The 68,223-nt window shown below is 40.0% G+C and overlaps 8 protein-coding genes across 19 annotated transcripts; 3 read left to right on the top strand and 5 right to left on the bottom strand.

The window, feature by feature from the left end:
- Positions 1-14,801: 14,801 nt before the first annotated feature.
- Positions 14,802-27,471, bottom strand: LOC115748520 (U-box domain-containing protein 33-like). Of its 3 annotated transcripts, XM_048285039.1 has the most exons (10): positions 19,580-19,964; positions 19,102-19,115; positions 18,414-18,520; positions 18,063-18,184; positions 17,626-17,727; positions 17,010-17,262; positions 16,747-16,884; positions 16,264-16,608; positions 15,303-15,983; positions 14,802-15,184 (listed from the first exon to the last, which is right to left on the bottom strand). In XM_048285039.1, the coding sequence occupies exons 1-10, from the start codon at positions 19,732-19,734 to the stop codon at positions 15,005-15,007; spliced, it is 2,097 nt and encodes a 698-aa protein (XP_048140996.1). In that variant the 5' UTR covers positions 19,735-19,964; the 3' UTR covers positions 14,802-15,004. The 3 variants fall into 3 exon arrangements, with proteins under 3 accessions (XP_048140996.1, XP_048140997.1, XP_030540879.1); XM_048285040.1 differs by lacking the exon at positions 19,580-19,964 and adding an exon at positions 27,404-27,471 and having other exon boundaries at positions 18,414-19,562; XM_030685019.2 differs by lacking the exon at positions 19,102-19,115 and having other exon boundaries at positions 18,414-18,529; positions 19,563-19,964.
- Positions 22,642-27,844, bottom strand: LOC115748525 (U-box domain-containing protein 33-like). Of its 2 annotated transcripts, none has more exons than XM_048285041.1 (8): positions 27,424-27,844; positions 26,247-26,350; positions 25,895-26,016; positions 25,435-25,536; positions 24,780-25,032; positions 24,143-24,508; positions 23,128-23,808; positions 22,642-23,005 (listed from the first exon to the last, which is right to left on the bottom strand). In XM_048285041.1, exons 1-8 carry the CDS (start codon positions 27,593-27,595, stop codon positions 22,826-22,828), a joined length of 1,980 nt encoding a protein of 659 aa, XP_048140998.1. In that variant the 5' UTR covers positions 27,596-27,844; the 3' UTR covers positions 22,642-22,825. The 2 variants fall into 2 exon arrangements, with proteins under 2 accessions (XP_048140998.1, XP_048140999.1); XM_048285042.1 differs by having other exon boundaries at positions 22,878-23,008; positions 23,131-23,808.
- Positions 27,845-29,483: 1,639 nt separating this feature from the next.
- On the top strand, positions 29,484-35,168 carry LOC115748526 (putative recombination initiation defects 3). Of its 3 annotated transcripts, none has more exons than XM_030685025.2 (12): positions 29,484-29,621; positions 30,422-30,575; positions 31,485-31,638; positions 32,107-32,241; positions 32,639-32,691; positions 32,797-32,991; positions 33,211-33,270; positions 33,353-33,402; positions 34,082-34,235; positions 34,372-34,465; positions 34,751-34,859; positions 35,035-35,168. In XM_030685025.2, the coding sequence occupies exons 1-11, from the start codon at positions 29,557-29,559 to the stop codon at positions 34,855-34,857; spliced, it is 1,221 nt and encodes a 406-aa protein (XP_030540885.1). In that variant the 5' UTR covers positions 29,484-29,556; the 3' UTR covers positions 34,858-34,859; positions 35,035-35,168. The 3 variants fall into 3 exon arrangements, with proteins under 3 accessions (XP_030540885.1, XP_048141001.1, XP_048141002.1); XM_048285044.1 differs by having other exon boundaries at positions 34,052-34,235; XM_048285045.1 differs by having other exon boundaries at positions 34,052-34,235; positions 34,751-34,856; positions 35,033-35,154.
- Positions 35,169-42,503: 7,335 nt separating this feature from the next.
- LOC115748623 lies at positions 42,504-49,931 on the top strand. 6 transcript variants are annotated; one of them, XM_030685167.2, is made up of 8 exons: positions 42,505-43,564; positions 43,674-43,899; positions 44,007-44,212; positions 44,491-44,558; positions 44,724-46,332; positions 46,437-46,603; positions 48,360-48,546; positions 48,642-49,931. In XM_030685167.2, exons 3-8 carry the CDS (start codon positions 44,059-44,061, stop codon positions 49,220-49,222), a joined length of 2,766 nt encoding a protein of 921 aa, XP_030541027.1. In that variant the 5' UTR covers positions 42,505-43,564; positions 43,674-43,899; positions 44,007-44,058; the 3' UTR covers positions 49,223-49,931. The 6 variants fall into 6 exon arrangements, with proteins under 6 accessions (XP_048141601.1, XP_048141599.1, XP_030541027.1 ...); XM_048285644.1 differs by lacking the exon at positions 43,674-43,899 and having other exon boundaries at positions 42,504-43,564; positions 44,004-44,212; positions 46,473-46,603; XM_048285642.1 differs by lacking the exon at positions 43,674-43,899 and having other exon boundaries at positions 42,504-43,564; positions 44,004-44,212; positions 46,458-46,603.
- A 226-nt stretch (positions 49,932-50,157) lies between these two features.
- Positions 50,158-52,858, bottom strand: LOC115748626 (rop guanine nucleotide exchange factor 3-like). 2 transcript variants are annotated; one of them, XM_048285650.1, is made up of 7 exons: positions 52,250-52,858; positions 51,999-52,124; positions 51,743-51,897; positions 51,565-51,639; positions 51,180-51,473; positions 50,732-51,076; positions 50,158-50,550 (listed from the first exon to the last, which is right to left on the bottom strand). In XM_048285650.1, exons 1-7 carry the CDS (start codon positions 52,635-52,637, stop codon positions 50,428-50,430), a joined length of 1,506 nt encoding a protein of 501 aa, XP_048141607.1. In that variant the 5' UTR covers positions 52,638-52,858; the 3' UTR covers positions 50,158-50,427. The 2 variants fall into 2 exon arrangements, with proteins under 2 accessions (XP_048141607.1, XP_030541035.1); XM_030685175.2 differs by having other exon boundaries at positions 50,160-50,550; positions 51,999-52,115; positions 52,250-52,856.
- A 3,130-nt stretch (positions 52,859-55,988) lies between these two features.
- Positions 55,989-57,267, bottom strand: LOC115748588 (16 kDa phloem protein 1). Its single transcript, XM_048285474.1, has 5 exons — positions 57,220-57,267; positions 56,679-56,751; positions 56,530-56,595; positions 56,299-56,437; positions 55,989-56,145 (listed from the first exon to the last, which is right to left on the bottom strand). The coding sequence occupies exons 1-5, from the start codon at positions 57,265-57,267 to the stop codon at positions 55,989-55,991; spliced, it is 483 nt and encodes a 160-aa protein (XP_048141431.1).
- A 1,069-nt stretch (positions 57,268-58,336) lies between these two features.
- Positions 58,337-59,857, top strand: LOC115748628 (gibberellin 20-oxidase-like protein). The gene is made up of 2 exons (XM_030685178.2): positions 58,337-59,052; positions 59,150-59,857. The coding sequence occupies exons 1-2, from the start codon at positions 58,676-58,678 to the stop codon at positions 59,751-59,753; spliced, it is 981 nt and encodes a 326-aa protein (XP_030541038.1). The 5' UTR covers positions 58,337-58,675; the 3' UTR covers positions 59,754-59,857.
- A 1,448-nt stretch (positions 59,858-61,305) lies between these two features.
- Positions 61,306-66,106, bottom strand: LOC115748624 (transcription factor EGL1-like). The gene is made up of 8 exons (XM_030685173.2): positions 65,497-66,106; positions 64,264-64,518; positions 64,085-64,181; positions 63,917-63,931; positions 63,234-63,290; positions 62,239-63,129; positions 61,651-62,073; positions 61,306-61,555 (listed from the first exon to the last, which is right to left on the bottom strand). Exons 1-8 carry the CDS (start codon positions 65,619-65,621, stop codon positions 61,484-61,486), a joined length of 1,935 nt encoding a protein of 644 aa, XP_030541033.1. The 5' UTR covers positions 65,622-66,106; the 3' UTR covers positions 61,306-61,483.
- Positions 66,107-68,223: the final 2,117 nt, after the last annotated feature.

Genomic DNA, 68,223 nt, shown 5'->3' with positions numbered 1-68,223 from the left:
CACTAATTAGATGTTTAGCATAATCAAATTCCTGTACTTAGAATCTTTGGCATGTGTATGAATCGAAACGACACTCTCGCATCTCGACCGGTATCAACTTCTAGAAATGCTTATGCTTAAAAGAACTTTAAACGAAAATCCAATGTTACGCGAGGCATGAGCTTGAGAGAGCCTGCACCTGAATCGATGGCCATTTGGCCCGCATTTGGGCAATACCCCTAAACTTGGCCCCGCCTCATGGGACTTACGGTGATTTTATGTGCGTGGCGGTTTCCTCTCGACTATAAACTTTGCTACCAAGGTAGAAGTTCAACTCGACGAGGGCTTAAGATGGTTTCCCTTTAAGATGGTCAGAGGTTCACATACTGCAAGCTCGGGAATTAAACTTTGAGCCAACCCCACACTAAAGGTCGCTCGTACCCAATTGGTACTTCGGAAGGACGGCCTAACGCATCTCGAGAACATCTCTTTAGGGATCGGTGGTACAGTGGTCCGCTTGGGATGATGCAACATCTTGGAGGATCCGCAAGCCGAACATAGTATGGTAGGCACGAAGTCCCTAAGGTAAGTGGACACAGACAAGATTGCCGATGATTCTCCTAGGGCGTTCAAATAGGCAGAAATCTAATAGGTGAGCCGAAGATAAAAGTTTGAACGACGCATAAGAAGACGGCCAATCGGTTTGGACCCAAGAAAAGCTACGGACTCCAAAATACCAATTCGAAAAAGTTCATTCAGAGCCTCCAAATCCTCATTTGCAGTAATTTTGGGGGCACTTTTCAATTTTTATCTCCATGCTTCCCGTCGTTTCAGGCTCTTGTTTATTTTCCCAGACTTCTTCATTGCTTAGGGATGTTTTCCGGTTTTCTCGTCACCTAGGGTTTGCATAGTATTGAAAACTGTTCCTTTCGATGTTTCGGACAACTTTGATGAAAAACTAGGAAAAAGTACCAAAAAAATTCATAAGCCTATTGCATTGGTACTAATTCGATCATAAACATTTTAATTAGATCAATTCAGTCCTAAATATTTTTGCATTGGTACCGATTGATTCCATCTGGTCAAAATTGGTCGGAAATCGTTGACGTGAACATCGGTCGTTCTATGTGACACGGCCGGTGTTTGCGTGGACTTTTTAATAAGTTTAATGCAGCAAAGCCCTTGCCCCCGAGCTAGGCAAGGCAACTGATCCGAGCGTTAGCGCCGATCATGCCATGTAAGATGCTTGGCGACCTTGTCGGCGATTTTCGACCAAAATTGATTGGATGAATTCAATTGGTATCAATTCAAATATATTTAGAACTAAATTGATCAAATTAAAAGGTTCATGACTGAATTAGTACCAATGCAATATGTTTATGACTATTTTGATACTTTTCCCAGCAAAACTATATAAAAGAGAATTTCCTCTAACATGGACCAATTATTTGTCTTGGAGTGAGTGCTGCGAGTTTTCGAGAAAGTTTCAAATAAGTGCTTGAAGTGCTATCATTTTATCAAATAAAGGCATAAAATGGACCTTGTTTCAAAGAAGAGCATGAACGAATGACATTTTTGTTATTTAATTTTTTCGATTTTTTTTCCTTTCTTTCCTTTTTTCTCTCTCCTGACTTTGGCCATCATCGGGCCACTGGCGTCAAGCGAGAGTCGCCAGCATCGGGTGAGGGTCGCTCGCCCAGCCCAGCTGAGAACCCCCAACCCCCTCTATCTTCTTCTCCCGTCTCAAGAGTCTCCCACGTTGTCTTCTTCGTCTCATCCTCTGAGACGAACAACCATGCCCACCATGTGGTCAATGCCATGTCTGAACAAGAGCCCCAAGACCAACAACAGCAACGCTAAGAACAACAGAGTCACGGAGATACGTAGCACGAGGGGCCCCCTGCCCGCTAAAGACACACTTGAATCACACTTCACCACGGGCCGATTAAAGAAAGTGGCCAGTAAAACCAATGTTGAGGCCTTGCCTGGGCCGGCGTTGGGAGAGGGGACCTTCGTAAGATTCGGCGAGAGCAACCCTCGCCCTCGCCCTCGCCCTCGCCCGATGCCAGTGGCTTGGCAATGGCTAGGGTAGGGGAAGGGTAGAAAGAAAAAAGAAAAAAATAAAAATAATTAAAAAAGTAAATGATGAAAATATCCTTTGACCAGATTCTTTTTTGAAACAATGAGGGTGTTTTATGCTTTTACTTGAAACAATGTCCACTTTAGGCCTTTATTTGAGAAAATAAGAGCATTTAAAGCCCTTATTTGAATTTTCCCCCGAGTTTTCTCATGTTTATAACCGTTCTTGTTGTGGCATAAGCCCTAAGGCAATTACGGGTGGCCTTCCCCTCCCGCCCTTGTTTTTTAGCGAATAATTATCACTAACTTAATGTTTTTTTTGCAAGGCTAAGTGCAATTAGTCCTTTAGGGTCGCTTTTTTTTTTTTTTTTTCCTGTTCGATCGGTTTTGGTCTTTTTATCTTATTTATCATGCAACGGAGTCCTTGCTCTTTTTTGGTCCAGTGCAGTCAAGCCTTTTCTATCATCCACCATGGAGATACAGTCAAATTAAATGACATGAAGACTCGACATGGTGAGAATATAACATGTCACGTTGATGCGGTGCCATGTCCGAAATTCCAGTGAGAGGGCTAGGGTTGTGATTGCTTTATTGTCGCTCGAAGAGTTCCGGCGACCCCCAACAAGGGCCCGGAGAAACTTAGATAGCAAGAGAAGGGAACTAGGACCGTGGCCACAGCCGACGACAAAGAGTCGCAGCCCTTGCCAAGATGAGTGTCATGTCAATGATCTCTCTCTCTCTCTCTCTCTCTCTCTCTCCGGAAGGGGGACATTGGATCCCTATTGCCGAGCAAGAGTCGTCGCATCTTCGTCGATCACTTGCGATACTACCCTCTCTCTCTCTCCCTAAATTTATATTTCGTCCGTCACAACTTATGATTCGATGACATTAAGCGCCGCACGAGCATCCCATGTCAATTCATCATCATGCCGGAAAGCAATGGAAAATCAAGAGAAGTGGATCTGCAGGTGATCATTTTACCGATGGGAATAGTAACAGTAAGATTCCTTTGCAGATATGGAAACCAAGAAAGTGACACTACGACGGAAATGTAGCACAAGCTTTTTCCCGAGGCACATACATACAGAAAAGGGTTTATAATATTTCTGCGATATAGAAACATACATTAATCCCTAAGTACACTACATCAAAACCCGGGTTAGCCCGAAAACACGTACTCCTTCGCTACGGTGAGCTCAGATTCCACGTTAGACATGAGGGCCGGCTCGGCCGATGACCGACAAAAAAAACTAAATGAGATGTTTTCATTAAGCTCCCACATGTGACTTGTGTAAGAAGGGATAACACTAGTCCCCCTTTTTTGTGGACCGTGAAGGCAGTTTTCCTCGTACCCGCATCTCGCCGATCTTCATGTTGGATGCTTTCCGTGACATCGACTCCTCTATCGGCAAAAGCATCTTTCTCTCTCTCTCTCTCTCTCTCTCTCTCTCATGGTAACTCACAGCTTTACGAGGAAGAAGGTGTCAAGGTGGTGACGATGCTCTTTATTCCGGTTAAAGTTAAGATACGCTTAAGATGAGTACTCCTTAAGCTCGCCACAATCTTCTTCCTTTTTGGAGAGTTGAATCGGTCATTAGACGATGATTTAGTGCGCTTAATTACCTACGACCCGTCTTCGTTTAGCTACTCTACCCTTCATCCCATTGTGGTCTAAAAGGACTTAAAAGCAGAGATCCGATACGTGGAATTGAAGCCAGAGCGAGGGCAACTTAATTCTCTAGTCCATGTTGGACAATCCCACGAACATGCACATCGATATGACGAGTATGAATTGGTTTTTATGGAAGTTTATGGCAAAGTGTTTTTTTTTTATTGCATTTTTCATGTTTAGCAGTAGAAGGTCCAATTCGAAATCTCAAGTCAATTATTTGGTGGAGAATATATATACATATGCGATTCATACTGTAACTACGTATCCGAGCAATGTGCGATTATATGTAATTAACATGTGGATCGCCTTGGCCATAATACCAACAAAAAGAAAGAAAGAAAGAACTTTACCTAATTGTAAAGAAATTCAGTTTTCCGGCTTCTTTTAAACGTAATGAGAGCTCTGTGGGTTAGTGATCGTGGACGTATAATATTTCAAGATTTCGTAGCATTGAATGAGTTTAGAATAGGGCCGATTACAATTATTTTGATTTTCCATTTGTTAGCGTTGACGTGGAGTGATTATCACATAGGGTCCGCAAATTAAGTTTGGTGGGTGAACTTATTTTAATTAGATCAAGGTCTGGGGATCGGAGTGGTCTAATTGGTTTTATGTCACGAATTAACATGATGTTGCACATTACATCTATTCCGGAGGAGCTACTACCATGACAATCTGACAGTATTGTCGTTGTTTATAACATTATAATTTTTCAATTAACGAGTGTTTTATGCAAAACATGCAGTGATGGTATATGGATTTATAATCAGAAATAACCGACGATCTTGTCGGATCGTCATAAAAGCGTTTCCCCTATTTTGGGCTTAAATTAAGAGGCTATCTCTCTTTATCTCTCTCTAACAAGTAAAACAAGAATAGTAATGATAATTTATTAAAATAATGCGTGGTAATCGATCCCAAAGCCGGGGTTAACACTCAACACTGAATTGTCAAAGGGAATAACGGGGATGTGGTGGTGTACATTGCAGAGTGTGTGATAAATACAGCTGACCAATGAATTTTGATATTTGAGCCACCGTCCTTGTAGAGTAGAGGCAGTCTCCTTTCGAAAACTCCAGCGGCGGCGGCGGCGGCAGCGGCGGCGGCCAGTTCAAATGAAGTGTCAACCTCAGGGCGGTTCACAACATCGAAGAAATCCAGCACGGACAGCTTCCGCTTGCACGAGGAGCGAGAAAGGAGAATGAAGAAATAGGAGGGAACAGAGCCGTGTAAAGGAAGGGAAGAGAGGTCGATGGTCATGCTTCTTCCATACTTCAAAATTTTTCTTTTCTTTTTTTGGTAAACCTTTTTTGTTCTTTTTTTTTTTAAATTTCACATAATAAATTTGCTCTCTTTCTTTTGTTGAATTCACCGCCGTGAAAGAATTGATGGAATTTTAAAGTTCAAGAAATATCGTCTACTATACAATACGATTACTAATTTACTATAATATAGTGTCAATAGCACTTGAATTATGGGAGTCCAACGTAAAAGAGGTTACCTCTACTGGAGATCTCCTTATTTATGAATAAGGATAAACTAAGATTTCTTATTATACACAATATTTGCAAAATGAAGTGGAAAGTTTTGATTGGGTGTTTCAATTAGTGGGACCCATGTATTTTATACTTGACTCAATCGAAAAACAAATTCAAATTTGGACACACCATTTCGTAAACGTGTAAGAAGTCTTAGTATCTCTAATATTAGGTGTGTTCAATGCCCAAAGAAAAAGTGACTCAATGAGATGTTCATCTGTAATTCCTCAATTTATGTGCGTAATTTACAGGCTGAAACGTTTCTCATAATACAGGATATCAAAACCTTTCGGTTTCACTAGTCTTCGCAGATGCACATGACGGTGGGGTTACTAAACGCGGTGCTAGCTTAGACTTATTGCTAAAGATGGAGACCGATGGTTGGGAAACTTGGGGGGGGGGTGATGGAGAGAGAAGAGAAATTATGATGCGTTTGTTTTACGAAAAATTCAAAATTTGGAAAATATTTTCTGAAAAATGATTGTATGTATCGCTTACAAGAATGAATGAATGAAAAATAATTTCATCATACATGAAAATAGTTAGGCATAAATTATTGTCAATATATTTTTTGTTGACTAATTTTTCGAAATTATATAATCGATTTTTTCATTAAATGTATTGTACGCAATATTGTCGACCTTTTAAGACAGTAAATTAGATAGGTGTACTAATCACCTAAATTCAAAGTTTACAAACATTTTTTTCCAGTAGATGTAAAATTTGATAACTCTTCCCTTTTGATTCTTTTCTCCATCCTTGGTTGAAGAAGACTTCCTACTATTAAGGAATTGGTGGACTTTGGACATGGATATTGTCATAACTTATTTAATAGGGTTATGTTTCCCGACATCTTTGGTTGAAGGAAATTGTAGCCTAATTAAAAATAAGGGGGAATTTTAAAAACCATCTCTATTTATTTTTATCTTCATCTTGATTTGCTCCACCAGTTTTGAAACTCAATATTTACATCTCCGAAAAAAAAAAATCCATAGTGAAGGGACCTAGATACCCCTCTAACAAATCTAGGGGGCATCTTATCATTACAAAGAAAAAGTGCACTATAAGACGAGAGAATCACAAAAAAAAAAAGTACTAAATCCAAACCTATTGTACGGTTAATTTTATTCTAAACTTTTTAATTTAATCAATTTATTCCTAAACTTTTTGATGATTTGCCGATGTAACCCTTTCAAATACTTTTTGGCCGGAAATCACCGACATGGAAGCCGATGATGCTGATGTGGTTAATTTTTTGGGCTTATTTAAATTTTTTTGAAATTTTTATAATTTTTTTGGCAAGGTTCAACCTCCCGAGCTCCCGCATGTGGCCGGTCGCAAAGGAAGAAGGAAAAAAAAGAAAGAAAAGAAAGAAATCAAAATATTTATAGAGAACTCAGAAAAAATTGAAAAAGATGCAAAAAATTATCTATGTTGGTGCTTATTGTGCCACGTAGGATGACCAGTGTCTACATCAGCGAATTTCGGCCGAAACATTGGCAAATCGTCAAAATGTGTAGGATTAAATTGGTCAAAATTTTTAGGACTAAATTGACATCGCAACAATAAGTTTCTGACTTTTTTTTTGCAATTTTCTCCTTTAAGATAGAGCTTCAAACCTTTTAATTGATGAATTTAAGTCATTGACCCTTTGAAAAAGTGAGATCAAGTTCTTTCGGTTAATATTAATGTTTATACATTTACATGGCACCAAAATTGCCCACGGGGACCCGATAGCTTGAAATTGCAATTTTCGGTGTGAATTTAGGGCTGGATTGCACTTGAATTGATGCTTAGGATTTGGTTGCGCCGATTGAAAGGTTAAGGACTCGTGATTGCACTTTCGGATAAATATTTAAGACATGGTTGTACAAATTGTAAAGGTCTAGGAGAGCTAGGTCAATTTCACAAAAATGACATCTAGATGTTTGGGTCCCCAATTATGCTTTCGAGCTGGAGTAATAACTATCCATTTTGATATAAATGTAGCTGCACTGTAACTATTTTTTGTGCGGTAATCATGCTGTTAAACAACACAAATTACATGTTTTAAAACTACAGCTCTCGATATGTTGGGTGGTCGATTAGATTAGGGCTTTGTATTATGAATCTTATAATTTCACTCCCTCGGCTATGATCTAGCAGACGATATTCGCAAGAAATATCTCAAAAAAAAAAAAAAAAAAAAAAGAAGAAGACATTATCAAGCTACGGGGATGGATGGCAAGTGTGTATTGATGACAGGCTTGTTGATGCCATTTTCAGGACTAGTATCAAATCATCATCATCATTATGACCAGCTCAAATGCTTATTTCCTCCTGAATTATTCAGTGTAAATAAAGCTGAAAATGTCAGATTTCCTAGCTCGAAACCAATGGCGAAATTCGAGCTTAACGCGCGACAAAGATCGAAATGAAGATTCATTCTGTAAGCAGAACTTCACAGCAAAACCAAGTTCACACAAACCAAAAAAGCAAAGAACAAGAACATTTTAACAGACACACATTGTACGTAGAAACCTAGATCAGATAGAGAGAGTAGAGTTTTACGGATCTCTATATACTTACATTCAGCAACATCTGGTAACGAGATTACACGTTTGATATTCGATATGAACAAATTGGAATCACGAGGAAATAATAACAATTTGGCCCAGAGAGAAAGGATAAAAGAATTGATCAGAGAATTGCGACCACGACGCCGCTACTCAGGTACCTCCTCTTCACGACCGCACCGCGAGCCTCGCCTCTCGAGCGCACAGCCAGCTCGCAGCTCCGGAAGAAACCCTCCACCTCGCCGCTGTTCGCCGCGTCGAAGAAGAACCCGTGCCTCTTCCGCGAGGGCGTGGCTTGGGGCTTCCGCGGGGCCGGTGGGCAGGTCGCAGCCGCCTGGATCCTGTGCTCCCTCGATGTCGGGGTCCTGCACTCGCTGTCGCTCGCGATCTGGACTGCGCCCGCATTGCCGCCGCGGCCCGATGCCTCGTCGTCGTCGACAGCGGCGCCCACCGAGGAAGTGGGTACTCTGATCTTGGGCAGGTCCAGATCTGGAGGCATGGTGGAGGGAGATGGAGAGAGAGACGTTCTCATGGCTGGAGAGTCTTGACGCTGCGGTGTGATCTCGAGGTTGCGTATAAAAAGAAGTCTCCGAGAGAGAGAGAGAGAGAGAGAGAGAGATGATGACCTGGATTTGTTGTCAGAAAAAGGTTGCTTGCTTGCCGGGGCACATCACTCCCTCACTAAACCTCAGATCAGACTGATAATAATTAAAAAATTTATTACAAGCATTCTTGCTTTTCAGCTTTTTCCTTGCAGCTTCTTTATTTCTTTCCAATTAGGGTTCGCCCATGATCACGAGATTTGCGATTTGACGTTACATGGTTTTCTAGCCTTTTAGCTTCGGGAACTTGGGATTCACCAGCTTGAAAAAAAAAAAAAAAGATTGGTATTGTGCAGCTGTGGGTTTATTCTTTTAATATCCTTAGTACGAATCTAAATTAGGTTAAACGGTCCATGCAAGGAAGAAATGCTATAAGAATTATTGATTGCCACATCGGGCACTTGATTAATAGATTAATCAACGAACTTTGTTAGCATAACGGTCTTAAGGCTATTGTACTTTGAGAGTAACAAGAATGTTGTCAGCCACAAATTCTCGAAGAGTAGATCCCGCAACAAAATATAATTATTTGTTATATGTTATTTTTTTGTGGCCTAAAACATGTTGTTATTCTCGTAATAGATTAAAGATGGTCTCGTAAGCATTTCTGTTAATTAATTAATTACACTAATATATGTTGCTTAAATATGGTAGCATATATTCCCCTATTAACACGATCCTACTAATAAATTGATCGAGGGATTAATTACACGATGAATTTCCTACATAACTCGTAATAATGATTTTTATTCACTCTCCTTGTAGAGTCACAAGATATTTCGCACCTTCCTTCCTATCGAGACAGAGACCGAATTGCCGTTCCTAGCTACACTTACGACATGTGAACGAAATAGCCATATATGATTGGCAAAGGGTTACGATAAATAGTGCGTTACAAGCAAAATCGAAATTATCGAATGCCCTAATATTTTCAAAGTCAGACGTACTTTTTTATGTCCCGGAAATGAATTGCCCGCAGCTTCGGATGTAAATGCTTTCTTTATTAACCTAGTACCAACTAAGACCTGCCCATCAATTAATAACATCTAATTTTATCTGCGGTAATTCTCAGAGTGTTTATCCAGTGACAGTCGATTTGGTGAAAGAAATAATCATATGTGTTCGGCGTAGGTACGGCCGCTAATGTAATAGAAAATCGTTTCCGTTCAACTACTCTCCTCACAAGTCTTGAAACCTAAAGACTAGTATGACAAGACCCGCAAGGGTGACAATAAACTAAGCAAGATCTTCACATGTGTTTAGATGCATGCAACAAGCAGTCATCTTAGCAGTCAACTAGAATAAATACTTAATCTTTCCTTCACATAATTACTTAAACTTTTAGTTCGATGAACGACGGCCTCGCGAAGATGTTATGTAGATAATAATGGGGTGATTGAAGTTCTTCGAATACTCAATTAATCTTCACGTGACGTACTTTGTGATCTTTAGGCTTCGTTTGTGAGTGATTTGAAAAGTATTTTACAAAAAATGACCGCTTATATCCCTAAGAAAAACAAGCAAACAAAAAATATTTCTATATGCTCAAACATAAATTATTATTGATAATGAATACATTTTTCATTGACTAATTATTTGCAAGCGATACAAGCGATCATTTTTAGGAAAATATATTCCAGAGGAAGCCTTAAGTTCGGATCTTTCGTTTATAACTAAAAAAGATGGGTTTCATTATATGAGTCGATATCGGATGAATAGCTCGACCTACACAACTAGTCGGGCGAACAACTCGACATACATAACTAGTTTCATTTGGCTGAATGACTTGATTATTCGATCGATCATTTAGCGTTCGAAGGTTTCAGAAGTAGGAAAACGTTGGATGTGACAAAATCAATAAGAAAAATGTAGATCAAAATCTGTCTCTCTCCCCCTCTCTCTGGAGAGGATTAACACTTTTAGCATAGGATTCCATGTCGGAGCCTCCGAATCTGCTCTAGGAAATTAATGAATGAGCAGATCTCAGTGGGTGTGTCATGGGTGGATTGGGTTTACCTAATACCAAACCCTAATGACATTATTATTATTATTATTATTATTATTATTATTATTATTATGATGGTGATGATGAAATTGAGATATGAATCTTTACACGTGAAGTGTCTGGTTCTTGCCACCTTTGCATGGGGTGAGGCAAGAAAAGTTGCAATCCCTAACCACCTTCTGTTTTTTCCCTCATCTCCTGCCGGAACGAATGTTTTTAACTTTAACCGTTAACTGCACTGAATATCATGCCGCCCCCACATCCCCATCTTTCGACACGTGGAGCCTCTCCCTTTTTTTATTCCAGAAGAAACATGTTAATCGGTTTGAAATAGTTGAGCTTTTAGAATATCGATCACGCACGAGAAAACTATCCGCGCATCAAAACCATAAAAAAGAAGAAGAAGAAGCTAATATAAGATGTAGTCCGTGCATCGATCGTTATACATATAGTCAATACTTCAAAGATCGAGTATTTCTCTTTACGTTGCGCGATTCTTGACGAGATCTTGAGGTTGAGAAACACACGATGCGCCTGTTGACATATTTCGGAATTGTGTTGAAATGTAAACTACACTAACCAGAGAAGAAACCATGATGTGGGACGAGAATCCTGGTTTCGGAGCTTTAGTAAGTATGTTTACCAGTGTTTTGGGGATGCTCGTTAACAACACCTCGTTTGTAATTAATTCCTTAACCGATACCCTTCTGGCATTCCTTAATGGAATCGTACATTAATTTTGTAACTAACTATTGTTCTCAGTTTCTTTGGGTGAAGGAAATTATAGTTGGCATAAATATTCGTTTTTTTAGCGATTACTTTCGTTTGGTTGACTAATAAACATTTGCACTTCAAAGTAGTGTAAATAGATACTGATTAAACTAAACAAAACATATGACTACTATTGTTTTTCTTCCGATAAATTAAGTCGATATATACTTGAAAAATAGCAGACCTACAATACCAATGTCATTTTAAGAAGATGCAGTATGTATTTGTTTTGGAAGAAGGTTAATAGTTACGCCTTCCAGCACGCCCGAGCGATCAACTCCAGGGATGATTTTTCCCCTCTCCTCTTCGGATTTATAGGACATCCAATATTCCTAACAACAGACTATTCTCCGATCTCCGAATAAGTTTCCCAAGAGTTTACTATTTTACTAATTTTCCGACACTGGTGTCTATAGACATTCAATAAGCTTTTGCAATGTCGCTTCGGAAAAATGAGAAATAAAACAAGTCTCGCTTGCAACATTCCGAACCCACTCAATCTCGAATCGAACCAAGCAACTTTATTCCTTGTGTCGAGGCCAGTAAACCTTTTTCCAAGACATTAGACTATGTTAAATCTAGGGTTAGGGTTATTTTATTGTTTTTTTCCCTCTGAAAAAGTAATAATATTATATAGTTAGAATCGCAACAAATAATTAATATAATTTATTTTCAAGTGTCGAGTTTCATAGACAGCTAACACATTGTTGGTTCTGACCAAAAAAACAAAAAAACACATAGTTGTTCGGGTTTTACACACTTTAATGTTTGCTCTCGGCCACCTTTTCTTTGGTCGTTTCTTTCTTGTTGGAACATCCGATGAACTTCGTGACATGTTCATTCATTTAATGTCACATCCTCATTATATGATTAAGACAATTATTAATGGGCCATTAAATAAAATTTATCATTTATTCTATTTCTAATGTAAGCATCATACGCATAGGAGAAACAAATTCTATCCCGAGAATGGCGCATAGTATTGAGGCACATATTCTCTAAAGTAGTGGATGTGATTATTCAAGTTAAGGCTCATTTTGTTTCGCGAAAAATGAGACATTTAAAAAAAAAATTCTCAAAAATTTGATTTCCAAGAAAATGACAGTATTTTACGGTGTTTGGTAGAAACTTGAAAATGAATACGACTATATTTTTCGCGCGTTTGGTATGGAATGGATTTTCCTTTATGCATTCTTTTTAAATAATTTTTCATTTTCATTTTTTTTTAAATTAAAAAATCAAAATTTAATTATTTTTGTTTATTTATTTATTTGCTTTTTCCTTCTTCTTTGGCTAGTCGTCGACCATGGATTGGCCACAAGCGAGCTCGCGCCTCGCTAGATCGGCGAGCTTCGGGCTTGTCACTACTTGTGAGGCCTTAAGCTTGCCAAATCTAATGAGTCGCTCACCGCCGACTCGCGTGGCCTTGAGCTCGCCGTGACTCACCAACCTAATGCAAGGCGTCGAGCTCGCTGAAGAAGCCGAGGAGGTTGATGAAGGAGGAGATGAGGGAGATGATGGCGACGATCTCGGGGAGGGTGATGATGTGGAGGGAAGAGCGAGGCGGCAGGAGGAGGACGAGCAGCTCTAGAGACAAGGGGGATGAGACGAAGAAACTCTGGAGAGAGGAGTGGCCCTTCTGGTTGCGCGAGAAAGATGGGGGGGAAAGGAGAAACTCTAGAGAGAGAAGGAAACCCCGCGAGAAAGAGGGGGAAATGGAAGAGAAGATGCGAGGGCGAGAGGGCACAAGCCTAGGGAGAAAGATATTGGAAAATGATTTCCTTGCTTTTACAAGTGGAAATCATTTCCCACAGTTTCAGAAAGAATTTTTCTATTGACCGAAAAATATTTTCTTTGACCATATATTTTGACTCCAAGCACTAGAAATTGAGAAAAAACCGATTTTCAGGAAAATATTTTCCGTGAAACAAAAGCAGCCCATAATTTTGGATAGACATATTCCCGTGGTAGCAATTCAACTTGTGGGCATTCATTCAGCTATGATCAATACTAAGCTAATCTCAGCGCACATGTAAGGATTTTCTTAGGTAGTAGTATCCCTCCATCCCTAATTAGGGAAAACTTTCTCGCATCAGATTTTTTATTCATGGGTTATCCATATGGCACATCAAGGCAACGTGCGTGATTTTCATATCCGTAACTCTTCCGTCAAGAGAACGATCGGTGTAAATCTACTGGAACTGGAGATCTAGTGATGTTTTTGTCTGTTACCAGCAATTAGTAATCGATTGGAGGGACATTCCTTCCATAGTAATTCGAGGAAAACACGATCTTTCACGTTATGATCCGGTAAGTGCCATTAGATTCCTTAAATTAGATTTTATTACACTAAGTTGCCCAGAATAAGTTTAAAAATTTGCTGAGCTGGCATTCTAGCCATTTGTATTTGTCCAGGTGATGAAGTCGTGCGGACTATTGGCAAGGTGAAGAGCTTATGTAAATTTTGTACAATCTTACCCAGCTATATATATAAGGAAGAAAGAGCAATAAAAAATTTTCAGGTCAGTAATTGCAAGAGGATTGGGCCCAAGTCACTTTTTAAGCCCAAATTAAGATGGGCTCGACCCTGTCCTGGCCTCCTAGACTCCATGAGATCCGAAAGCCAATCGGATTCCCAGTGCTCGGGAAGAAGAATGGGTGGGATTTGATTACCATGGTTTCAATTCAACCATAATGGAAAAAAGGAATTGACGACTGAAAAATTATTTATTTCACAAGTAGAAACTGGAAAAATAGAGACCAGTGATGAAGAATTCTTCATGTAAGGAGATCAACAGTCCTGACCGAAAAGACAAGAACATTCTCATCTAGTTGCGATGCTAATTCTTTGGAAAAAAATTACCTAAAAAAGTCTTAAAGTTATTTCAACTGTATTGATTCGGTCTAAATTTTTTTTACCAATTGAGTTATAAACCTTTTGCAATTGTGCCAACTTAGACCATTTGACTAGTTAACGCTAATGTGGCAATTTTTAATATTTTTCTTCTTCTTTTTTTCCTTTTTTTTTATTGTTAGGGTTTGAACCTATAGGAGGCTCTCGGCCACCTACAACCTCTACTAGCTGGTTGCTAGTCGTACCACATAGGCCGATCGGCATCCACATCAACGATTTCCTATCAAAATTGGCCGGATAAACTCAATTGGCATAAATACAAAAAGTTTAGAATTAAATTAGCATAATTGGAAAGTTTAGTACTGAATTGACACCAATATAAAATATTTAAGACTTTCTTGACACTTTTTCCCATATTCAAGGATGAAAGTGGACTTACTCAAACCAACCAAGCGATTGTGAGCAGTCTCCGCTGCTCAGAAACCAAAGCCAGTCCTAAGAGTTCGGGCAGAAGATAATTTACTCCTTATGGTAATAACCCATTGACAGTTTCTTTAAGTGAAAAGTACACACCAACAAAGAAACAATAAGAGATTATTGCAGGTATAAGTGAAATAGTCACAGTGACTTGGATTCTGTCAGCAATAAGGTGCGCTACCATTGAACCATCACGAAGATAAGCAAGCTGTCTGAAACTGCACAAAACTAGCAACTGCAGAGTTGCTAATCAAGAGGGCAAAGAAGGATAACCAGATTGTGGTTAAATTCCATGATATAGAGATGCAGTTGAAATAGATTTCATGCAATTTTAAACACATTTCGTAGCATATGCACACTTAAGAAATCCACTCATGGTATGTACAGACCGTAAGTGCGAGGTGGTCAAACCGATACCCAAGACCTAGACACTGAAACGCCTATGATACAATTCGATGCCAAAGTTAAAGGTTCAATGGTTTTGCAGCCACTCTTGAATCATTGAACGGAGAGTCTGATTCGGGAAGAGCTCACAGTTTGGAAGCTGAAGATTCGTCATGGGCGAAGTATCATGGCCGCTAAGCCAGAACCTTATTGCCTCTGCTTCATAAGTAAAACCATCTGCTGCCACATGAGGATCTTGCATAATTTCCTAAACGCAAAGTCAAATGAAGTACATAAATCATGATCAACATATTCAAGCCAACAAATGGAAATTCGATTTAAACAGCGAATAGTATATGCTGAGATGAACTGATAAGCCGACTCACATGGGAGATGGGACAAGTGAAATATTGAGGAGGCTGGCCAGGCTCTTCTGGACCAGACCGACTGGATAATGAGGCTTCACAACAGGTTCGCATCCTTTCAAGTACTGGCCACACCTGTGACCTAAGACATGGTCGATTAGTGCTATCAATGTCACGGCAACTTAATGCCAGGTGAGCCAGCTCCTTGGCTTGCTCGAATGGCCACTGCCCTGCTGTAGGATCCAACAGGGCACTTAAATGCCCTACATCTAAGGCATTTTGCATCACTTCATCTAAGTTCAGGGCCGCTCTCCCAGTCAGTAAACGCAGTAACACATCACCAAATGAATAAACATCAGAGGCAAAAGACAATTCTCCTGTCGTGGGGGAATGAGACGAAGCAGAATGCAATCCAAAGTTAGTTATTTTGGCCACGAAGTTGGAGTCAAGAAGAATATTTCCCGGTTTCAGATCGCCATGTACCAGACCATAGCAAGAATGAAGAAACATAAGCGCAGCACATGTATCTGCACAAATATGTATTCGAGTTTGCCAAGATAGATGGTTGCTGCTGTCCCTGGCTCTGAGTTGGTCTTCAAGGCTGCCATTTGGGAGGTACTCATAAATGGCAGCAGAAATATCGGGGCAGACGCCAATGAGGCTTACCAAATTAGGATGCCTTGACTTAGTCGCAACTTGAATCTGAAACAGAACCAACAAATATGGGAGAGTGACCCCAACACGACCCCAGCTAACAAGATAAAGATTACTAGATTACCATAGTAAAAAAATATCTCGATCATTCATATATCAGACTTGTCCCTATATAAAACAATAGACAGATCTCCAGTAATTTTTAGATTTAGATTGCATTGTTAATCTTTAAGAAAATTAGAGTCACCGGCGTGCTTTCTTAAGGTTTTGCAGCCACTTGACCTTTTCCTGGTTCCCTAGACAACATCATGAGGCACAACCACCTTACCTCATGATGGTAGTTGGAGAGGTGCAGCATCTTTATGGCCACTTGCGTGTGATGAAGCGAACCTTTGTATGTGCTCCCATACTCCCCTTCCTCAATCATTAATGATGGATCAAAACTCTGGGTAGCTTCCTCTATATCGGAGAACGAAAACACAGAAATGAACTCCTCTCTACGTGCACTGGAGGGTTCGCTTGTTTGGCTAGCCAATAGTTCCTCATTCAGCATCTGCAGTTCCTCATGCTGTTTCTTCAGCACTTCGAATGCTTCCTTTTCTTTTGGTAGCAATTCCTCAAGATCTTTCCTCCATCTCAGCTGCTCATTGTAAACATTTTCAAGTGTTTTAAGCTGCAAATAAGCAACGAAATCAGCAGATCGCATGATAATGCTTGAAACTTGTTTCAGAACTACTCTATCCAAATAATTCATGCTGCATCAAAACAATATAACGGACAATTCAGTAAGGCCTCATAACAAGTACTTTACCTTGCGGGAAGCCTCATTTGCTGTTTTCTCAGCTTTCTGACGCCGGATCAACTCTTCCAGTGCCTCCCGTTTTGCACGTTCAACTTCTTTCCTTGCTTGGTCAAGTTGCTCGTAGAGATCCTCGCTATAACTTCCTTCCTGAGAGAAGATAATCATGGTCGCATTCATAAGAAAGATCTACCCTCCCAGTAATTTGTCTAACACCAGCTGCAGCATATAAATTACAGACACGTACAGTCTAAAATGGAAAAGAAAATTCACACCATTCCAGTATAACTTTGATTTTGACTGTAGCCTTCATGTGCACGCACTGAACTTGATTCAGTCATATGGTTGCTCCCCTCACCCGTTTCATACCGAACCAAAGCTAGATCATCTTCGACTTCACTAGAGTTGGATCTTGAATGAAGCGAACTAAGAGGAGGACTCCTTATATTTTGTAGTCCAGATTCAACAACAAAACTACCTGGTAATGTTGGTGTGACGTCCATATCGTAAGTATTCAAATCACCTTCCCTGTAAAGATTTGGATGTCACATCTAGTGAGATAAGGTCGTATTTAACTAAAGCTCGAAATAAATTTTAGAAAAAGCTTAAGCAGCAATCACAAATATACTCACGAACATAAAAAGCCTTAACCGAAACCTCAAGAAGTGGATGTCCATGGTTTCCATCAGCAAATGGAGATGGGAATCTGGGAAACTTAGGGTCCCTTTGGAGTGACTTTGACTTTCATTGAACAATGAAAACTCAAAAGTCTTTGAAAATCAATCCAAGTGAACTTTTAAAGTCATTTACAATTATTGCAAATATGTTCCCTGAGATTTATCATCTTCATGCTTTCCATAATTACACCTCAATAAAAGTGGTCACATGTACCTTGAGCAAATTAGGAGCCCATTGCAGACAAACCAAATATGACAAGATGGATGCGCATGCTGGTTTACAAATTTGGCTTTCATGGATGTGAGTTGCATCCCCCTGCAACGTCAAAAGCAGATGAGCAAGCAATTTTGAGAATACAAATGAAAAAGGAAAAGGACACGAATTTTTAGACATGTACTTGTCAATTTAAAATACAATACCAAGCAAACAGCTCAACCTAAGTCCGATCATTACAATTGGCTGCTTCATTACACACAGGATTCTAGGTTTAGTCTGCCAAGATAATCCTAGTAGGTCGCTCAGATAAGTAACTATGCTAGTTCATTACCCTTAATCTAGGACCAGGACAGGGTAAATATCAGATTAGCTTGTACTGCCCAAATACTGTAATTTAATTAAAGATACAATCATACATCATGGTTAGGTCGTACTCCAAATAGTGTCTGTCTGCAGCTGCTCCCATGACAAGCTTCGTGATGGCATGCTGCTCGATGAGTTCCACAATCCCTTTTCCTATATCTTGCATCTCAATGTATCTTTTCCTGGCCTGAACCTGAAGAAAGAAACGGCCGTTTGCACACATAAATACCCTCTGGAACTTTTTATTTGGCTGCAGTAGTTCTAGTCTTCTCACAATTTTGCTTCAGGTAAAAACAAATAACCATGATATGAGAGATTCACCCACCATGTAGGTCAAATTATTTACAAAGAACAGAGAATTTTTGCAATCAATAATAATTTTTAGAAGCAACAAATGTGCACTATAGAAGGAAGGTACTAACCCTTGCTTGGTCACATATGTGAATGTACTCATCCAGAATGCTTTCCATCTCTTGCCTTGCGAGTTCTTCGGGATTCCTGGAGGAACTATCATAAAACGGGCGTTCTGCTAAGCCACCTTCAACCACATAAAGGAAACTATCGTTACAGAACTATAGCAGAGGAAAAGTACTTTAAGTAGAACTTGAAAGAAATCCTGGCAATTCACTTGCATTCAAATACTATATCTCGAGAGTGGGTCATTCTCAGGAGCCAGAGAAAATTTATGTCCCAAACCATTTTGCAGATGCATCATCCTTCGTACAGTCATACTAAGTATCAAAATAAATCAAGATTCAAACCCGCCATCATAAGACATATTCCCGGAAATATAAGATCCGCAGTGGGCAATTTCTACGCCCAAAATCGACGAACAACCCATCTATGAATGAAGTCCAATAATGTGCTTGGGTACAGATAAACTTCCTTCAATTAGTCCCACGAAACAATCATCGGAGATCCCCTTGCTGATAGCGTGCAGGTGCACCCAATTTTACAGAAAAAAGAAAAAAGATGGCCATGAAACTAACCAAAAGCAAGCATGTCTCCACTTCTTGGATCACTCAACAGGATTTTCATATTTGAAGTAAATGTATTGTCGCCTTTGAGGGAATTGACAAACAAGAAGCAATCTCTTTCAACATATGCCACATGGATTCAGCTGACCAAGAGATGATATTAATGAGATTGACAAAGCAATCTCGTTAAGTTATTACCATAATGGTTACTACGAAAGAGCAAAGTCAACCCTTTGACAACCAAAGAGCAGTAAAATCTCCAGCAGATTATCGTGTGTGCTTGAAAGCTTCTTCTGAGCAAAGTATCAAACATTGCAGGAACATGATTGAGCCTACAAGGAGACCCTAAAACTCATAAAAGCAAATTCAAGCCGACAGGAAATGAACCATATGAAAATTCACAACATTTCGAGTATATGATTCCGTGTCTCCTTGCAATACACAGCAAACTGAAAAGAAAGGCAGAAAAAAAAAATTGGTGGGTCAAAACCTACTGGAAAGTCATGCCATGACACTGTTCAACTCCACAGTTCTGATAATCAATGTTTGTAAATGAACAATGCATAAGACGAACTAACATGGCAAAGCCATCACCTCTTAACCCGGCACGATGATGTTGGTGAACATGAATGATGCCAAAGTCGCCTCCGAAATTATACAATGCCCACAAAAGGGCCGACTTGCTTTCCGTCACGTCCCTCCCCACCGCGACGTAGACTCTTTCGTTGAACACCCTCGCCGGCGATTGACCGTCACTGACTTCCATCGTCGCCGCCGCCCAACTCGGAACAGGGGAAGAACCAAGCGGACAGAGCAACTTTACCTGGCGAGAGACACCGATCAGTGACGACCCAGATGAGCTTTCGCGATTCGTTTGGTCATAATCGACTGGTGTCCGCTTTTGTGCTCGCGCACTGGACAGAAATGTCCAATCAGCTTCGAGAGGGCCACTGTGGCGAGCCAAAGAGCCAAGGCGTCAAAGGATTGCCGTGTCCTTTAACTTCCAAAGGAAGGCGTTTGTTTCCTTTTTGTTTTCTCTTCATTGTTTCCAAAGTCTTCGTGAAGTCAATGGCCAAAAGAAAGCAGAGTCGAAAGCCAGAGCTCGCGGGGAAACGGAGGGGAAAATGGCCAGCATATACCATCTCCTTTATGTGTTCTCTTTGCTTTTTACCTTTGTTCCCCACATTTATTCTTTGATATTTCTCTTCTTCCAATGAACCATATAATTCCATGGAAAATTCAATCGCGACATTTCGATAGTCGTCCTTTCGAAAAATCGTCCGCACCGAAGATACTTTACAAACGCACCATTGTTTCTAATGTTGTGTTCGGGTAAATGGCTGAATAGAATTGAATTAGGGAACGACATAAAATGACGATTCTGGAGCCTTTTGTTTAGTAAGATGCGAATGAAAATGAAATGAAGATTAGTGTGTGTGGTTGTAAGACTTGATGTCGCGATAGGATATTTTCATAAATTTCATTTACAGTGTGTTGGCGGATGCGTGTGCGCTTTGCGTATGTGCAAGAAGTTGTCAGTCAAAAGACTAAGCAAACACACAATATGAAATTGGTCTTGTGCCTGATGCTATCACCAAGTAATGGAATTCCACTAGAAAATGCAAAAATTTGGATCCATCAACTGTGGATGAGAGATGCCTAGGTTTAATGTCCCCAGCACCATCACGAAAAAGAGATAACAACAACACCAATAGATTGAAGGATATCTTGGCGTGTGCTCACCATTGATGCCGGGTTCGGTGATCGGCCGTCGGTTGAGCTTTGATTTTATAACGGACCTGTCTTTGCGGTGGAATGAGTGAGTTTCTACGGACTGTACCAAGTTGATTCATCGTTCAAATTTACTTGTTTTATTTGATTTCCATCTTTATCTTAAAGCGATGTATCTCTCTTTCGAGTTGAAATGAAAATTTGCTTTTGACAAAAAAAAAAAAATTGTGCATGAGAGAAAGCATTTCTGTTTTTACGAAAGGAATTCCTCAAGATTATATACTTTACTCTCTTTTTTGTCTTATTCTAAATACCGTGGCGGCCGCACTTAGACAGTACTCAAAACTTTTACAGTGTACAAATTTTTGCCACATAGATTCACAGATATTGTTACGTAAACTTTTGAAATTTGAATAATATTCTAAAAAGTCGGCGGGAATGCGAAAAACAAAGTCTAAACAAACAAGCTCTAAGAGGATGGGATTTATTCTTGCAAATTCAATAAAATACCAGTGTGGAATACTAACATATCTATCGAAAAGCTAACAAATCTCAATCGAATTTTTCCTTTCCAAATGTCCTCAACTATTTATGGTACAACTATCAATCTAGGAAAAGATGTGTAAGTTAATAATTACATACAATGCTTATAGGCATGCGGCCCTACTGGTAAAGGGAATTGGGAGAGGGTGAGAATGCCAGTATCATAGGTGCGGGATTCGACTCCCGTCAAAAGTCAGAGAGAGGAGAATTAGAGATATGACAGACAAAAAATAATAATAATAATAATTACATATACTTCTTTTTCACAATTTTTAAATATATGCCATAAATTGGCATTCAAAATTTTTAACAAAATCACCTCGTTATATGAAATATCTGAACCATTAAATTAATAATTGATAAAAGGATCAATATGAGGAAATTGCATAAATGTGTGTGGACAGAGAAAAGTATATTAAGATTTGATATATTTAGGAATGTCATTTTGGGTAGAAAAGGATTTTATTAATTTTTGAAAAAATGAGAGAGATATTGGAATTATTGGTTTATGCTCATACACTACTGTTTGGGAGATAATACTGGAAATTTTGTCTGTCAAATTTTGTTTAGTGACGTCATTGTAAATGGTAATATTCCAAAATAAAAAGGACGAAATGGTGATTATGCTTAGGGAAAAAGTGGGTGATTAATCAATGAATAATTAGGTATTAAAAAAATAATCATTTAAATAGGTATTGTGATTGCAAGGGTAAATTTGGAAAGCAACAAGGGAAAAAGACATTGTTGGCTTACATTTACAGGTACATACGAACTTTTTCGATTCTACGACAATGTGCCTCGAAGGATTTCAAATAAGAGTCGTTCGGATTTTGCACCAATTTATACCATTCCTTTGAAAATTGTGGATCATTTTATTAACAATCTCTTTTCATTACTGTTTCAAGCATTTGGTGATGAAATGGTTTTGCTTAGTTTTTCAAGCACTGAGTTTTTTGCATACATGTGTTGCGCGTGCAAATCCATGAGCAACAACATTGAAATCGGTGTGTCTTTTTAGAGGGTAATTGCATAAATGGTCATTAACTTTGACTAAATGTGCAATGTCGTCCATGAACTTTTAATTTGTTCAATATAGCCCTTGCATTTTATCTCAATGTGTGACATCGTCTCTGAATTTTTTTGTACATGCTCAATTTACTTTGTCCTTAATGTGCGATGTCGTCCCCAAACTTTTAAATTGTTCAATGTGATCCCTGAAACTTTTGTTATATGTTCAATTTAGTCCATGGACCACATTAAACAAATTAAAAATTCAAGAATAGCCTTGCATGTTGGGCCAAAATTCAGGAACTATTTATATCATTCTCCTTTTGTTATAAGCAAAATGCAAAATGCAAACAAATCACTTGAAGAAGGGAAAGAGCAATGAGAGCTTACCCAAGGAAATACCAACTAAGGACAGAAGATTTGCCAAAGCAGAGCATTTCGGTGGAGATGAGATGTAAAGTTTCAACGGTGTTATCTCACTTACAGGATACAGAGATGCAGTTGAAACAGATTCCATGCAGTTTTCAACAACATTTTCGCAGGCTATGTACACTTCCATGCCAAAACTATAAGGTTCAACGGCTTTGCGGCCACTCTTGAATCATGGAACGGAGAACCTGATTTGGGAAAAGATCGAGGGTTGAGAGCGGACAGTTCGTCATGGGTGAAGTGTTGTTGCCACTGAGCCAGCGCCTTATTTCCTCCGCTTCGTAAGTGAAACCATCTGCCGCCACATGAGGATCTCGCATGATGTCCTACACGGGCGGTCGAAATCAAGTACATTAATCAATGATCAACGTATTCAGGCCAACATACGGATACCTGGTTTAGGCAGTGAATGATATCTATGCTGAGAAGAAATGATAAGCTGACTCACTCTGGAGATTGGACAAATGAAATGAGGTGGAGGCTGGCTGGGCTCTTCTGGACTGGATTGACCGGATAAAGAGGCTTCACAATGGGTTCGCATCCGTTCAAGTACCGGCCACACCTGTGACCCGAGATCTGGTCGATTATCGCTATCGATGTCACGGCAACTTAATGCCAGGTGAGCCAGCTCCGTGGCTTGCTCGAATGGCCAGTGCCCTGCTGTAGGATCCAAGACAGCACTTAGATTCCCTACATCTAATGCATTTTGCATCACTTCATCTAAATTCAGGGCCGATCTCCCAGTAACTAGCCGCAGTAACACATTACCAAATGAATATACATCAGAGGCAAAAGATAACTCTCCCGTCGTTGGGGAATGAGACGGGGCAGAACGCAATCCAAAGTTCGTTACTTTGGCCGCAAAGTTGGAGTCAAGAAGAATATTTCCTGGTTTCAGATCGCCATGTACTATACCATAGCAAGAGTGAAGAAACATGAGCGCAGCACATATATCTGCACAAATACGTATTCGAGTTTGCCAAGATAGATGGTTGCTGGTGTCCCTGGTGCTGAGTTGGTCTTCAAGGCTGCCATTCGGGAGGTACTCATAAATGAGAGCCGTAGCATCAGGGGAGACTCCGATGAGGGTTACCAAATTAGGATGCCTCGACTTGGTCACAAGTTGAACCTGAAACAGAACCGTCAAGTATGCGAGAGAGCCCACAACACTACCCCGGCGAACAAGATAAAGATCGCTAAATTACCATAATAAAAAAATAACATCTTGATCATTCATTTATCAGACTTGTCCGAAATAAAACGATAATCAGATCTCCAATAAGTTCTAAGATTTAGACTGCATTATCAATCTTTACGTAAATTGTGCTTCTTAAGTTTTTTGCAGTCACTTGACCTTTTCCCGGTTCCATAGACAACTTCATAATGCCATTTCCCTAATAATCTTTCATTTAAATTGTTTTGTGAGCCTTCCAGGAAATTCCAACAATACAGAACCACCTTACCTCCTGATGGTAATAACAGGGGCGCATCATCTTTATGGCCACTTGCGTGTGATGAAGCGAACCTTTATAAGTGCTCCCATACTCCCCTTCCTCAATCTTTAATGATCGATTAAAACTGTCGGTAGCTTCCTCTAGTTCGTACCAAGAAAACTCAGAAACGAAGCCCTGTCCATGTGGACCGGAGGGTTCACTCATACGGTTAGCCAAGAGTTCAGAGTTAGCTTCCAGAGCATCTTCGTACAGCATCTCTAGTTCCTGATGTCGATTCCTAAGCTCTTCAAATGCTTCTTTTTCTATCACTAGCGATTCCTCAAGATCTTTCCTCACTCTTAGCTGCTCATTGTATATATCTTCAAGTGCTTTAAGCTGCAAATAGGCAAAAATATCGGCAGATAGCATAATGATGTTTGAAATTCTCTAGGAATAATTTTATCAAAACATTTCATGCTACATTAAAACAATAAATTTAGTACTGACATCCAAATAGGGTCTCATAGCAAGGACTTTACTTTGCGGGTAACCCCATTTGCAGTTTTCTCAACTTTCCTTGTAATTTATCTAAACACTGGCTATAGTATCTTCACCGGAACTTGAAATTATGATTGGATACAGTCTAAAAAGAAAAGAGGGTTCTCACCATTCCAGTATAACTTTGGTTTTGACTGTAGCCTTCATATTCACGCAGGGAATTTGGTCCAGAAATATAATTACTCCTCTCAACCCTTTCATACCGGACCGAAGATAGATCGTCTTCGACTTCACTAGAGTTGGATCCTGAATGAACTGAACCAAGAGGACTCCTTACATTTTGTAGTCCAGATTCAACACCAGAACTACCTGGTAATACTGATGGGGTGATGTCCATATCGAAAGTGTTTAAATCACCTTCCCTGTAAAGATTTGGTAGGTCACATCAACTGAGATAAGGTTGTGTTCAAGTAAAGCTTGAGATGAGTTTTAGAAAAAGCTTAAGCACCAATCTCCAATATACTCCTGTACATAAAAAGCCTCAACCAAAGCCTCAAGAAGTGAATGTGCATGGGTTCCATCAGCAAATGGAGATAGGGACCTTGGAAAACTTAGGGTTTCTTTGGAGTGACTTTCTTTTTCTTATACTTATTTAGTTTTCAGCATTTGGGTTAGACTTTTATTTAACAATGAACACCCAAAGCCTTTGATAATCAATACATATAAACTTCTAAAGTCATTTGGAATCATTGAAAATTTGTTCCCTGAGATTTATCATCTTCATGCTTGCCACAATTACACCTAAATAAAATGATCACGCGTACCTTGAGTAGATTTGGTGCCCATTGCAGACAAACCAGATGTGACAAGATGAATGTGCATGCTGGTTTACAAATTTCGCTTTCGTGGATGTGAGTTGCATCCCCCTGCAACGTGAAAAGCAGATGAGCAAGCAATTTTGAGAATACAAATGAAAAAGGAAAAGGACACGAATTTTTAGACATGTACTTGTCAACTTAAAATACAATACCAAGCAAACAGCTCAACCTAAGTCCGATCATTACAATTGGCCGCCTCATTACATACAAGATTCTAGGTTTAGTCTGTCAAGATAATCCTAGGCAGTCGCTCAGATAAGTAACTATGCTAGCTCATTAAGCAAAGACTGACTACTGTTGGGCCCTTATTCTAGGACCAGGATGGGGTAAATATCCGATTAGCTTGTATTGCCCAAGTACTGTAATTTAATTAAAGATACAATCCTGAGTCATGATTAGGCCGTACTCAAAATAGCGTCTGTTTGCAGCTGCTCCCATGACAAGTTTCGTAATGGCATGGTGCTCAATGAGTTCCACAATTCCTTTCCCTATATCTTGCGTCTCAACGTATCTTTTCTGAGCAGGAACCTGAAGAAAGAAACGGCAGTTTGCACACGTAAATACACTCTGAAACTTTTTATTTGGCTGCAGTAGTTCTAGTCTTCCAGCAATTTTGCTTCAGGTAAAAATAAATAACTGTGATATGAGAGATTCACCTGCGATGAAGGTCAAATTACTTACAAAGAATAGAGAGTTTTGTGCAATCAATAGTCATTTTTAGAAGCAACAAATGTGTACTATAGAAGGAAGGTACTAACCTCTGCTTGGATACACATGTGAATGTACTCATCCAGAATGCTTTCCATCTCTTGCCTTGCAAGTTCTTGAGGATTCCTGGATCCACTACCATAAGACAAGCGTGCTGCAGAGCAGAGTTCAACCGCATAAAGGAAACTATTGTTACAGAACTATAGCAGAGGAAAACTACACTAAACTAGAACTTGAAAGGAATGCTGGCAATTCGCTCGCATTCAAATACTATTTTTCTGGAGTGGGTCATTCCCAGGAGGCAGAGAAAACTTATCTCCTGAACCATTTCGCAACTTCAGACAATGATACTAAGTAGTAAACTAGTGAAGATTCAACCACGCAGTCATAACACATATTAGGGGAAATATAAGATTCACGGTGAGCTATTTTTACACCCAAAATCGACGAATGACCCATCTATCGATAAAGTCCAATAATGTGCTTGGGTAGAGATGAACTTCCTTCAAAGCAGTCCCACAAAACTATCATCTGCAGTCATTGGAGATCTTCTTGCTGATAGAGTGCAGGTGCACCCAAATTTCAAAAAAAAAAAAAATAATAATAATAATAAGGCCATGAAGCTAATAAAAAACTACCAATTCTCCACTTCTTAGTTCGCTCAACAGGATTTCACATCGACTAAATCGTACTCTCGCCTTTGAGGGAATTGACTAACGACGAAGCAATCTCTTTCAACATGTGCCACATGGATACAGCTGACCAAGAGATGATATTAATGAGATTGACACAGCAATCTGCAATCTCATTAAGTCATTAGCATAATGATTGCCAAACATGGTCATCCCTTCGACAATAAAAGAGTAGTAAAATCTCGAGCAGATTATATGTGTGCTTGAAAGCTTCCACTGAGCAAAGTATCAAACATTGCGGGAACATAACTGAGCCTAGAAGGAGACCCTAAAACTCATAAAAGCAAACTCAAGCCGCCATGAAATGAGCCATATGGAAATTCACAACATTACAAGTACATGGTCCTGTGTCTCCTTGCCAATACACAGCAAACTGAAAAGGTCAAAAAGAAAACATTGTGGGTTACAATCTATTGGAAAGCCACGCCATGACACTGTTCAACTCCACACTTCTGACAATCAATGACTGGAAAAAGAACGACGTATAAGATGGATTAAATTGGCAAAGCCATCACTTTTGAACACGATCACTTACGAGATGGATTCAGCTGACGAGGCTGATGAACGTGAATGATGCGAAAGTCGCCTCCGAAATTCTCCAATGCCCACGAAAGGGTCGACTTGCTTTCCCGCACGTCCCTCCCCACCGCCACGTAGACTCTGTTGTTGACCTCCTCCGCCGGCGATTGACCGTCACTGACCTCCATCACAGCCGCCGCTCAAACTCGAAACAGAATGGAAGAAGAACCGAGCGAACAGAGCAACTTTACCTTGCGAGAGACACTGATCAGTGATGACCCAGATCAGTTTCTTTTGGATTCGTTCGCTTATATACTAGACTGGCGTCTGTGTTTGTGTTCGCGCACAGGAGGGAAATGTCCAATCAGCTTCAGGAGCCAATCATGGCAAGCCAACTAGCCAAGGTGCCAAAGTATGGCTGTCTCTTTCACCTCTCTCTCTCTGTGTACACAGTCGAGGAGGGAAAAAGCGGCTAACTTCCGAGGGAAGGCATTTGTTTCTTGTCGTTTTCTCGTTTGTCGTTTCCCAAGTCTTTGTGAAGTCAATGGCTAAAAGCAACTGCCGGGAAAGCAAGAATTTTCCGGGAAACGGACTGGGAAAAGGCCATCATCGTGCTCGAGAAGTGTGGGGGTCCACACGCACTGCCATTCCCTTGATGGACGAAATAATTTGGAGTTCTTCTATGGGCATCTTTGCTTTTTGGGACAAAATATTTTTCCAATAAATGCCATTGAAGTCCACGTCGGATTATTGGAAACTCCTAAATTATCTCTACTTATTGATAAATAAACATCTTAATAGGATCGGTGAACTTTGTTTCGCGGATGCGATCTCGATATGTACTTCTCTTCCGATTATCAAGAAACTCGATGAAATTCAATCACGACACCTCGACAATCGTCATTTGAAAAAATCGTCGGCATTGAAAATACTTTTACTTATGTATCGTTGGATGTAATGTCGTGTTTCTTATGGCGGAGTGTAAAGGAATTAAGGAATGACATGGCACGACGATCCCGATAGCGTATGTGATAATTGATATCTCTCGTTTGTTTTAAAATTCAATGAGTATTTAATTATAAAAGTTAGTTTTAGGATCGTTAATTGTATAAATAAGTGATAAAAATACACGATATGAATTGAGATTTGATTTTCTTAGATGAATGTTATTACGGAGTAGGAAAGATTTAAATTTTAATATGAGAGCATGCGAGGATATTAGAATTATTAGTTTAAGGATTGTCCGAGGATGATATTTGGGGAAGAACAAAATTATTGGAATTTCTAAACGTAAAAGGTCTTCTTTACTTTATATAATAACAAGTTGTCATGCTTGCGCGCTACGCATGTACACAACCATTTGGAGATCTTATGTTAAATCGTGCTTGTCAAATCTGTTTCCTTGACCATCATTGTAATGAAAAGATGAGTAGCTGATGCACATATAAATACATATGAACTTGAAAAATGACGGTAGTATTTCTATTTTTCACCGTGGCAAAGTGTTAGGAAAGACGCCGGCGCTTGCGAAAACTCCGAGAAAATGGTGGTTGTGTTTGGGAAAAATGCTGGTGACCCAGTCAATAATTCGGTATTGTTGGGATCAAAAGGGTAAATTAGAAAAGAAATAAGTGGCTACGAAAAACACTTTCGGCTTAAAAAATTTAGACACGGACGAATCTTTTCGATCCCACGACAACCTTCCTAAAGAAATTTCAGATTTAAATTTATTTGGATCGTTCCTTTGTAAATTGTGTATTTTTCGTTAATATCACTTAATGTTTGCTACATGTTTTTAAATAAGTAATATGTAGACAAAACAAATTATCTGTACAACAGAAAGTGGGTAATGAAACTTTATTAAAGGAAATGCCAAATCCCAGATGAAGGAGCTGCCAAAACGAAAGACAAAGGCCCAAATGCACGCCGATCCAAAAGGGATCCTACCCGACCCGAGTGGGTAGGCCCGAGAAATCGTATGATTCGACCCGACCCTCCGACTCGGATCGAAGCAATTCCATTTCCCTCCTATAAATAGTCTTCCCAAATCCCGCCAACGTCCATATGTCTCTTTCCGTGATCCGTTAGCTTCCACCTCTCTCTGTTAGAGTGAAGTGAACCTCATCTATTGAGCGAAGAGGATTGAGCGATGAAGATGAAGATCAACCGAGCCTGCGACCTCAGCTCCATCTCCGTCCTCCCTCCTCACGCCAGGTTCGGCGCGTGCACTCTCTCTCTCTCTCTCTCTCTCTCTCCTCCTTTTGTGTGATCGTCCACTTGATTCGTTTCGAGAAATCCTTAATTCCGCAGCTTTAAGTAAGTACTCTTCAACGTTCGTTCGTGTCTATTGGCATTCCCATTCTGGTTTGCTTCAGTTCTCGTGAGTGACGAGCGGATGACGGTGTGAATCTTCCAGTTTCGGGCAATTTGCTGCTTCTGAACTGTCTGTTGTGGCGAAAACTGCACGGAATGATTGTGATTAGACGATGATGACTTTATAAGGTGAATTGGAGCTTGTAAGTTGTGCGTTGCTGGTTCTATTGAAGGATCGAATCTGAGATCACTTCTAACTTTTACCTGAAGTTTCAACAGAGATAAGGAGGCTTTGAATTTGGAAAATCTGCAATTAGGTGTGGCATCATCGTGATGGTCTCTCTTTTGGTTAACCTTTTTTCGGAAGTGACTTGGAAGAGATTATGCCTGTGAGATGATGTGAAAATAGGAGTTTGGCTGCCATATTAATTTCCTCATTTGTCTTTCAGTTCTAGGGAAATCTCGCAATACACAACAATAGTGATTGTCTAATACACAAAGTAACGAGCAACATACTGAATTACCTATGACATTTTCAGTCCTCCATGTTACACATTTCGTGCTAAAACTGTGTAGTCATCTGCTCTTCTTGTAGAGATAATGAAGATCAAAGTGGTTTCGCCTTCTTATGAAGGCGGAGCTTAGCTTCTATGCTGTAAAGTGAAGATCAAAGCTAACTGCTGTTTGGTAATGATGTACAGGAGACCAACTACTCTACAAGCTGTAGGACAAGCATCACAGCTTCAAACGCAGCAACATTCGCAACAATCATTTTCTCAGGGACTTTCATCTCAGCATGGGCTATTCTCTCAGTTCTCTCAGACTTCTCTGGATGAAGTATTAGCAAATGATCTGGTCTAGCCTTGTTTACTTTGACTATCAACATATGAACAGAAAAATTTGCACTCAGCACTCAGGCTTGTTAATTCTCATAGAATGCTTTCACTAGGAAATGAGGTTTAGAAGGTTTAAATTGAATTCCACATGTCATCTCTGGTGTGCAAGTGAGGAACTATGGCTCATATTATCTGGTCAGAATGTATCATATAGAGTGCACTCACGTGTTGAAACTAGTTAATTGCTTTTTTTTAAAAAGGAATTGTACTTTGACTATAAAAGGACCAACTTTTTGTGTCATAAATCTGAAGCGTCTCAACTGTATTGGTTTGTGACATTGACATGGTATAATTGCTTAATGAGATGCAAACATAATTCCTTAGCTATTCACCCCCTTTGATGTTTCGGGAGATTCTTTAGGTCAATGAAACTTGTCGGAAGTTCAGCTGAGGTGGTCCATCATCGCTCTTGACAAGTTTTGAGATGAAATCTATGTCAAACTTGCGCAACATTTTGATGTATCTTTGGATAAATTTGCCGCAACATGATTGTATCTACCAATAGATTATACAAAAGTAACTGACAATTGCCTGCCACTTCTGAATATTCTTCTCGTTGATTACCTAAGTATAACTCTTTCAGTTCAAACTTAGACTCAAGTTTTCTTTCTATAGGTAGGAACATATTTTCTTGATGGATGACATTATTCGCGGTGACGAGAATAGGATCCTGCAAACTCTATTTACCTTTTATCATGCTGCTCAAGTATCATATTTTCACTTGGTGTTTGGATAATAAATGGTGAATAAATTCATATGTATGTAATGTTTCTTCTTTAACATTGAGGTGATTGTGATTTCATCCTTCTATATAACGAGCATTTTAATACATTGATTTCAACATCAGTTTCACACAATTTACTTGCAGAGATATAGCTCTGGAGAACGAGAGAACTCTAAAAGGAACATTCCTTCCTTAGCTCGGGTCAATCATACACGAGAAGAGAGTCAAATGCCAATCTCAAGAAATTCCACCAAAGTTATCCGGAAGTGGAGCGCCAATTCCTCATTAGATGGTGGAAGTAAGCTACAGAAACTATCAACGGCCAGATGAAAATTTCTTAAGTACTAGCTATTCATAATGGTCCTTGACACAGAAGTTCCTGGTTTAATATTAACTTATTTCACTAATCACTGTTTATGATGTTACATATAATGGGGCTTACTGAATTTCACCTGTTGACCTTTTTTTAAGGGTTGTATGACTATTTGATCCATATTGGCACTACAATAAGTTTCCAAAGCTTCGAGGAGCATTATCCTTAGTAGATGTATGACTATTTGATCCATATTTGCACTATAATAAGTTTCCAAAGCTTCGAGGAGCATTATCCTTAGTAGATGTATGACTATTTGATCCATATTTGCACTATAATAAGTTTCCAAAGCTTTGAGGAGCATTATCCTTAGTAGATGTATGACTATTTGATCCATATTTGCACTATAATAAGTTTCCAAAGCTTCGAGGAGCATTATCCTTACTTTTGCAGGTCAGATGACAGAAGAACTTGAGCGCAGAATTGGATTGATGGAAGCTTCATTGAGCAGGTTTGGGATAGTAGTGGATTCTGTCCAGAGTGATGTCATGCAAGTAAACAAAAGAACAAAAGAATTATCCCTAGAAGGTATATTCTCTATCCAATGTATTTGTAACAAATTCGCAATATGAGATCATTTTAGCAGTGTTATTGTTATACATTTTATAGCCACCAATTACCTTCGGGCATATGGGCGTCACTAATCCAATATTAAAGAACTAAGTATATCAATGAATTCTTCTTAATCTATATGCCAATAACTGCCAATCCAATGGAAGAAAAATGTCAATAGTCTCACTACCTAGAATTATGACAAATTCGTCACATATACCATGTGGAATTACATGCATTTCCACTGTGATGAATTGATTTTGCTTTGTATGTTGCAGTCATCTATATATGATGTCATTGCATGATATGGTCTTTCAGTGAGTACTGCAAATGAACCAGTCGCCGTCTGTGTTCTTCTGATTGTTGTTTGCAGTGGAAAGCATACAGCAGAAGTTGATGACCCAGGATAACTCACTGCAGCAAATGGTGACACATCAAATACCTTCTTTAATTTTGTGGTCCTGTTCAAGTGTTCACATCACATGATTGTCATGCATGACGATTTATCACTCTCATGACATGCTGAATTAGAGCAAAGGACAAGAAGATATCAAAGCTAGCCTTGATGGTTGTTTCAAATCTATATCTGAACAACTCGTTAAACACAAAAACGAGGACCAATTGCAGGAAGTCTTTTCAGCACTTTCAGCATTACCGGGGAAGGTAGAAGGACTAATGCTGAAGCTACAAGATCAGCTTCATAATACCTTCACCAAAGAAATGGAGGTACATGGCTATACAACTCAAAATCTGATTTGATGTTTTGCTTAATTTCTGGTAACCTTCTTAAAGGTGAAAACAAATGGTACTCAAGGTATGTTCGTTCCCATCACGAAGAGAATTTCCTTGTGTTTCAGATAGATCATTTACTTTGCACTTTTTCTTTTTCGATCCTTTTTGTGTTTTTATGAGATGAATTACATTCCAAGCCTTGATTAATTCCAGGCAACACGATACATCCCGCAGGACCAAAAATCAGCAGCACGTGCTGTTCTTCCAGTGAAGGTAATTTGATACTCTCTTAAAGATCACATGGACTTGTTGATTGCTCTATAGGAAATGAAGCAATTATTTTGCAACCTTGCAGGGTACCAGCATTTCTGCTATCCCACAAAGGAAAGCACAACAATTAGAAAGGTATCTCATCTTGTCTTTGGCGATTGCTTTGCTGAATAAGAGAAATAGATCATCACAGCCCTGTTAGCAAGGTTAAGTAGTTCGTCGCTCAGAGGTGTCAAGCCTGGATTCCTCATTTTTTCTGATCAGACTATTAGAAGTGAATGTTTCGTGTGAGATCAATATAACTGACAAATCGTAAACATCAAAATATGCACTCGAGTTTTAAAAGCCTATTTGGGTAGCCAGAGGCACTTACTAACAATAATATGCAGGTTTTATTCTTCTCTGTCAAAGCTGAGACGCGCTGACATAATATTTTGTAAAAGCAAGAATTTCCATGCTGAGAATCTAATTACCCTTTCAGAAGGGTGTTTCTATGATTTATTAAAACTTGTAAGATAGAATTTATTGGCTGGTCAAATTACTCTTAACTGTCTTTGTGTGTGGGTATGTGCTTTTGTTTGTGAAACAAACACAACAAAAGAACACAATCTAACTCAACATCAATCGCCATTAGCTGGGCTTAGGATGGATATTTCTGTTGCTGGATTGTTACCTGTGTCTGATCTGGGGTTGAATGTGTGTTTTGATTAGTAAACAAGCTTCCTGCTTACTTGCCTACTTATGTCTTGCTTGTCCTGATTTTCGTCTGTCCCATGTTCCCAAGCATTTTGAAATATCAAAGTGTTGGCTTCAGTTCAGCTGCAAATTCAGCAGAGCGTCTGCAAACCAGTTTGGTACCAAAGACTGAACTAGGAGGGTGGACGTCAGTGAAGTCAGAAAAAACAACTTTTGCTCCTAATTTGCCAACTATGAAGCACAAGCAAAAAGATGTGTTATCAAACAGAAAGGTGTTTCTGCCTTTTCAAGTTTCCTTTTGCTCACCTGGCAATAAAAAATCTTGTAGGAGATGCTTGTCAATTCTTCAACGAAGGATTGGTACAAGTTGTACTGAATTCCTCATCTTACTCGTGGCACTGTCATCAGGTCAGGGTGGATGAAATAGAATGTCGACTTGTGATTGAGTCGGATGAGGAGATTGACAGTGGATTTCCTTGCTTGCTTGATGAGAGGGAGACAGGTAAAATGAATATCTTTTCGTTATGGGGTGATTGTCAGCTGCTAATGGTGGGGAAACAAATGGAAGTATCTCCAGATTCACAAAGCCATTCCGGAGCATGATTTTAATCCATTAGCTCCGCTTAAGTTTGACATGTAGAAATATTATCATTTGCCACAAACCTGATAAGTATCCATGAAAGCTCGTAAATGCCAAATGGATTAATCTTAAAAATAACTCCAATTTTCTGTAGCTATATAGATGTTCCCAAAGAAGCACTATCCCTTATCAAAATTCCTTGGACAGATAGGGGAAGCTCCATAACAGATGAAGTCAAGGTAGAGACTGCACGTATTCTAAGGAAAGCAAGGAAACGGAAGTGGAGGTCTTCCAAAACTATAGTTATTAATTGAAGGTCTGTAACTCCTTTTGCATATGAGATGTTGCACATATAGCAGTTCCTGCCTCTAGAGAGCCTTTTGCTTCAACTTAGGAAGAACAAAATGCATGGCAGATGCAATTACATCTGGTAATGTAGTGGTATTTGTTTGTAATGCCTATCTCATTCTCACTGGGTAATTCTTGGATAGGCCAATGCTTCTTCCATGGCTTGGTGTCGCCAATAAGGCTCAATTCAGAGAGGAGACAAGCCTCGGGAAAAACAGATTCAGTTCTGCTGAATAACCACGATAAGGTATCCTCTTATCTGACTGAGTGTTGTGAAGTGCTGTAATCATTGATCATACATGTAAATCCGGTGTAACTATGTTGCGGACATTTACCTAGTTGTTTTCTTTCATCTACCTCTCATAAAAAGAAGAAGAAGAAGAATCCACTAAGATGTACATGCTGGATATCTTTGACGATTGATATACTCAAGAATGAAGTTGTCTATCAGACTTTCACTTAAGATAACAAAAAAGTGGAGCGATCAGCTGGGTTATGAGATGAATTTCTGGCATTTGGTAGTGGAATGTTATCTCTAGCACAACGCATGCCACTAGCACCATGTACATCCCGAAATAGTTCCATGACGCCCCTCTGCTTGACCATTCCCTCCCTTTCGGGCCATCCCCGTTGCTCCAACTTCCAAAAAAAAGTTGTATTTTTGCCACTATTTTGTAGTTTTTCACCCAACTGACGTCTTTCCATATCACATGAATCCATCTCAAATAAATTTTATGCCTGTTTATCTTACTAGATGACCAGCTAATTTGTCGAATAATTAATCACATAAGTATTTTCTCAAAAATTTCTTTTGTACTTTTTCATAACGACCGCTTTATATATTACCCGAATCCACTTTAAAAGATATGGTGCGTCCGTTTTATTTTGTAAACGGATGACTTTTTATAAACGGATGACTCATCACTTTTATTTTACTATTCTTATTCCGCATAACAATTAGTTTGGAAAATTTCCCTCGTGACCTCTCGGTAAATCACACGATGCCATCTCAAATTTTTGCTAGGAACCTAAATGTTAGATAAGTGGAATAGAGCTTGTTTTCTCATCTAGTCGGCGAAGAAATTAATGATGTCTTGGAAATGTGAAGGGAAGTAGGAGGGGTTAACGGATCCATCCTTTTCGATAGTCCCAAAGGGGCACTCGACATCTGACCAAGCCAGTCCTTTCTGCTTAGTGATTTCCATTCTTCTGACTAATTATCCATTCTCGAACTGTTGCTCACCGGACCATACCTTTTGCCCAATTTGTCATGGAATCCAATTAGTCGTCGGCATCGCTTCAAAGATATCAGGGAATTCCACGATTTAAGCTTCATTTGTTTCGACTCGTAAAACATTTTCTTAAAAATGCGCGTTTGTATGCTTGAAACAATTAATTAGGGAAAAATGCTTTCATAATTGTTATTAATGTCTAGACTTTTTTGTTGATTAAGTAGATATATTCCGTTCATTCATTTTGCAAGAGTTACAAATGATTTTTTTTAGGAAAATATTTTTCAAATTATTCATTTTTTACGAAACAAACGGAGCTTAATAATGAGATGTCCTAATTGCAGCTTACTAAGTGTCTGCACATTCGCATCCATCTATGCAAATCGTAAGTGTAAGATCTTGTTGAACCCGCAGGAAATTCTCATCTACTAAGTCTTTGATCTTACGTTAGACTCTCTCTGGGAGTCAGTGAAAGCTCAAGTTCAGCTTCTTGCTATCGCTCAGAAGAGAGAGAGAGAGAGAGAGAGAGAGAGAGAGAGAGAGAGAGAGAGCATGGGGCATCAGTGGCGGTGTTGAGAGAAGAGTATTCAAAACATTGTTCATATCACGCAAGGAAGGACCACGTTTTGAGGAGGAGAACTGCATAAGCCAAACGAGAGAGAGAGAGAGAGAGAGAGAGAGAGAGAGCATATGGGGCTTAAGTGGGGGTGGTCCTAGGGTTCGTCTTCCATGCACCGATTCATGATCCCGTTCCCGTAGGAGACATCATGATTCTCCTCCTGCACGGGCACGATAAAAAGCGAGATTTCACCACCCCGCAACCCCCCCCCCCACCCCCCACCCCACCCCAGAAAAATCCACGTATCTGATTCTTAGTGGCGGGAACAAAAGAAGAAACGCCACGTTATCTTCCTCACGTGAAATCATGCACACCAAGCATTATCATTACTGTTATCAAGGGTCGGATTTAAAATTGAATCGAATGATGCCAAACCCTAAAAATCGTTTTCCCCCCGGTTTCACCTAACTCAGCAAACGCAAACAAATGCAGCAACGAGACTAAATACTTAAGCGAGACGACAAGGGCGTCGTTGATGATCGATGAACTGGTTGTGATTGTCACGTTGGGGGGGTGGGAGGAAGGAAGGAATGTTTGGTACGATCTTTACATGATAACGGGCCAGCAAACATGGACCCCATCGTCGCAAAAGCTAACACCCACCGTCGGTTCCGCTCGTCAGCTGATTCGACAATCTAATCCTAACTAATTGTAGGAAACAACCAAAAAGTCTCGGCTTCAGGTTGGGCAGTAGATGTTCCAGTTCGGCGAGCTGAATCACTCGACTTTTGCATATCTAAAGGGAAAACAAGATCTATTGCCACGATGAAAATCCACATTCTCGTTGCCGAAATAATCCGTATCGAGATTTATTCAAGTCGCGTGAAAAGCGCAGCCGCAGCTGCGAAATTTCTTAGGGCCCCATAATGGTGTTTATGTCAATTGTTCGTCGATATCGGATATTCGTGTGGTTACATCACTCGGTGAGAGTACTACGACCTAGCTTCTGACGTACCGCAAATCATGCATCCCAGTAAATTGCTGAGTGCGTTAAGGTTACTAAACATGACAATTGCAAATAAAGTAAGCAATTCGAAAATAGGAATTATACAAGAGAGAGAGAGAGAGAGAGAGAGAGAGAGCCGGTTGTGTTTTATTATTTAGACATTAGCTGGAAGAGAGTTTACTAATAATGTCTTGCTTATAGAAAAGTTAATGAGCATAAACTATAAAATCCAACGGAAGGCCGCGGTTCTTTCGGAATCGGGACCGTTGGGTATCTTCAAGGTAAAGCAAACAGGCAATGACTAGCTCTTGTCTCACATGGGCCTCGTCATTAGGCAATTAATCGCCATTACAGTCGGTAATCATTGCGGCGGGCCCGCACGTGGTCCTCTAATGGGCCCAAGAGGACCCTGTGCAGGCCCAACTCAGCGTCACGTCGCATCAATGGTGGACAATAAATAAAAAAAAAGGTTCTTTTCATGGTTGGATACGCCTAACTCCTTAAAAGAAACGCTAGATTTAGATCAAATTCTGATTCTGCCCAGAATTTCCTTTTTATCTGAAAAGAAATCTTAAAGTTTGTCGACGACATAAGGGTGCTCCATACGAAGATGAGGGTATCAATAAAAATCACAAGTTCTGATAATGAATGCACCTTCAATTAGCCCCGATATTGATAATTTTGAAGAAATCGTTCGGTTTTTAAACGTGTGGGCGATCTGGAGCGGAGTAAAGGTTTGAGATTTTCCTAGGAAAAAAAAAAGTTTGGGGCAAAATTGGAATTACAACTATAATTGAGGGGTTTTTTTTTTTTTTTCCTTTTTTCAAAGGTGTTAGCTCTACTGGCATGATGTCGTGCCTGATCGTGAGGTAGCAGTCGTTGAGTTGAGTTGTGCCTTCTTTCTTCTTCCCAAGACAAACCCATGCCTGCAAATTGTCTAACCTCGGAAGCTCTCTCACTGCATCTGTGCTATGGAATTCTGTGCAGATGGGAACAACTTCAATGAAGTGGATGAAAGGGACTTTATTGCCTGAAAGGAGTAAATTTACCCCCATTTACTTTTACAGTAATTTTTTTTTTCATTTAAATGTGAATTTGGTTAAAGAGTGCCATAGCCGCTTGATAAGTAATCAAATAAGAAAAGTCGGCGAAAGCCAAAGTACCTATTTTTCTTGTGTCGTATGCGGTCCGCAAGGGTCGCTGGCCATTGGCCGAGCCCCGGCGATCTTAGCCAGTCCTTCCCGACGATGGTGGGGCAGCAATAGTGAGAGTTTGTTTTACCTTCCTTCCTCTAAAAGAAAAATTTATTGTATAAGCTAATTTAAGTAATATTTAGATTAGAAAATCATATCAAGACCAAAACGACATCGTTTTGGCGTTATTGTTTATATTTTAGCTATATTAATGCCACGTAGGATAGAAAAATAATATAAAAAAAAGTCATAGGCATTTTCGTTAGCCAAATTGGACGAAGTTAACGGAATGATTTGATTGCACCAATTTGATAACTTTTAGGACTTGATCGTACTTTTTGTAAGTTTCAAGATTCAATTGCAGTTTTTGCAATATGCTTTAGTACTTTTAGTATACTTATCACTTAGATTATATAGAGTCTAGAGTCACTAGTCAACAAATCGTACATACATTTCATATTATCGGGGCGAGACGGGCCTCCATCATAACAATTCTCGCTTCTCGTAACAATAATGAAACCTGCGGCATTGCCTCGAAGGAGTTGTCTTTCAAAGTGACCCGAACTCATGATCTAGCTTCCTAAAATTGTATTGGATATCGAATCTTAACCGACCCGACAGCCCACAATGTTAGGTTTGGTATATAACACAGAATTATGTTTCTTCTTAATTAATTTTGCCATAGTCATTAAAAAAAGGATGCTTATGAATGTTTTTCTCCATTCATGTCATTCGCTCAAACTTAATTCGGGCTTAAACTTAGGGGGTCGATCACGCTATCATTCTATCAATGGAGCACGAGATCATGCACTTGACCGGTATGGTTCATGTGCATTGGTGAGAACCGGTCGAGCGAAATTTTCACATACCCATATGAAAAAAAATGTAATTTTCTTGGCTTCTTCAACGTGACCTTTAATCATTTTCATCATGAAAGATAATGATGAGCAGTACCCTTTGAAGTTTGAACTTTGCCAATGCATTAATGATAACGCAATGACCCGAAAACCCCAATTTGATGGCGGGAAGCTAATGCATTAATGATAATTTTCAATTTTGGCGAACCCTCAAATTTCTTCAATGATTCTTGCTTCGGAGCCTCTTTCAAGGAAGAGGCCCGTTCAAACTCAAAACTCGACAGCCATGATTGCCATCATTGTGGCTTTCCTAAAGGTTGTTTCAATGAGTGAAAGGAGGAGGGGAAGAAATGGCCTCTTCTAGATCTAATTATGTTACACTAATCACTACTAACCAAAAAATTAATTTAATGCCCCGGTAAAATCTCCCTTGATGTATCTGTTTTCACTGCACAAGCACAATGTAAAGAGAGAAATAAGCATAATCCGTTCGTCAATAAGCCGATTTGCACATTTATTTCTTTGTTCTCATCTTCATATTAATTATTGGACAGAATATATCATATTGGGTGATGTAAAAATCGTACAGGATTTTTCTATTGATGAAATGTCACTAAGGCAATTCATTTGAATTCAGCATAGTCAAAATGTCATGTGATAAGTTAAAAAGACTTTCTCAGTAAAACCATCAGGAGATCATACATCTGTAAACCCATTGGCCTTTCCTCCGTACATTTGAAGGTCTTATTTCGGCTTAAATTCACTATATGTGCCAAAATTTGTGCATAACGTTCATTTTAGTGTCAAAACTATCAAGACAATCATCTAAGTGCTAATTTTTTTGAAAAACAATAATTTCAGTGCCAAAACTTTCAAAATAATCACTCAAGTGCCAAATTTTTTGAAAAACGATCACTTCAATGACAACTCCGGCAAGCCACGCTAGCTCAAATATTAATAAAAAAAATAGGCCACATCGGATTTCCAGCGAGCCACATCAGCTCAAGTCAAAATTGGTATTGAAGTGAGCGTTTTTTAAAAAATTTGACACTTAATTGATCATTTTGAAAGTTTTGGCACTAAAGTAAATGTTGTACACAAGCTTTGGCATTTGTAGTGTGCTTTAGCTGCCTCTTTTCTTGTGGTACGTTAGTCAGCCTGGTCAGAATTTCATCTTCACAAGTATGTTAGGTTCTTTCATTGACAACCTTGAAAATGCATCAATGTTTTCTTATCTAGCCTATCCGTGACGTAAATTTCATACCGACGGCCATTTCTGATGTCGATTGAGAAATCTTCACCAAGCGAAAAAATTCAAAAAATAGTACTAGAAAATAAATGGCATTCTTGTCTTAAGTGAATTGACATAATTGCCAATATTTTTATCAGCTGCAGGAGTCCACGAGGAAAGAAAAGGGGGAAAAAACAAAAGTTCAGGGGGAAATCTATGGGCCAAGTTCTTTACATTATTATTTTTCTTCAAGCAAGTGAAACAAATACTAAATTTGTCTATGTGCCAAGTCCATATTTCCCTTATTAAAATTCAGGGTGTGTTGGGTTTGTCCTGATCCAATAGGGTGTACAGCTTATTATAATTAGCAGAGAACACATTCAAATATTTGTGAAAAAAATTTGATGACTTTTAAAAAATCAAGCTAAATTGATGTAGGATATAAACAATCTAATTTAATTTGGAACTTACGATAAAATGGAAAAGTACCAAAAAAATCTTCAACCTATTGCAATTTTGCCAATTCAATTGTAAATCTGTTTTTTTTTTTTTTGCCAATTAAGTCATAAATCTTTTGTATCCGTGTCAATTCAGTCCATTTGACCGGTCGGCATTGACCCTCTGCCACCACTAATGTTGCCAATTTTTAATAATATCTTAGTATTTTTCTAACTTATTTATTTATTGTTACTTTTTTTATTATTTTTTTCTTCCTTCTTCCGACCAACCGGAGGTGGAGGGCACGATCTCGTCGTCGTGGGCAAGGTCGGCTTTGCCCAACCATGGTGAGGCTCAATTTCGCCTAGTGACATTGAAGTCGCACCTTGTCCAACCATGGCGAGGTCGGCCTCACTTGTGGCTAGCGAGGTCACGCCAAGCTCAACAGTGGGCAATAGGAAGAAGGAAGGGAAAAAAAATAAAAAAAAAAGGAAAAATAAAAAATGAAAATTTTTGTAAAAATATTAAAATGTTAGTTAGAATTGGCGATGTTAGTGCCGAACGGCCAATGGACTGAATTGACTCAAATATAAAATGTTTAGGACTGAATTGGCAAAAAAAAAAAAAATTAGGACCGAACCGGCGTAGTTGTAACAGGATTATAACTTTTTTGATAATTCACCTCAAGATAAAATGGAGTTGTATTTACCTTTTAAAATGTCTGTTTTGCAATAATTAAGTTATGTGCCTGGATCAATCACCCTATTTCAGGCATTGGCTTGATTGGAGTTTTCGGGTAGAAATCTAACACTACAGAATGCTTTGCATTTGCTTTACGACATTAGAGAGGCATCTTATTTCACATGTCGTTGTTCGGTTTCTCCAGTTTGGCAATTTGTAGAGGAGAAGACAAACGAGGACATTTCGTTCTCCTCGATGTCAAGCATGGCTTTTTATGCTGTGTCTGAAACTGGAAAAGGTGCAATACAAGCCACTCTCATGCATTTTTCTTCGTCATACTCTTTCCAATGACGAGAGAGAGAGAGTTTAGAGAGAGAGAGAGATATAATGGGGGAACGCGGAGGTTGAGAAAATGGAGACACCCCATTTCCATACGTATCTCTCTCTCTCTCTCTCTCTTCAAAATGGGGCCCCATGTCCACTCCCACAACTGTCACTTATTTTTCTCCTCCTATCCCCCAACAACTGCATTGTCAAAGCTCTCGCCTTTCACTTTCTCAACCCTTCTCTCTCTCTCTCTCTCTCTCTCTCTCTCTCTCTCTCCTTCACTCTTCCCCCTCTTCCACTTTTTTCAGTCTTTAATGGCTGCCCGTATGCAATTCCTCCGCAAAAAGTAAAGGGTCGGTGCTAGATGAGCATTTGGGCCCTTCTTTATGGCTGTCAAAGATGCCACCATAGATTATATGAGAAAGAAGGCAAAGCCTTTGATGCTTTTGTGGTGTTTGTCAGAATTCGCCTGAAGAATCTGATTTGTGTTTTTTCTTGGGAAGTCTAGAGTTTTTCTTTTTTTTTTCCCTTTTTTGTTTCGTGATTGGTGAGAAAGAGCAGATCCCCTTGGTGTATCATGGTTTTGGTATTGAAGAGTGAGGCTGTCAAAAGTTCTCGGTTTTGACGTCGAGTCCTTTGGCATTTGGAAGAGGCTTCGAAGCATTGGTTTTGTTCTTTATGAGCTGGAATTTGCAGGGTGACTTTGGATTGCATATACTTTGATTTTCATGAGGGACATTGGATTGCTCCAGTGGAAGATTGAGTTCGATAACCAAGCGTTGGGATCATCAAATGTGAATTTCGTTACTTGGTTTATTGAAGTTGAGTTTGATTATTGCCCATTCATATTTCGAGAGTCAATCTTAGCATGTTTGCCTCACTCTGTGATTTCTGTCAAGGGATGGTGTGCCGCCATCATAACTCAAAAGTTTGTGAAGGAATGCGTGTGACCAGACATTAAGGCTTTATTTTGGGATGAAAAGGAAAGAAGAAGGCTTCCATACCCTGCCCTGCTTAGAATACCATGTTGGGCTTTACTTCTGCAGAACGGAAACCTGTGGAGCTAAAATAGGAAGTCACAGAGATTCTGAGGGAGCTATATTTTAGCTTCCTCGGGACAAAATCGAACTCTACAATTTCAACTTTGAGGTATTTTCTGATACATGCCATGTGTTTCTACATCTTTAAAGTTATCAGATCGAGCACAGTCCTTGATTAACGGATGATGATTTTCTGATATATGTTTCAAATCCTGCAGATTGAATTTTTGGTTCAATTGGGATACATGTGTGCTTGTGTGTGTGTGAGCACTGAGCAGTTCTCTGCAAAACCTCATAATAAGTTGTTCTCCTGGGGCATGGAAAAAGATGACGAATTTCCTGTTAATTGATTTGGCAGTGAACTAATTTTTGGAACTTTGAAGGATGTGATAGCGGAACTATAGTGTTTTAAGTGTCGAGGTTGCTTTAATTAAGACAAAAAACATGAGATTATTATGCGATTTCAGAGTCTTCTTGTCTGATTCAGCCAGCATATTTGATTATTCTTTACTAGGCCTCTTTGACATTGTTTACTAAACCTTTTGCAGCAGGTGTCAAAATTTTGAATCAACTTGCGGAAATTGGATTGGATATACCTTCAATATGACAAAGAGGTCAAAAAGGCGTGCGGTGAGGCATGAAAGGGATCAGTTAGGCTGCATGTGGAGTTTCATTAGTGTTTTGGATTTTCGCCATAGTAGTAGATCCACTCGGAGGCTATTATCAGATAGAAGGCGAGGAAGCAGCCATGCTGGTGGTAAGACCCCGTAATTGATTAGCGAGATTTACATGCACGCAAGTCTTTTTCAGATTGAAAGAATTACTGCTCATGACACATGGTGGTTTTCCTGCTACCTATCACCACACTTTTTGTATGTGAAGTAGTGCACTTGTATTTTACTTTGTATGTCTTTGTTCTTATGATTTTGTGTGGGCATTTATTTTCTAGATAAACATGATTTTTTGGTCATTGAAATTTGTGGATTGGTAAAGTTGGTGGTCATTTTATTGTTCGAGTTCTCTTCTATCCTGCAGATGTGCAACATTCAGTGAATAAGTTTGAAGTGTTGACCAATCTGGATGAGAAACTTGAAGTCACCCCGGTAAGATTCGATAGCATAGACAGTATGGTTCTTAAGTTTTCCCATGGGATGATCGTAAGGCATAAAAAGTTGGGTTGTTAAGTTTCCCCATTCGGTGATTGCAAGGCATTGATTGAGAAGGATATCCATTTTTTTAGCTGCGACTAACTGAAAAAGATTTTTCAGGATGGTAAAGAGAGCTCAACAGTTGCAGCTGATGGGGGAAGACCCAGTGTGAAGATACTCATGGAAGAAGAAATGGTAGGCGAGCATGATGCAGATAGTCAAGTGAAAGATTCCAAACTAGTGTCCAAACAATCTGATTTGGGAGATGAAGATTGCAGAAAGAAAAACCGAAGAAGTAAGAAGTCTTCAAGGGGAAGCTACGACATGGATGCTGATCTTTTGAATGCCACTGAAAGCTTGGCATCCAGACGGGCTGATCTCGATGTGAACCAGGACCGCACAAATGGCCATAATGAAAGTACTATAGCGGAGAACATTTGTGGTGAGATCTGTCAGGAAACTATAAATAATGGAAAGCACCACAATGATGCCGAAGTACAGATTCAGGTAAACTCGAAAGATGCTGATCTCAAAGAAAAATTGTGCGAAGCAATCAAGGAGTTGTTAAGTCAACAACTCAAAAGTGGGAAGCATCTCACAGAGCATGGAAGGACTCCCTTCTCTAAAGAAGTGGCTAATGCGCTTCAGATTCCGAACTTAAATGAGGAATCATTTTCGAAACTCCTGGAAGATCCAGAATCAATCTTGGTTAAATACATGCAAAGCTTGCAGGATGCTCATTTGAGGAGAGACACTTTGTCAGAGTCATTTGCAGATTCTAATTTATCAAAAGAGAAGCATGACAAATCCAATGAATCACCAGAGGTGGTTAATCATAAGTCTTACAAGTTCTTTAGAAGAAATGTCAAGTCTCATGAAACAAAGACACTCAGGGAGATTGAGAATCCTCAAACTTCTAATAGAATTGTTATTTTGAAGCCTGGGCCAGCAGAATTGAAAAACTCTACAGCTCTGGACAGCACCGACACACTTCTAGGGCATGCGGCGAATGTTGCCCATAAAGGGCAGGCTGAGAAAGCAAGTAGGCTCTTTTTTATTTCGGAGATTAGGAAAAGATGGAAAAATGTGATGGGAAAGGAGCACCATGGCAGATCTCCTGGTGGTATTATGAAAAGACTTCCTGATGTCATGGGAGAAAATAATGGGATGAATTCTCCGGGCAAAGAGCACTTTTACATAGAGAAAATTGCTAGACCTGTTGTGAAAAAAAGAGGAGAAAAGAATGTAAAGCCTAGAGACTCTGAAGCAAACAAAGAATATGAAAATGTTAATGAGTCCAAGACAAGAGTGTCTAACATCTACATTGAGGCCAAGAAGCACCTTTCGGAAATGCTGAGCAATGCAGATGAAGTGACAGACTTTTCAAGTGGGCAGTTGCCAAAATCTCTCGGGAGAATTCTCTCCCTTCCTGAATACAACTCCCCTCTTGCTAGTCCAGGAAAGATATCGGAAAACAGCTTGGTAACTGCACAGTTAAGATTTGCTGCCCATCTCAGGTCTCCGAGGGTTGATGAAAATAAGGAGAGAATAGAAGAAGCAAATGATAGCCATCAAGGTCCTTCAGCTCCAAGTACAGAAAGTGAGTTGTGCATTCTGGAAAGTTGTGATAATAAAATCCAAACATCCGACAAAAATCGAACTCTATCAGATGAACCTCTTTCCAATAATGAGGTGGAAGAGACCTGTAGTCCGCACCTGAGTCCCAAAGGTAATCGACCCCCCCCTTCGCACCCAACAATTGATTGTTGCAGCAAGTGGAAGTCAATTGTTTTTGTCCAAATCAAATCATATCTCACGTGCATTATTTTGCAGGTAACACTGAAATTCTTATAGCAGTTGATGAAACAGTCAATGAAGAGCATGTCTCCAAGGATACTTCCACCGGCAGTGCTAGTCCAGCCAGCCTCCAATGTGGTACAGAGGATCATTTGGCTGAAGATATTGATGATGATTGTACTGAGCCTGATCATAAGAAAGAGGTAAAAGAATTTCAACAATGCATACTCCGTGATTTAGAGAGCAAGTCATACCCTCTAGATGCCAAATGATGAATTGATGAAGTGAAAAGAAATATCATGATGTAAAACTGAATTTCATGAGGAAAGTTCATCCATTATGTAATATTGTAGTTTGAGTTCTATTGGTAAATAAGGGCTACTTATTTAATTTTACTTTTATATTGGTATAGTCTTTTAACAGAAAGAAAAGTTTTAGGTGATTTATAATTACTAAATAAAGGAAAAGAAGAAATAACTCCTCAAAAGATGCATAAATAAGTTGTATCTCTAAGTCAAACATATCTTGTCAGTTAGAAATAAGATACTATAAATCCCATACATAGAATGGATCATTACTACTGGAACAAAGTTGATAGCTTTTTGTTTTGGATAACAAATCAATGCACTGCCGTCTTTTGTCAAGTTAAATCTTCCAAACATTGTAGTATTAATAACTAAGAGTCAGTTTGACTAGAATGCCCTCACACAACAGGAAACTGCAATGTGTTTTCAGAGTGGATTTCTCCTCTTCGACAATTTCAATCCCTCATCCTCTCTCCAAGAGTCCTTGTCGTTGAACCCTCTATGAATAATGCTTCTGCCTTCGTGTGCATGTAACTCTTCTCCATCTCCGAGGAAAACCAGTCTCAGGGTGATTTCGTTTCCCATGTGCATTGCCTCTCTAAGAGTCATGAGCTTCACTGACCATCCTATGACGTCAGGGGGGAGCTCCACTAAAAAGAAGAGGTTTATCCCTCAGATAAGGCCACTCTAGAACCTAAGATCAAAGTTGGCAAAGAAAAGAAAAAAGAGAGAGAATCAAAGATCAATAGTTTTTTGATCAATATTCTACGTTCTTGAATATTTGTGTCATCGATACTTCGTTGTTGGTGTTTTGTGCTCTGCCCTTATAGATCATTTTCAATAACACCAATCAAGCTCTGTGACTTACTGGAGGCTTCAAACTTCAGCCCCAGTCTGTCGAGGTTGAAGGCAGAAACAGAAGTTGCAATGGACATTTGTGTATACATTTTTTCTCGGGAAAAGAGAACTGTGCTTATAGACACCCCTCGCCTGTTGAAGCACATATATTTCTTTCATTTACAAAGTAATGACTTTAAAATCGAAAGATCGTGTGACTCATTATAATTATTTCAATTGCTGTCTCCTTTTCAGTGGCTAATGTACATAAAGTCAATTGGAGTAATTGGTGAGGATCTGGGGCTATTATTGTTAGGCCGTCCTCGGCCGATGCGTTTGTGTGGTTGGAATAGCGAATTAATTAAGTGTGACCTTAAAGGGGGAGATGTCATTCAACATATGAGTGGTATAGAGAATTCTTTTCAAAGTGAATCTCTTTGAACTGGAAAGGAATAGAGAAGAAAAGCAAACGTAATGTGAGAGAAAAGGTTGCTGATTGGTTCGGTTAATGAATGGAAACAACAGGAAACAACAAATTTATGGTCAAACTTACCTATCTTGGGAGGTTAGTATGGAATTCTCATTAATTAGCTTTCTCTGCAGCAGTTTCTGTTGTGGAAATAGCACTGGCCTATATATATAGCCATCTGATGTCAAATGGAATAATGAGAGCAGAGTATAGATCTTGTGGTAACTGATAAGTGCATTTGCAACAGCAGAAAGATTTTGCTTGTATTCATCATCTTTCCTATCTGTTGCTATCTGCTTCATTTCATTGTGTGAATACCAGTATAAAATCGCATTTCTCCATGAACAGGAGCCTCACTGCAATGATGAGCTACATGCATCTCCATTTGCTTCCCCATCAAGCTCTTCAACAACGCAGAAGCGTGTGGATTTAGAAATTGCTGTCGACAAACCTGAGAGACAAAGCCCTGTATCTGTTCTTGAGCCACTGTTCATGGAGGATGACATAAGTCCTGCAAGAACCGCATCTCGATCTGGTAGGCCTGGGCATCTTGTGAAAATAAAATATATGTATGTAATGGAATGCTCATGATCATGGGCTTACTTTTGTTGTTCAATAATTTTTCTGTAGAACCATCAATACAACCACTGAAGATCGAGTTCGAGGATGAAATGCCCCATACTCCCAAGCATGGTATTCTTATAAAAACATCTGTGGAGGGCAAGGAAACATTGTTGGGGTACGTAGAAGCTGTTCTGCATGCCTCTGGCCTGCGCGGGCAGGAATTTTATTTGAGATCAGAACTTTCAGACCAGCTTATTGAGTCATCAGTGTTTGATGAAGTGGATTTCTTCTATGACCAACTTCATTTTGACCAAAAACTTGTGTTTGATTGCATAAATGAGGTCCTTCTCGAGGTCTATGAGCATTACTTTGGTTGTTCTCCTTGGGTTTCATTTGTGAAGCCAAGCACTAAGCCAGTCCTTGACATAAGAAGTACAATCCACGAGGTGTGGGAAGGAGTTCACTGGCACCTCCTCCCACTCTCTCCACCTAGTAACTTGGAACAGATTGTTAGAAAAGACTTGGTGAAATCTGGGAAGTGGATGGACCTACGTTTTGATTCTGAAAGCATTGGGTTTGAGATGGGTGACACTATTTTTGATGAACTAATTGACGAGACAATCGACTGCTGCATGGAGGACAGTTGAGGAATTGTATATTGTTTCGGGTTGGATGGGATTTTGAAAATGACCACAGCATCAGCTTCATTGACCTATGTCTTTTTACAGCATGACAAGTGATTGACCCGGTGAGTTCCAAGAAAAGTCTTATCAAGTCATTATTAGCTTTGCTTGACGGAGGGGTTTGGATCAGTCTTCTTAAGCACAAATGACACGACTCTCTCTAGCTTTTTCCTAGTTCCGTGTTTTAACTTGAGCTAGTTCAACCAACGCAAGAAGCGTCTGAGGCCGGTCGTCCATGGTGTCTGTTTATGTACAGACGATGACTGGTTTTTGCAAGGAACATGTTCTCCATGTTGTTCCAATGCTGATGATGGTTCTCAACTCTTAATGCTGGTCCATCTAGTCACTGCGGCCATATGCATTTTTCTTGCCATACTGTAAAGGTTAGGGTTCTTATAGCCTCTTTTTTTTTGCTTTTTTGTGTGTGTGTCATTTTCATTTTCCCTTTCCAGACTTTTCCCGACATCGTTTCAGGTTTGATCTTTCGGTTCACCTTTTCCTTTGTTCTTCGTGTCCCTGGCGTTGCTATTGCAATTGCCGAGTTTGGAGTGGTGATGATGGTCGTGACTTTTCTTTCTTAGATGTGTTTGTATAGAAGGGAAACTAGGACTACACAAGAAGAATGCTGTAAGTACTGTACAAGTTGTGATTAACGTGCTTCAGATTGCCGAAATTGTCATCCTTCATTCTCGTTTTGTCCGTTGTTACGCGATGCAACCATACACCAACATATCATAAGTGTGCGGTTTCAAGAAAGCCCGCTGTGGGAGCACATGCGCGACTAATCTTGGAATTGAGCGGGTTTTATTGTACAGATTGCATACATTTAATCACTTTGCTACTCCATTTCTCCTCAAGGCCATGACATTTAACTCATATTCTTCCCTTTCTATTTTGGCGAAGCAATTGTCTATTACCTCATAGACAGACAGTGGATGATAGAAAAACAGACTACAGGAGTAGGAAGTAACTTAATGCAAGGTAGCTATATTCGCTACGAAATTGTACGCCGTCATGATGAACCATCTGATATTTCAGCCGAAAAGAGCGAACTGCTTATCGAATTGAGCTATACACTACCAAGAAAGTTTGTTTACAGATTTATGCTCAGGTTCATGCTTGAAACTTAAGAATCCATGAGCTATCATGCTGACCAGGCCTTCTGTTTCCTACTGATCTTGGTTCCTCATGGATGTATCTACGAAGAGCACATCTTCGATCCAAGCGACGATGTTGAATGCTAGACCTTCCAGGACTCTTGAGTAGCTCTCTAGTATTGCTTGTCCCACATCCTGCAAGATGTGTTTCTAGTTCAGCACACCCATCAACTACTATCACAGAAAAGCAAGGACATGGATCCCAAAGATATGAGGTTCTTTCTATCAGATTATCGTTATGATGTGCTTTTGAGTGAGACTTCAGCGAATTTAAACGATTAGCTTCGAAAAAATGTCAGCAGGAAGTTTCGCTCACCCTGTTGTATTGGATCTTGCATATGTCCAAGCTTGTCTGAGAGAGCTCGGGATACCTCTGCTTCAGGGAAAGCAGTAAGCTCTCTGCTCTCTCTGCTAACATGTAGTTTTTGTCGCTTCGGCCGGTCTCCAGCATGAAATCCTTAACCATGGTCCATGATGGTTTCGAATTACCAATACACGCCTTCCTTCTCCATGTATACATCGAAGCTTCCACTCTGTCTGCAAGATCGAGCGCTTCGTGCTCTGACGATATGTTAAGGCAGTCCAGCAGATGATCTGGAGAGAATTTGTCTGCTGCGTGCATATATCTGTATATTGTGTCTCCGACACTCGCTCTTCCACTCTAAAAAAGAAAGGGAGAATAGACAATTTGGCGTAACTTAATTAGTACTCAGAGAAGCGTAACACTAGACAATGGAAAAGTAAAAATAAGGGTCGAACCCAACCTTTGGAAGAGATGTCATGTAAGAATCTGGGATATCCATCTCGTCTAGGATACTGCTGTTGATTGCCATAGCCGCTTTGTGAATTTGAGTTGCACAGTCGCGTTTCTGCTGCAGATGCTTCCTCGCCTTCTCCGATAGGCCCCCAGGACTTACGCACGGAACAGGCAACCACCATTTCTCTTCTTTGCGCTGCGCGATAACTCTCCTGAACGATCCCCTACAAGTGGAGCTCGGTGTCACGCTCCCGTGCTCGGCGTACCAGAATTCTGTCTTCTGGAAGCTGTCCAAAATTTCCTGACCAAACCAAAATCCAACTTCTCATAATGCGAAGAAGAGGAATCAGACATGCCGATTACATCTATGTACGGAACATGCGGGTGCTCACCAGGAGCATTGCGTCGAGCTTCCTCAATGCGGGGAGGTTGATGAATATGTCCGATCTCGGCCTGCTTGTCATCACCTGGAGGGCCACAGAACGTCATGTTAAAAGCAGACAACACAAAAAACGGCATGCCACCATTTAAAAAGGTGTTCTAGAGGATGGCACAAGCTCAAGAATTCACCTCGACCATCGTGTCATCCGGTAAAGTCTGTAAGGTGGGGGCAAATTCGACGATGTAGTTGCAGACTGACAAAAGGCAGTTCATTTCTCTCTTCCACATCGCCTTCTTCTCGGGGTTCAGAGGCTCCAACCTTAAATTTTGCCCAAATACTGTAGCTGCATATTGTAACATGGAGAGATATAAGTCAAACCATATCAACATTCATAATTCACTGATATGTTGGATTTTACACAAGGTCAAAATCACCAGAGATTACCATAAAGATTGGTTATGGCATTAGAGATTGTCACAGCAGTGCAGACTCCTTTCCCACTCCCAGACATGTCCTCTCCTAACAAAAGCTTTGCGAATCTCTCCTTCATCGTCTCAAGCGCTACAGCAGCTACAAAAATTAATACGCTCTCGGACTAATCGATATTCTTTCTTTTTTTCTGGTCGAGTTCCAAAAGAAATCCAATGGAAGTTGAAGTGGCAAAAAAAAAAAAAAAAGGCCTCAAAATTGCTTACCTGAATCCATTGATTCAAGATTGTACAGCTTCTCATCTAGAAACTGCTTTTGCTGCTTCAAACCGAGTCCGTCGAATGTGATTTGGTTATGGCGTCCGGACTTGACACTCGGCCAGCACAAAGGGGAAGGCTCGCTAGAGGAGCAGTTATCGTCTGTCTGCTCCGAACTTGTCGAGGCCTCAGAGTTAGTGCGGCAAAACATGAAAGAGTCCGCGCTCGTCGGGGTCTCAGTCTCGGTGGTGGACTGGTCTTTGCTATCGGCCGAAGGAGGTGAAGCTCGGTAACCCGGTTCAGAATTTTCATCCGAAACCGACAACTTTTCCATCGCTGAGATAGTCGAGCTGGTGGAGTCCTCCTCAACTCTGCACATCATCATGAAAAGCCTCATTTACTGGGAGTTTGGTGGGGGTCTTGAATCAAACCCAGAACTTCAGGATCACAATGGAAGCACATTAACTTGTCTTATATAAACAGAGAAATTCATGCAGTTCCTGAAGGCAAGAAAGATCAAGAAACATCGAAAAAGAAAAGAAAAGAAACATCATTGCTTTTCTTTTGAGCTACAAAAAAGCGAAAGGGGTCTTTCACGGGTCGTTTTTGTTAGCAGGAATCTGAATTATTCACTGGAAAAATTTGCAGTAGCAAAGAGCATTGCTGATAAAGCAATGTTTGAACAAATATTATAGAGCTGGAAAAAACATGAAATTTGAAAAACTAAAGCAAAGGGCTAACCCAACAACAACAAAGAACAAAAGCAATGGTCTAACATGTTCTTTACGTTACCTTTTGTTGCTTCCGCATTCGAATTTGAACCTGCTGGGTGTCACAACTCGCAACTGGCTACTTCAGAACCGTTTTTGAAACAGTTCCCTCCTAAGCATTCTCCCTCTCTCTCTCTCTTTCTCTTTTGAAATGCAATCACATGGTTTACAAATGCATGATCCAATCCGTCTCTTTATATGATCGAAAAACAGATACCCGTCATCAGATATTGCACTTCTCGGAGAAGATTCGTGGAAAGCAACTGCGAAAACTCAGAAAGTAGCGATCTTTTTTATGTGTTGAACGAGGATAGGAGAAGGTGGGAGACGGGTCTTGGCTTAAATAGGAGCAGCACATTATACGATGGTGTAAAGAACAGTTCGAGAGACTTATTTACAGAGAAATTCTAGGATTCAAGCATCTCTCAGACGTGCAACGAGTTGACCCATCAATAACCGCTGCATAAATTACAAGCACTGCTGCGGTTGGCGTAGAATAATCTCGAATCATTCGTGGCTAACCAACATACCGTACCTGATAATCGTGGGCAAAAAAGCTATTGTCTATTTCCAATAATTACAAGACGGCAAAACTGGTTCTGTGTTCAGACCCCTCTGATTTGTTGTCCCCACCTTTTCTTTTTTTTAAGGTTTTTCTACCATCTTATTTTCCGGGTTTTTGCATGGGGAGGTGACCCATGAGTGTATGTTTCAGCACAGGAAAGTGTCTCAAATTTGCTTTTTTGGCATGATTTGATGGGATAGGTGTCGGGACTTCAGAAACTTCTAACATTCCATAAAAAATGTCAAGCAGATTAAGTCTTGTCTTAGTTGCTGACATTGCATTTTAGTGCTATGGGCACCGGATTTTAAGGGTTTTTTTGTCATTAGCAGCTTGTCTTGGTGCTCCTAATATCTTATTCCTATCAATTCACATTAATTTTAAAACCTAAATTACAAAATCCATACGACATGATTAAATTAATCGCGCATTCCATAAAAGGGTGAGAATTCTATTACTTTTTCCGGAAAAGTTGTATTTCATTACTCGAGCATCAACGAAGAGGGAAAAATGAAGATGTCGTGTTCATCGAAAACAGATAGACCGATCGATATAGCAAATATAGCCAATCCTTATGTAATTCATGCTAAGACTCCTGCTAGGGAAAATGGCATATCAGATGAAGTGTATCCAACATCTAGGACTTGAAATCAAATTAGAGGACGAAGACTATTCCGACTCTTAGAATATTGACCAATGTGGAAGAACATATGATTTAAGAGAAATTGAGACTCTCAACTTTCGTTTGGGTGGAAAATAAGAGGGGGAAAATGATAGCTTAAACTTCTAAGGGCTACAAGAAAGTAGGAGATTTGAGTTGCATAATGGGACTTAAGTATGAGTTAAGTAGTCAGCTTGGTCGGGGGTTAGCTTATAATGCATGTGATTCTTGACATTATTGACCAATTAGGCATAGAACGAAGGGGAAAAAAAAAGAGATGAGTGACTGTTGTTTCGAGACAGGCATCAAAGACGTGCTGCCCATTTCTCAGCTTTTAAGACTCCTGTTCATGCCTCCGTTGCAATAGACGTGCCACAGTTCAAAAGAAAAAACATATTCAGTTAAAGTCAAAAGCTTATTAAACGTTTTGTCCCCCCACCACATGCTTGAACCTGACTACGAGGTTGCCGGCATTTTAAATGTTTCTTTGCAGGCCATGCACGATTTTCACCGGAATGTTTAGGAAGAGCATTGGGTCTGACTGCAGTTCTCTGGCCCATAGAATGATTAGGACTTAGGAGCCTAGGACGAAGAGAGAAACAAAAGAAATGGGAAAAATTGCTAGGTGGGTGATCGGTTCTCACTTCGGTCCGGTCCCATCTTGAAATATGGAATTGGACCGGGAGGACTAGTTACCGGGCAGTCCAATCATTGGACCGGTCGTATTTTTTTTTTTTTAAGATTTGTCATTGAATTTTTTTCTCTTTAACGACATATTCATCGGATCACCTCTCATTAATTGCATAACATTGTCACTAAACCCAAAAATCATACTAAACATCCTAAGCATTTAGGTTTAGGTTTAGTTTACACTTAGATTTTTTTTTAAAAAAATTATCATTCGGTCTAGTCTAGTTGGTACGGTTCCCCTCTAGAATAGGGAACCGAACCGGAGCTCTCGAGAACCGAACCAATTGGCCGGTTCCATCCGGCCCAAGCGGTTCCTGATTCGGTCACTCCATTATGTTCAGCCCTAAGTCTTATTGCCCGTAAAAATTTCCTAATGAGATCAAACAGTTACATTAACGGCGTACCTATCTTGGGATTTTTCATTTTTATGTGCAGATCCAATGCTTAATGTTTGAGGGCTTGGCCCATCTTGTATTTGCACGGACATTCATTCCCTCAGTCTAGGATGGGTATTGTGTCAAAATGGCACTATGGCTACTAGGATTTTCTTAGCAGATTCTATTGCAGACTGATAAATTTCATAGGAAGTACGATTTTATTGTCAGCTTCACTCGACGAAGATTTTGTGGTGACCAAGTATGGATTCGAAACCGTGCTTTTGTTTTTCTCTGAAATCGTCCTCTCAAAGGGTAAGTATATCAGCACAATGCAGATAACTCTGTGAAGCAGAGGAATAATTTGACGAAAAACATAGTAGGAATCTGTCGTTCCAATGGAACCCGATTAAAGATTCGTTTATGTGGCTGCGAGCGATCATTTTCGATCCTAACTATTTTTTATTTTGTAACTTCTGTGGCTGCACTTGGAAAAGAACTTCCACCAGGAAATCTTCCAGAGACTCATGATGGACCTGGAAATTGAAGTCTTTGGCTCTCTCTCCTGGTCCTGGAGGAAGCATTCTCTCGTCTCTCTATGCAATTCTTTCTGTATAAGTAAGACATGATTTGTATTAGACAAATTATGTACAACGACTAAAGTATAGTTAAAGACATATCTGAGTTGAAATCATTTCAGATTCGTGCATACATTCGCGATGAATTTGAGACCAAGTGTTATTTGCCCTCTGTAGGTGTTGTCTTCAAGAACTACATTGTATGGAGCTGGTTCAACTTCTAATGATCCTCTGTCAAGTCCCTCACTAAAAATTCCACCGAGGTAAATTCTGAGTTGCAAAAGGGGAAAAAAAAACTAGATAAAGTTGAAGAGATTTAAGCTTAATAATCATAACTGACATCAATTACAGTTACAATGCATTGGTCTGTGCACACCGGGAAAGACTAAAACAAAATAAGATTACGCAATTTAGATCATATACATGGTTTCTCCAGCAAATGTGCCCTGGCTGAAGAATCCTGACTTCTTGATTCTGATCTTCAAATGGGTGGAATTTCTAAAATCAGATGGTTGAAGTTCAAATGCGAATTTTTCATTCCACCAAGCCTTATCATCTTTACCTTCACAGGCGGAACAAGAAAGAAGAATTCGGTGAACAAGGTAGCATTAGGATTCCATTTAGCAAGGGGAAAAAAGTCAGCTGGAATTAAACCTGATGAAATTTTGGTTCTATGCACGTGAGCACCACATTCCGCAATTAGGTAATATGTCGGCTTCCCTGCAATCACATTTGCAAAAACAGACATAAACTTTGTGATGCAAATTGTATTGGAACAGAGAGAGAGAGAGAGAGAGATATACAAATGAGATGTGGGTGCTGAATGCCTTCAGCATTTACAAGAAGCACTTCAAGAATTCCTTCTGTCATGAGTATCTGAAAGAAGTGAGCATCCAAGTATTCTGAAAGAGATTATTTTAAGTTAGTAACAGCTCCAATCACGAACCCTTTTCTCCGTAAATGAAGATTGAATGTAAGTTACATAAGCACTGCATTATTACATATTAATCTCTCTCTTTTGCTAACCGGCATCAGTTTAAGTTTCCTGATGAAGATAATAAATGACTATTTTCTCAGGGGTTGAATCATACATTTTTCAGAGCTTCAAATGAGAAGAAACATGTATCACACGCCTTTCACCATTCATCAACAGCACTTGAATTTTGCTAGTTTAGTCCCCAAATATCACAGCATGTGCTAATGAATGAAAGGGGAACACTTTGCTGAATGGCCAAAAGGAAGATAACTGTTGCAGAACTTCCATTGAAAGTCAGAGTAACTAAGCAGAAGCTCATTCTTTTTCCTTTTTTTTTTCTATAATTATATATTTTTTTCCAATGTGACCATGTCACGGCAGTACTCTGTGGAAGAAAGCTCTTGGGCATTGGCCATGTTTGCTGAAGCATAGCCTGAAGGCCCAACAGTACTATGGAATGAGGCCCTCAGTCCAAAGCCTATTACTATTGATAGAATGAAAGTCCAATCTGCATCACAACGGCCGCACTAAGATCATTGTGTTCAATAGAGAGGAAGGAAATGTTTTTTATACACTAATTGTGAGATTTTGGAGGTGAAATCTCCCTCATCTTTTTGTAATGCACTTTATGTGGATCACCACAAAAGCTAATAATAGAACCTCATTTTTTTGTCAATTCAAGTAAATAGATTATTTCCATCATAATTCCTAGAAATTGATAATATTCTCTCAACGTGCTTCGAAGTCGTGGTACATTAAATTTAACTCTAAACTCCTATTAGAGAAGTCAGTCTGATTATAGGGCAACTGGGAGTTAGCCCCACAATCCCCAGAATGAAAATTCTCCTGTCTATCAACTAGTCAAAGTTTCCAGCTAATCATGAACTTAAAAGTCTAATGGGAGTAGCTGGTTCTTCCATATGTTCAAGAGCTTAATAATTGAAGTTCTTGGAAATAATCAGCGCCAGATGAGAATCTAACAGGTTGTAAGTTCAAATTAATGCAGAACTCAAGTAGTTTCTTAGTATGCATGTTGATGAAGCTCCACCAGTCCGCAGGTAATAAGAACTGATCTTTTCAAGTATGGGATCATTGTAAAGAGAGAATTATGAGACTCTGAACCTTTAGTTGCTACTACTTTTAAATATAAAAACGTGCGGCTCACTGAAATTGTGTCGTGATCAAACGCGTGTCTCTACTCGGAAATTCATCCAGAAAATAAAAATAGAAAAATTCTATTTCTGGCTAGAAATAGAGCCTGGGAAGAGAATGGTTGCCCTTCGCGCCTTGAGAGACATTCAATGCATGCTTGGCAAACAAGCATTTTTGGCTTTTGGGAGAAACTTTCTCCAGAAGAATCCAAGGCTGACGGAATCACTCGACCGAGATTAACAAAGTCCCACGAGGACTTAAAATACCTTCTAACCAGCCTGTCCATTGATCCATATAACTGCAAATTTTTTTCTTTTGCATGTGTGACTTGCTTCACATGAACATCCAATGTCATGTGTCAAACTAAGAAGGTGGCATTTCTTTATCCGACCCCTTTTGGCCCAATTGAGAGCTCTTTTTTTAAATTGTTCATATCTCAGTTCAGTTGCCGTTCCCCATGTATATATATTTACATGACAAAATACAACGACAGGCGCAAAATTATAGGCTTTGTCCTCCACCAAAATCTAAGTTGTTGATGTTTGTCAGGCAGTGTTTTCATGCTGCTTCTCTGAACTCCGTCTTGTTGCTTCAGTTGCTCCTGTCAGATTGGTGAACACTTTCTTACTTATGTTTGTTCGGGTCTAATGCAAAGGTAAACACCAAACCTTGATGTGTTATGCCCTGGAAAAGATGTCTGATTCACAGACTTCCTTGGAGCTTCCAGTCCTAGACATTTCTCAGCCGATTCAGCCATCCTCTCTGTCTCCGATAGCCGATGCCTGTAAAGAATGGGGTTTTTTCCTCATCGCCAACCACGGGATCGCTAAAGTTCTCTACGACAAGCTCTATACTCTCTGCAAGCAATTCTTCAGCCTCCCTCCCGACGAGAAACTCAAGCTAGGTCCATTCTCTTCCGCCAAGACTTACACTCCTCATTTCATAGCCTCTCCTTTCTTCGAAAGCCTCCGTGTGTCCGGACCAGATTTTCTCGCCTCAGCGCAGAGCTCTGCAGATATTATCCTTGATCAACAAAAGCAAGAATTCTGGTAACGCCGAGATTCTCTTGTCACAGCTTGTTTCTTTGTCTAAACACTTGTTTGTTTTCCCCCATATATTCTGATGTTCTTTTTTCCTTCTCTGCAGCGAGGTATTGGAAGAATATGGAAGGAAGATGTCGGACTTGTCGAACAAAATCATAGAAGTCATGTTGATGATCTTGGGAGAAGGTCTCAACAAGAAATATTACGAATCCGATTTCAAGAATTGTCACGGGTACTTGAGAATAAACAACTACTGTCCTCCTGAGAGTCTAGAAAATGAGGTTGAAGGACTTGGGATGCACGCTGATATGAGCTGCATAACCATCGTGTATCAAGATGACATAGGGGGACTTCAAGTGAGGTCGAAAGACGGAAAATGGCTGGACATAAGCCCTCGAGAGGGTATTCTCGTGGTGAACATAGGAGATATGCTGCAAGCTTGGAGTAACGACAAGTTAGTTTCATCGGAGCACAGAGTAGTCCTGAAGCAGCCAGCGCAGCGCTTTTCTCTAGCTTTCTTTTGGTCCTTCGAGGATGAGAAAGTGATCTCAGCACCTGATGATGTGGTAGAAGGACATGTGAGGATGTACAAGCCTTTTGTGAGCTCGGATTATGTCAAGTTCAGGGAAAGCACGGAGCGCGGGAAGTTCGAGAAGGTTGGCTTCACGGTTAAAGGATTCGCTGGGAGGATTGAAGGAGGAGGCTGAAAAGAATCCTAGTTCTAGTCCAAGCTTACGCTGATAAACGAATCACCTTGTACCCTCTATGGCCTTTTCTCCCTAGTCCAATGAAGCTGTTAAATGTGAAGTCATATCAGAGTACCTCTGGTAAAAGCTTTTCAATAAATTGAGTTACGATTTCCCCTCGATTTAATTTTTTTGTGAGATTTGTTGTCATTTCCGGTTCGTTAAAATCTCTCGATGTGTACATTTCTAAGTAACCATTTGAAGGAGCCAGGAATCCTTCTAGAATTGAAGTCCATAAGTAATAATGCTGCATTTCTGCTTTTCCCTTTCTCGTGATCATACAATATTCGAACATGATCGTATTTAGCGTAAGCATTAATATATGTCTGATTCATAGGTGGATCCAGCAACACGCAGGCACATGTGGTTTTCTTAGCTCAGGGTTTTACCGAATTTTGCGCATAAAGAAATGGAGGTCCTACTGTATTGAAAGGTACACTTAGCTTTTGTCTGAGTCCATGTTCATGCTCCTCTCTTCTCTGATCAAAGTTTCATGTCGCCAGGACTTCCTTTAACAATTAATGCATGAAGTTGGCACTCACGCAACTTGTGCGTTCTGTCGCTGCATTTTGCAATTGAATAATCTCTCCCGTTTGCCGTGCTGTTGCATAGTCATTTGATCTGCAGAGACAGAGGCAATGGAAATAGGAGAACTGCAAATGGTCATCTCCCTTCACGTGCAAGAATACAAGAGTCGGCTTTCTGTAAAATAATGGTTCATCCATGTGAGATATGCGTTAAGTCAAAACACACATTCTGGAAGATCCTTAATTTCTGCAAGAACATTTTGTCTGCAGGGGTGAGTTCTGACATCGTTGCTCTTGTTCTTATGACCCAGTTAGAAATTTTGCTCCTTTGGGGGAAAGTGCCCAAGTTTGTGCAAAACTATGAACAATTAACATATATTGTGTGCGTATGTGCGCGCGGGTGAGATAGATGGATGCAATAATTTATTAAGAGCTTTTGAGCTAACTAATAGAAACACCCCTAAATGGACTCGCAGATTGCAGCATATATGCTACGATCGCGATTCGCAAATGAACGATTCCAACTTCGAAACCACCCATTCTATCTTTAAAGTCACACCTCTCCTTTCTCAAATATTTTGATTTACTTGGTTTCTTTGTTGATTTTTTTAAGGATGGAAATCTCCTGTTGTTTGTGGCCTAGCAAAACAAGTAGAAGAAAAGCACAGATTGCTTGGGTCACATAAGATTGCCTTCACTTTAAAGTGGCAAAATGAAGATTAGATTGTGGCACTTCTAGTATTAAAAGGATAGCACTACACAGATATGCGGCTCCTCCATTGGACTGCATCTGGGAATCATTCTACAAGATGAAATTCTACATCACCCTTTTGTGCAGATTGATTCTCCAAAGAGCGAACCGATAGGTTTCTCGATTTTCACAGCCGAAACTACAAGGAACGAGGTAGATGAACAGCGGCTTCGATTTCTGTAGGTCATGTCTCATTGGCAATGAAATTTGAATCAGGAGCCACTTGCAGAATTACTTCAATACAACAGCAGGGTTCTTTATTACTAGTACGAGGAAATTCTTATAAATCCTAAAAGCTGAACATCTAGCAAGAACTGGTTTTGAAAGTAGCTGAACCATGCACTTACAGAAACATAAAGAGATCGCCTACCCACTTGAATAACCGAGCACACAATCAGTGATAACTACACTTCTCAATACTTCCAAGTAATCTTCCTAAGGACTTGTCTGATCATCCCAGCTGGAGATAATGCTGCACCTCGAAACTGAGATTAAATTCAAGAACGGGTCATTGTTAGGATGAAATGTCGAGAACAAACTCACAATCGATGTGCTATGTTATCGAACCTGGGGTACTGACCTTAGACTTGAGGGTTAATGTGAGAACACCATCAAGTGTAGATGACTGAATTGAATGAGTATCCAAGTGCAGGTTGTTTACTGCCTCCAGTATATCAAGCAACAAGTACTCCCGATAGGGACATTTCATCTCAATCAATACTTCCTGCTCCTTTACATTGACTTTGACATCCGACTGAAGCCCATCTCCTTGAGCATTTCTATCAAGTTCGGCATCGGTTTCATCAATGTCAGAGGCCTTCCTCTTGTTTATCCAACGTTTTTTGCAGTTATCCGATGTCTGCTCTATCATGTCCGGAAGCTTTTTCCTGGTAACTTTCCCCTCAAAGTCTGTTGAGTCCATGCCAGATTCTAGTTCTTCCACTCTTGCTTCAAGCTCTCTTAGGTACAGAATTGTGTCATCTAGGATGGATGCTTTATCTATCTGCATAAAAGCATAATCAAGCTATGAAAAATCCTAAAGCCACGTCCTGGAGTCAGGAAAGACATAATGCTGATACTTTCAAATGAAAATGCCATCGATATGATTATCATTCATGGCAAATATATGCTCATAGGGAAAAACTGAAAAAAAAAAAGAGAAATTTACCTCCTCGATGGAAGGAATCATGGACCTGAGAACCAGAAACTTCTCATGTTCTTTTTTCTTGGTAGACAATATGTGGCCAGCACAAAAATCAACATCTCCCAGCAATGATTTCGCGCCATTCTCTTGCTCAGATTTAAGAGCTTGACCACGGTGCATCAGTGGAACTTTGAACAAAATCTTCTTCAGAGTTTCCTGGTGTGCTCGCGGTTTGTGAGCCTCAACCATCCTCCACCTCACAAAGCTGGATTTGCATCCACAGCTGCAGATACAACGTGTCTCAGGCAATTGATCAGAGTTCCTTAGAACAGCAGAAATTGTTCTTCTGTAATTCGTGATGTCGTCAGCTCCAAGATCCAGGGAGCTTAATTTTGAGTGGTTGCATTCTTGAAGTTCTTCCAAGTGGGCTTTCTTGGCATTTTCTCGCTCTGGAGATGATTTGTGCTTGTCTTGGTTCACAATAGCTTCGGATATACAATCACTGGAATTTATTGAACCTTGAACACCATAACTGAAGTCATCATCAACAAAATGCCAACTTTGAACTTGTGATGCCCCTCCGTTCATACCGTCAACCATAAACGAATCTTCTGTTTGGTAATTGTGTTCACACCCATTCGAACACTCATCAAGCGAGTCCATGTCCAGTTCTTTCGGGATACTTTCACGCAATTCCCTTATGTTCTCCGGGTCAAATTTGATTTCTTGAGCGGGTGAATATAGGTTCTCCAAAACCAATTCATCCACTATGTCACAGTCGACCTTGGCACACATAGGCTCTTCATCAGCTTCTCCGTTGCGTTGTATAGAGGCAGATTTCTCAGAACAAATTGGCTTTGAGAAATCTAGTAAAGAAACTTTGATATGTTGGAGGAGACTGGGGTCCTCCGGGACCTAAATGCAAGACATCCATAGAACGAGAATAAAATAGAATTTATGTCAATGCTGCAGATATAGGTCTAGAATATAAAGTAATCCACTCCAGCAGCACAACTTACCAGCTCAGTCACACCAAGCTCAATCACGCCTCCGAGATAGGGAAAACATACCACGGTCTGGAAATCAGAGCAACAGAACTATATCATGATGTCAGAAGCAATGGAATCATTTACGCTGTTAATGTCTACAGAGATTGTGAAATTAACTAGATAGACCAGACAATTCAAGCCTGTGATGTCCTTGCTGCCGGAGGTCTTGCACTTGACCATATTACAAATTTTTTGTTAAGGAAATATGGGGACCTTTCTTTCTTTTTGTGTCACTTTAACTCTAGGCGGAATTAAATTTTCGCTGTTTCGTAGAACCATGAGAGAGTGTTACATAGTAAAATGTGATATGGAGGTTGACGTTTTGTTTCCTAAGCTAAATGGTACGACAAGGGCAAATACTTGACCAAGTGAATCTCTCTCTTTTTCCCAGCGATTTTGAACTTACTCATACCGGCAAAAGACCCACTTCTTTTTGTTGCCGAAGGCAAAAGGAACAAAATGAAGTGCAAGCATTCGACAAGAACATCGAACTATTTAGTTTGTTTAAGTAAATGGAAGTAATTCAAGTGCAAGCATTTAACAGTCTAGAATCTTTTACACACAATGCACATGCACACAAGGTGCACACACCATCGACCAAGCCTGTGAAAGCAAGGCGCACCATGGTGCGTGAGAGAGAAAGAGAGGTGTACCTGAATAGATGCACTCTATGCATTGATTGAACCCAGTCCAGAGAAAATTCACACAGAAAACACAAAATTAGTTCTTGCTAGGCAAACCGTGCAACTTAACTAGAGCATCAGCTAAAATAAAGGCAATTGCAAAACAAGTTAAAGGCTTTTCAGCCCCTAAATCCCAACCTTTGCAAGTAATGAGCGAGAAAACACTTTGCTATCTGCATATTGGGCATTGCATAACCAGATCGTTTCGCCATCCGCTAGCGCTCTCCCAGGAAGACTAGACACATTAAAACTATCATTGTCAATATGGCACCAATGGAGTAAAAATCTCTAAAAAAAATACACAAGAGAAAAACTACCCTTCGCCAGGATTGAAGACAAAGGACATGCAGACCAAGTAATACCACTCTTCATCAGTGAGATCCTCTGGAGATAATGCAGCGGAGGGCCTCTTGTTTTGTGCATCAGTTTCCCCTTCAAGTAGGGACTCATAAAGATCTCTCAATTGCTCGCTCCTCTGTAAGCCGATCTTATCAGGTTTAAGCTCCACGGCTTGGACCGTCTTCCTGGTCTTGATGTCCCCATTGTAGTAGCCATCGCCCCATCGCAGTACGCTTCATTAAAGACAAGAAAACAACTGAGAGGAATGAACTATTACCTAAGTTCAATAGTAATTCTACTGTAATGTACAAGTAATGAAGGCGGCAAAACATGTAAGAAACTCTTAGGAGTCCTGGATAAGCAATGGGTCATCTGAGAATGACAAAGCAAAATAAATATTATTGCCAGATGAGAAATTTTCTGTGACAGCAACTTTGAAAAATATACATGTAGGTTTCTTCTTGTGCACCACAGGACATATCTCTAATTTGGAAAGAGAAAACAGAACATGGATTTGACGCAACCTTTTTCCTCTCATATTAACAGAAAGGAGATATTCGAGGAAACTGTTTTCAAATGTAGCTACTCAAGAAGAGGGCATTTTCTTTCTAAGTTCTAAATGCTACTTTTGATTACTTTCGTGCACACAAATTTCAACTGCAGCTCTATTTTTCTTCGAAGACAAGGATTCCTCTTGAAGGGCAACTTTGGTTTCAATGAGAGCTAAATTCAAGTGCATCTGGGGAATGAAGACACTGTTCAGTGTTTACTCTGCTGTCTGCTCCATATGAACAAACCAGATTCAACTCTCCCCGTTACTAAACAAACCAAGCAGAATCAAGAATCCTAACACTCAATGACCCTAAAGCCAAATGCTAACCAGTATTAATAAACTGAGAAACCGAGCTCTTGAGCAAGTATAAAGCTGCTTTTGTAGTGTGCAGAAAAAGCCATATCAAACCAGAAAAACAATCAATCATCCCTGAAAATGGCAGCTTAAGATATATTCACCAGACATTTAAAGAGCCGTACTGCGTATGGATGAATCAACTGCATTAAGAAACCTGACTTTGACCAGGACATTTTCCTAATCGAAGGAAAAGTTAACTCCCTTTAAGAAGAACCACCAAATTAGAAGCAACTCTGAAAGAGGAAAACTTGGGAGATCTAGTAAGCAACACAAATTGACTATTGAGAAAGATATCACATACCCTTGTTTGGTAGCAGATAGCGACCAGAAAATTGCGTAGCTCCATTGGATACTCCTCACAGCCACAGCAAGCTGCTTTCTCAGGTTTGCTGGTACACCTTCATTGCCTTCCTCGCCAGTAGCCATTTGAAAAGCTTCTCTTTTTTCTCTTTATGTTCTGCTCTAAAGATTAAATTGCACAGTCACAAGATTTAAGAACCCATTTGTGATAAAAAGAAGAAGTGGGTTCTCCTCTCTGGGTAGAAAGCTTGAATCTTTTACAGCCCTTTTAACTCTCTCTCTCTCTCTCTCTCTCAGCGCTCAGCAGATGTCCAGACAGGACCCGGAAAAGGTAACCACTGTTTTCTGTAACTCGTAATTCTCTTGAGCAAGATTCGGTTGGACTCTATTAAATTGGATTCCATGGACAAGAGAAAAGGAGAGAAACTATAAACAATGGATGCTGAAGGGACCCCAACTGAACTGAGGATCTGACAAGAATATAAAGGACAGAGCTGTTCCTTTCCATAATTTCATGAGAGTTAACCTCTGATGATCTCTTCTTTTCTTCTTCTGGAGTGAGTTATTACAGTCAAACTAGTGATCAACAAAACTTCTACAGTAGTCAAGTTTACTGTTTGTGCTCCCCGCTTTTCATTATCCTAATTCTCGTGCGTTGGCATAGAAAGAGACGGTAATCATTTTCAGTGGTGGGGATCACATTTTCAGGCAACCAAAAAATTTGAAAGAAAAAAAAAATCAAATTCAGGAGACAAAATCTACGCGACGCATACATACATATAACGTAGAGATGACGTGCAAGTACACGTAGCGTATGTTATGCCTTTTTTTTTTTTTGGGCTGCGTGCATCTTCGTAAAAGCACCAATCTTTGCAAGTCGATCCTGTGGAGGAAGCCAAGACAAGAAGGTGGGTTTTGAATCAAGAGAGAGAGAGAGAGAGAGAGAGAGAGAGAGAGAGAGAATTTATGTCATGGCAAAAGGATTAAAAAAAAAACAGAACAAAAGAAAAATAAAAGAGGAGGGCCCATTTTTGAAAGGTTACCAGCATTGACAAACACTATTGTAATAACTTTTCTTGTTTGGGTCTTCTTAAAAGCTGATGTTTTTCCATCACACCAGAAGGCATGTGGTCTTCCGCCCATCACCCAGTCACATTCACAGAACCCTAAAGGCAAGAAGGACTAAAGAAGTGAAAAAAAGCTGAAGCTCCCGTCCCCCATTTGAAAACTTGTTCCGGGTGGACTGAACATTCCCAATCTGAGTTCAAAGGTTAATGTTTTGGGCGTTCGATAATCACCGAACTAACGGGGGATTATCATCCGGCGTGCAAAAGGTGTCGGGTGCTTAGAAATCCTCGAAGAACCCATTTCCTAGCATAAAGAAGCGGGCGACGGGGACGACCACGGACCGAACAAGAACCTACCCGTTGTCTGACGTGATCTTTTTCACCGAATAAACATTCTTAGAATATGAGATTTCACGCAGAAATCTTGCAACCTCGCATCTTGGATTAGGTTTTATCAAGTTCTTGAGTCTTCCCTCTCCTTCTGGGGTTCTCTCTCCTCCATCCATGCTTCGAGCTGGAGGCTAGACGACACGAACGCGAACGCGAACGTGATGAGTTGTTCATGGTACACCCAGCTTTTGTGTCAGCACAAAACTTGGGGCTTTGTCTTGTCTTCACCTTGTTTGGACGCGGGCGATTTTCATCTGTCCGATGCATCATTGACACTGGTTTTCAGCCTGCTGCTAAATTGTCCCCTCCTCCATCAATTCAGTCACATGTCACGTGACCGAAAGTTTGCGCACATAATCAATAGTGCTTTGGTCGAACTCTCGATGCGATCGCTCCAATTATTAGCGGTCCCTAGCACAACCACATCAATTATGTTCGTCGTGGAGAACCGTATGAAGAAGTCACGAGTGGTCTCGTCTCGTTTCGCGTGCAATACTAAGAATTAAACAAAGGCCTCAAATCCGGCATTTGACGGTGATCATAGCATATCACGCTTGGAAAACTGATCGCATGAACTCGAATTTCATCTACATGTTTTTACTTTAGTATTTCATGTGTATTGTATCAAAACAGGTGTATTCATTCCGATTAATGAATTCGATTGCGTAAAGCTTAGTATTACGACAATTCCTACCGGTTGAATCGGATCTATCTACCGACATCGATGGGGGATCAAGGTTAAAGAAAAGTCTTGCTAATAAAGGTATGAATTAGTGTGGTGGAGAATAATCATATCGTATGTTGTAGTTTTCCTTATTTTTACTAGCAATTTCTCGCGTTTGGAGAGCTGCATGACTCCATCGGGTCGTTCTCGCGACGTGTGTGCTCGCTCGATGCCGTGTTTCCCGGACGTTCCGAATATATATGAAAACCCCTGGTGAATCATTCCACGACTTCAAACTTTTTTTTTTTTTTTTTGGAAGCCGTTAAAGAACGGCGCGGCGTACTGTGCGGATCAATGTCCGTCCAAGAAGGAAACGGTGAGAGCCATCACCATCTTACACTATCGACGCTCTCTCGGAAATTAAAAATATCGACATGATGAAGCATCATGGTGATCTTGACCAACATGACGCGATTGAAATTAGTTCACGCTCTTTGTGCTCGGCGGCATTTCTGATCGACTGGACGGAGAGGCTCTTGCTGATAAGATATTTGCGCACTCGCGAAGCTTTTGTTGGGTAGTCCACGGAGGCTGTTTTGCTCGTTGT

The sequence above is a fragment of the Rhodamnia argentea genome, chromosome 9 (genome assembly GCF_020921035.1).
Source record: "Rhodamnia argentea isolate NSW1041297 chromosome 9, ASM2092103v1, whole genome shotgun sequence".
In the NCBI taxonomy this organism is placed as follows: Eukaryota; Viridiplantae; Streptophyta; class Magnoliopsida; order Myrtales; family Myrtaceae; genus Rhodamnia; species Rhodamnia argentea.
Note: the sequence above shows the minus strand (reverse complement) of the source record. Positions and strands in the feature narration are given on the sequence as shown.

Coding starts and splice junctions, on each gene's coding strand:
- LOC115748520 (XM_030685019.2), bottom strand. CDS start 19,734: ATGGAAGTCAGTGACGGTCAATCGCCGGCGAGGGTGTTCAACGAAAGA. Junction 18,530..19,562: donor TCATCGTGCCGGGTTAAGAG/GTGATGGCTTTG, acceptor ATGTGGTTGAAG/GTGGCTTAGCAGAACGCCCG. Junction 15,185..15,302: donor TCACTTGTCCCATCTCCCAT/GTGAGTCGGCTT, acceptor CTTTGCGTTTAG/GAAATTATGCAAGATCCTCA.
- LOC115748525 (XM_048285041.1), bottom strand. CDS start 27,595: ATGGAGGTCAGTGACGGTCAATCGCCGGCGGAGGAGGTCAACAACAGA. Junction 25,033..25,434: donor GGGCACCAAATCTACTCAAG/GTACGCGTGATC, acceptor AAATCTTTACAG/GGAAGGTGATTTAAACACTT. Junction 23,809..24,142: donor CCTGTTATTACCATCAGGAG/GTAAGGTGGTTC, acceptor GTTCTGTTTCAG/GTTCAACTTGTGACCAAGTC.
- LOC115748526 (XM_048285044.1), top strand. CDS start 29,557: ATGAAGATGAAGATCAACCGAGCCTGCGACCTCAGCTCCATCTCCGTC. Junction 32,242..32,638: donor AAAAGAATTATCCCTAGAAG/GTATATTCTCTA, acceptor TGTTGTTTGCAG/TGGAAAGCATACAGCAGAAG. Junction 32,692..32,796: donor ATAACTCACTGCAGCAAATG/GTGACACATCAA, acceptor ATGCTGAATTAG/AGCAAAGGACAAGAAGATAT.
- LOC115748623 (XM_030685168.2), top strand. CDS start 44,059: ATGACAAAGAGGTCAAAAAGGCGTGCGGTGAGGCATGAAAGGGATCAG. Junction 46,333..46,436: donor TCCGCACCTGAGTCCCAAAG/GTAATCGACCCC, acceptor ATTATTTTGCAG/GTAACACTGAAATTCTTATA. Junction 48,547..48,641: donor AAGAACCGCATCTCGATCTG/GTAGGCCTGGGC, acceptor ATTTTTCTGTAG/AACCATCAATACAACCACTG.
- LOC115748626 (XM_048285650.1), bottom strand. CDS start 52,637: ATGAGGCTTTTCATGATGATGTGCAGAGTTGAGGAGGACTCCACCAGC. Junction 52,125..52,249: donor TCTTGAATCAATGGATTCAG/GTAAGCAATTTT, acceptor TAATTTTTGTAG/CTGCTGTAGCGCTTGAGACG. Junction 51,898..51,998: donor TGCCATAACCAATCTTTATG/GTAATCTCTGGT, acceptor TACAATATGCAG/CTACAGTATTTGGGCAAAAT.
- LOC115748588 (XM_048285474.1), bottom strand. CDS start 57,267: ATGGCCAATGCCCAAGAGCTTTCTTCCACAGAGTACTGCCGTGACATG. Junction 56,596..56,678: donor TCAGCACCCACATCTCATTT/GTATATCTCTCT, acceptor ATGTGATTGCAG/GGAAGCCGACATATTACCTA. Junction 56,146..56,298: donor ACATTTGCTGGAGAAACCAT/GTATATGATCTA, acceptor TTTGCAACTCAG/AATTTACCTCGGTGGAATTT.
- LOC115748628 (XM_030685178.2), top strand. CDS start 58,676: ATGTGTTATGCCCTGGAAAAGATGTCTGATTCACAGACTTCCTTGGAG. Junction 59,053..59,149: donor CAACAAAAGCAAGAATTCTG/GTAACGCCGAGA, acceptor CCTTCTCTGCAG/CGAGGTATTGGAAGAATATG.
- LOC115748624 (XM_030685173.2), bottom strand. CDS start 65,621: ATGGCTACTGGCGAGGAAGGCAATGAAGGTGTACCAGCAAACCTGAGA. Junction 64,182..64,263: donor GTCTTCAATCCTGGCGAAGG/GTAGTTTTTCTC, acceptor TAATGTGTCTAG/TCTTCCTGGGAGAGCGCTAG. Junction 61,556..61,650: donor CATTAACCCTCAAGTCTAAG/GTCAGTACCCCA, acceptor ATTTAATCTCAG/TTTCGAGGTGCAGCATTATC.